Genomic DNA, 66,900 nt, shown 5'->3' with positions numbered 1-66,900 from the left:
TTTGGCGTGAAGCTGAGGGTGACTTTAGTGTTGTATGCGTTGTCTTTGCTGTTCCTAATGTTGATGTTCACGTCCATCTTGTCGCTTTTGGACTTGATTAACATTCTGAAAGCGAAAGACCTGCAGGTCAACCTCCTTGTAATGCGCCCCTCTCACCACCAGGGTGCAGGCGCGCACTGGCGTGCGCTGATGGCTAGAGTTTAGTGGTAGCTGCGTTAATCCTCCAAGGACGTGAAAACGCGCCTCCCGAACGTCATTTCAATCGATGTTCTATGTGTAAAACGGGACTGCAGCACTCTGAATTAAATTCTAAATGAATATCATTCAAACGCCTCCTCGGCAGTTCACCCAGGATTCGCTGCACAAGTGCTGCTGAGGCTGCACGTTCTCAGTCACTCAGCACAAAAAAACAAGTAAATCTATGGAACATTTACATTACAGTTGGATCAGAACTCAGTGATAAAAGCAGCGTCCTCTTGGACTCACCGTTTCACACTGGCCTCTGCAGTGAGAGAGAGGTCAGCGATGCACTTCTCGTTGTTTCCACAGTCCACTAAGGGGATCTAAAAGGGGGGAGAAGCAGTTTAAATGTTAAATACTTGTTTATTTAACTGCTTCGTTTACCTCGGATACAGACAGGGCGCTGCGCTACTCTGATGCTAAGCTAGCCAAAAGCTACTTTTGTGTTGATGTGCTTTAATTCTATGTTGCACATCACATTTGGTCACTTAAACCAGCCTGCAGTGTTCAACATTCTTTCAGGCTTGTTTCAGTTCTCGTCCTGGCTGCTGGTAAACCGGTTCCATTTACACCAATTACGTCAATTCAATTCTGACTAGGTTCCCACAAATAGAACCACACTTGGGTGCAGACGGCTGTTTCTCTCAGCCTCTGAATCTCCCAAAATAAATAAGCAGATAAACAAACAGAGAAGTAAAATTTAAATTGAAATAAGAGGCTGCAGTTGCTGTTTTTTTGTTTGTCCCCGCTGGCTGGACGGGTGCGTTGGGATGACCCTAATTTCCTTTCCCCTCTCAGAGCATCTGAGGGTCACTGTCTCACTGGTTCCCAGTCTCAGCGCTCTCCCAGTGGACTCTGCAGATCGTCCACTCTCCCGAAAAAAGGACAGGAATGTCGTACAGAGCAGAATGTCGCCAGTATCCGTTTGATGACCCCCCCACCCCCCGTCTCTTCCTTTTAATAACAATAAGAATGCAAACTTCCTCACAGAACCGTGCCCGTTCCCGGTTTCAACCCTTAATAGTTGGAGCAGCTCCGTTATCTGGACGCGGCGCTGTGGGAGTGTGGGAAACCCGCTGGCGGCCCGGGCCGACCCGTGAAGGACGGCCGTCAGCTGCCGCAGATGGGACACTTCTGCCTCCCAAACGCTTCCACAACAATCCTGCCAACCCGGAGAGAGGGAAGAATGTGGGAACTCACTGTCTTATTGATGGATTTGGGAAGGCTCTCGTCCAGGATCGGGCCCCGGTCCTCGTCGCTCAGTCCGAAATCCAGCGACACCAGGAGGGGGTCTCTGAAGTCTGGATGGTCCTGATGGAACAGAAAATGGGAACGCATGGACGACTAGAACCACCCTAAAAGTGCTGCTGCGCCTCTATCAGAGACATAAGATTTGACATTAATCCTGACGTTCGCGGCGCGTTTTGGCCTTCTGGGCTCCACTTCCTGCTGCAGCTGTTCTTTATTGGCGCTGTGGTTTGTGGTGAAAAGGGGCCATTCAGTTACTCCAGCAACGCTTCTGGTGGCGCTGGGGCGGGAGCAGGTATTCACGCTCCGCACGCAGTTGTTCCCACTGATTCGTTCCTCTCTGCCTCTCCCTGGAAGCGGCTAATCAGCGAAATCCGGCGCGGTGGCGAGAATAACAAAGTCTCGGCCTCTCGGATAAGAGACCTCAGCTGTCTGTCCTTGTAAGGCTCTTCTCAGAGCCAGGATCGGGTTGCCGTGACAGCGGGCTGATGGGGACTCACCTCCATCATGAAGGTTTCCTGCAGGCAGCGCGTCCCCCTGTCGCTGATGTTGAACTTCCTGCTGACCTTGCGCTCGCTTTTATCGTCCAGGTCGATGAACGCGGCCCTGGCCTTCGCACGCAAAGCGTCCAGCGTCAGGTCGAGGCGGATTTCTGCGGGACAGGCGGTGAATGAATTCTGAGCCAGTAGCGACGCGGCGCGGTGCTGAGTGGCTCACCTGCGCTCGACTGCGGGGCCTGGTGGTCCGATTTGACCCAGTAGCTGAAACAGACCTCGGTTGTCACGCACGTGGACCAGCGCGATCCGCGCTCGCAGTGGTACTGGGCCTGCTGCAGGTTGATTTTGGCCGGGTTGAAGGTCATGTTGGCGTAGAGCATCGCCACATCCCGCGACCTGGTGACAGGGACACCGTTACATCGTACAACAAACCGCCGAGCCAACATTCCAGGGAGAACCGACCCCCGCTGCCAAGTGCATTTTCAACTCTAAGCCTCATGGGAGATGGAGTTCTCACACAACTTAGCTGCACTATCGCCAGTAAAATAAGAAAAAAACAGTCTTGGACAAATAAGTCATGGCGTGGGCTGATGTTTGCGGGCTGGAACTGCCAACTGGTATCCAGTCTTTGGACCGGTCAGGCCCAACAGGACATACTCAGCTGTCTAAAGCCCAAGTGGACGATAAATGCAAAACACGAGTGATGATCGGGGTGGAATGTGAGCGCATGCTAGTTACCAGAATAGCGAAGCCCCTCCCAGGCCTCCTATGGTAACATCGGTGATCCCGTCTCCGTTCAGATCCATGACTCCGTGGATGGACTGACCGAAGAATTTCACCTTTTTGCCGTCTCCACCCGCGGCGATGCGCTGGAAGGGCAGCAGAGGACCAATCAGAGCCCATCACGGGTCGAGCTCAGCCTATACGTGTGTATCTGAGGGTCTGTGATGCGTGAGCAGATCCGCCGGGGTTAACTCCTCAGCTGACCCCTGACCGAACTGGAGACTCAGTCACGCATGTCGGCTTAAACGTGTGAGGCCGTCATGAGGGAGATAATGAGCGCGCCTCCAATCCCCACGCACACAGCGAGGAGAAAGGGAAGAAGCATTTTATCTCACCTGCACGAATTTCTTTTTTAACGTCGTATTCTCCCCGTGATAGATGTACACGGCCCCGCGGTGGTCGTTCTCAAAAGGCGCGCCGATCGCCACGTCGTTAAACCCGTCCAGGTTCAGGTCCGACACCGCCGCGATGGCGGTGCCGAAGCGAGCGCCGCACGGCTCGTTTTTATTCCCGCAGCTGTCTGAGTGGGCAGTGCAGCAGGACTGGTTGACTGGCTTCAAGGTGAACTGGTGCTCAAACTGGCCGTTCTGGTTATGGAGAAGAGGAAACAGGGTGGGTTGGTTTCCCGTGGCGGTCTGCAGACACGGACACGCGGCAGAAGCTCTACCTGCTCGAGTCTGTAGACGTAGACCTGCCCCTGCTCATCTCTCTCTGTGCCCATGAACATCGGCGCTCCGATCAGGAGGAGATCTGTGAAGGAATCGCCGTTGACATCCAGCGTCTGCAGCACGCTGCCGAAGTAGGAGCCGATCTGCACAGGGGTCAAAGCTTTGCTAAAGGAATGCTAAGCTAGCTTCACTTTTTTTTTCCTGTACTCATCGGTGACTCACCTGTTCTCCTTTAAGGATCTGCGACACCACTATCTTGTTCTTCTTATTCAGGCGGTAGACAAGGACCCGGCCGGTGTGGTTGTACCGCGGCGCGCCCGTGATGTACAGCACGCCATCAGGGGTGGACGCGGACTGTACATCATAGCCTGCAGAGCACCAGCATACGATATAAAACATATAAAACACATCTGGGCCCGACATCTTGCGAAGGCTCGATGCCAGCAGCTGAGTTTACAGGACGCGACCCGCCAGCGCTCGCTCTGAGGACGTGTTGATTGAAGAGGCTGATACTACGGTGCCGCGGACGCGTCGCGGGCCATAAAAGGCAGCGGGACCCAGAGAGGAGGCCAGTGTAAATTATTTATGCGACACAGAGGGAGAAAGAGAGGCCTTTGCTATCGATGCTGGATGAAATACACATTTCACTTGTTCATGAAATCAAAATATTTGAACCCAACAGCTGTAAAATTTCAACGGAGCCCTTGGAAAACCCGGTTTGTTGAGTTTAGTCTGTTTTCTGGGTTAGTGACAGATGTTTTCTTTTGAAATATCAATGTTAAACACGTATTTCACCAGCATCTCCGTGACAGTAGCAGCAGCCGCTCCAAAAGCTCACAGCACCTCTGCTGGCTCTGCTCCGAGCACCTTGGGGGGCTGATTGATGCACAGATCTGATCAGCCTACTCAACTCACCCGTGTACCCAGCCAGGCCCTCGTATCCGGCCTCCGCATGCGGGTCATAGAACTGGGCTTTTCCAGGGATGATCGTTCCTCTCGGAGTGTGCATCACTACTGTGCCGTTCCAATCGTACGCCCCCACAGCTCCCAGTAACACGCCTTCCTGCGGGAGGTAACAGATAGAACTCAAATGTTCTTTCTGGAGACAGAACGAACGATGGAAGTGGTGATAAACGTAAGTGAGGGAGGGCAGGAGGGGGGACTGTTTATTTTGAACACAGACACAGGAAATGCCTAATGAATGAATCCAAGTATCGTGTGTGTGTGTGTGTGTGTGTGTGTGCGCAGGGTAAGCTAAAGTGACAACAAAGTTATTTTTCTAGGATGGCCTGGAACCAATTGAATTTGTCACTTCCTTTTACAGTATAAAAGAAATGCGGATATATACAAGTTTGTTCTTATTTGCCCACTTATCAAACATTCTTGCTTATCTGGTGCACACCAATGATCCCATCAGGGACAGACAGGAGGAAGCAGTAGGTGTGTCTCATCATTCCAGCCTGATTTTGGAAGTCATTAAACAGACGTTTTATTTGTAGGATGCTAAAGGCTCGGCACTGTGGCGTAGTGTAACATCCAGCCCTTAAAAATCCTGGCGTGTGTGTGTGTGTGTGTGTGTGTGTGTGTGTGTGTGTGTGTGTGTGTGTGTGTGTGTGTGTGTGTGTGTGTGTGTGTGGGGCTCCCACAGCGCTGTGCAACCAGACTAAACTGTCTGAACACACAGAGGAGAGAGAGAGACAATCCTGTGGAAACAGAGGTGAATCACTGACTGGGGGAAGGTGCATCAGCGATCGCTGCGTCAGGACAGTTCCATTAAAGGAGCAAAACATCCACACCGGCTCACAAAGCCGCTTCTTTCCATGTTAAATGCTGAGCAGCCCTACAGTGATTCCCAGATAACAGGACATGGTGAGTGCAGCTCAGAGAGGGTCACTGAATTTTAGCTTTAAACGCTGCCCTTCTTCGGTGTTTGTGTGTCTCTGTGGGATAAACAACTTCATTTGGACTTACTTTAGACGTATGAGCACTGAAACCGGTCTGGGACATCTCCATCTCGAAGGACGATGTGGAGTTACTACTCGTAGCTGTAAAAAAAAAAAAATTTATTTATTATTTTTATTAGCAGAATTTAAAACAATGTGTTAAAGTGACACCCCTATTTATGTTGGCAACAATAAATAGGATCTCTCATATCAGTGTAGTGTATTTGTTTTATTAGGAACAATAGGCTGTTAGCTTAGCATGGCTTAGCTTCCAAATCTGAGCATTTGGAACATGACTAACTTTAAAAATACTGTGAAATGAAACATTTCATTTCTACAGATAATAGAAGTTGACCTAATAGAGAGCCATTCTCCATTGTTGGAGTTTTGAGCATGCTACCATGCTAACCGTGTTCCCCTTTTCCCAGACAAAAAAACTAACATCTCTCTCAAAACGTATCTGTTCTTTGGGATGTTTGATGCGTAAGATGCCTTGGCACTTGGCTTTGGGCTGCAGTCACACCTTCTAGGGCAAAAATCCTGCTTCCCAGAGCATCCACGATGGTCAGCAAGGCCACCTCGTCAGACACGTTGAAGAAGTGGTCCTTTGTGGGTTTACTGGAGATAGACTGGATTTCGTTGATGAACTTCTGGATTTCCGCTTCGCTTTTGTTCTGCCGATTGTAGTCGCCCAAAACCTGAAGACGCCAGAAAAGAAGAACCTTTGAATCAGCAACGCCACCAGAAATAGAAGGCAGAAGCAGTTTGCACTCACCGCGATGCCGAATCTCTCGATGTCGTCATCTTCACAGTCTGCTATGACCTTATTTAGCTGGTAGGAGTCATGTGACTCTCCGTCAGTCACGATCACCATGACTTTCTTCACGCCCTGCCTGGCGCCGCGCTCCGGCATATAGGCCTCCTTCCTGCAGGGCAGAAGATCCCCCACTGTAACTAATCTGGAGACTCATCGGAAGGGTGCAAAGGTGTCTCCGGCGAGCACCTGGCGGTATCGATCCCCTCGAAGGTCCTGGTCTGAAAGCCGGTCTCCTGCGGAAGCTGCTTCACAAACTTCACCAGAGCGTCCCTGTTGTCAAACTGGCTCAGGTTGACGTTGTGAGTCACATTCTCCGCGTAGGACATGATCCCCACCTAGAAACACACCCACACACGCACGTTTTTCTCCATCCTTTCCCCCGTTCTTCTCCTCCCAGACGGTCTGCTGAGAGTGCGGTTGGGTTTGGTGCCGCCGATATGACACAATGTTCTATATAGGGAGGGCAGAGCGCTTCAGCAGCCATGGAAGATCTGACTTACAACCACCAGCCTCCACAAAGACAGGACTTTCCAGTGCTTCCCCCCCCTGGAATAACTCCACCAGCCTCAGGCCAGATCAATATAACCATAATAAAAACGAGCCGCTTGTCCAAGCAGCGATCCAGGAGGCCAGAAATACACTCAAGGTAGAACGTAGCGAAGCAGCGGCTAAATTTACCCCAAGCTTCTAACGTTCTGCTCCTTAAATCAACTTATATCGATCCTTACTGCTGGCAGCGTGAAGGAAATTCCATCATGGCCGGGCGTTACATCGTTAAATATATGACGATGTGACTTGGCAGCACATGTTTTTCTAATCTTACATAACCCGACCACTTTTCCATGTTTGAGCCCGTAACTCGGAGCTCACCCTGCACACATCCACGCGGTTGAGCTCTGCTCCGTTCCCAACATGGTTGGAGTTCAGACTCTTTTCAGCAGGGTTTTCGTCACGCGTTGGTGCAACTGACCTGCGAGAGCTTCGGGCCGATGTCGATTTTCTGAATGAAACGTTCCAGGAAATTGGTGATGCTGGGCCAGGGGTAGATGCTGTTGGAGCCGTCCAGAACGATGACGATGTCCAGCTCCTTCGCACACTCTGAGGAATCAAGAGTCGGAGGGTTTAGGACTTGAGATACATTTCATGTCAGTTGCGGAAAAATGAATGATTTTAGGGGCGGTTGAATAATTGTTTCTGCTAAATAAATGGCTGGAAAAGGGAAAAAAGGCTGTGAAAAGTGCCTTCAAACTGTTTACACACACGGGTTCTTTCCTCTCTGGGAAAGGAAGAAGAGAAGCCTCCTAAGTTAGACATTCAGTGCAGCAGAAGGGACGGCTTGGAGGGGGCCGGGGGTCGCAGACAGGTTTACATTAAAAAGAATGCTCTAATCTCCCTTGTTTGCTTTGGAAGGGTGCGTTTAATTCCAGGAGTATAATCTCTCATCCCAGATAAAGCATGTACGTCCCGCACGGCTCGGACTCTTGCGTACCTTGCACAGACGGGGCCACTGAGTTGAGGACCTGGAAAGACGAACTGACATTGGCGCAAACTCCGGAGATGTACTGCTGTTTCCCACACATGTAGGCGTACTGAGGACCGCAGGCCTGTGGACACAGGAAATACACAAACATGCTAACTCGCAGTAGCCGCTGGTTAGCTTTCCACCTGCAAGAGGTCTTCCACGAGAGGCGACCCAGGTCACAGCTAAAGAGGAAAGAACTACTGAGAGAGGATTCCAGAGGGATTTCATTTGAAAAAATGACCGTGAATCCCTTAAGACGCTAGTTCTCAAGGGGGAAGGGAAAAAGGATACTGAAGAATCAAGCATGGAGGGAAGCAGGGATTTGAAATGAGGAACAAAAGCTGGAAAATGTAATAACATCCATAAATCCCTCAGACCCCTTTCCTCGGACAGCCTCAAGCTTTCCTAACGGAATTCTGAGATTTTTCTGCAGCAACGCTGGGAGCACAAAACCGAAACTGTTGCGAAACTGTTGTCGCACATTAAAGCATAAAAGCTCTACTGCGCTAACTGTAAAAGCGTTAGCATAAAACTAAAGAGCGTCAGCGCCTCACTGCTGCACTCTCCCATTTTAACACTTGATTGACAGTATCCTGTTACATTCCAGCGACATGAGGCCTCACTGGGAAACACGGAGGGGTCGACGCACGGTTCTCAGAGGTCCGGAGAACCTAAATGGTTTATATTTAGTCTTCCTTTTGTGTTTGATATGGATAATTTACAGTAGTGCCCTTGTGTAGGCCAGCATCACAAAGAGGAGCTTCTCCCCCCGCCTTACCAGAAATCCTCCACTGGGATTGGTCACCAACGTCGTTCCCATGGTCATGTTCTCCTTGACTTCGTGTAAGTTGGGAACGGTTGTGTTTTCTAAGAAAAATATGGAGGAATACGCAGTGTGAGATAAAGAGAGAGCGGAGGAAGAGCAAGAACAGCTGGAGAAATTCCTCTCCTGTATTTTCCCATAGGAAGAGAGACATTTACCCTCCTTCCTCACTCACATCTAGGCTCCCCATGAAGCCGTAATGTCCTCTGACATGTGGTTAAATATAGCATTTGTCATTACTTTACCATACGACTTATACACTAATAAAAGCTGTGGAGTGCAAATGGATGGACAGGATTCCAATCATGGGGGAAACTTCAACATGTGGCTAAAATTAGCCTGTTTGGAAAACGTTCTTTCACATCCTGAAAAACCAATTCCAGACAATGCTGATGGGGGAATTCTCAAGTTTTACAATTCCTGATTCTCATTTGCAGGGATTTTTGGCTTCGAGGTGCTGTCCTGAGATCAGCCTGGGCTTTGTGTTTCATCTTCGTTGCGAGTCACGCTCATCATAACCCCTTTGATCCCATCCGCCACAACAAAATTCCAGTGTGTAACACACTCCGATTATTTCCCAGATGTATCTGGGAAAATCAATCATGCACCCTCATGATGCACCCACGGAGGTGTGAGAGAATACGGGCGTTATCTTCAGTCAACTGTGAACTCCAGATAATGGGATGTATCGTGTAATCTGGGAAAAAATCTACCAAAGTTACGGAATATTGTGAAGACGCTACTCAGAAATCCGGTCGCAGGGTCTCGCGGTGGCTTCCAGGCTCGGCCGGTGTCCAGTTTATGTTTGTTAGATTCTCAGGCCTGATTTTTGGTCGTCAGGCTCATCCAAGAGAAGCAAATAAAGGACAGCGGAGACTTAAAATATAACTGGGAGGCATGCACAGCAGAGAGCCCCGGGCTGGTTTACAAATTGGAAGGATGAAGAATTAAAAGCCTTGTTTATTTACTGTCTTCCTGTTCTGATGGGCCTCACTTCCTCCCTGAGAATCACACAGTCACACACACACACACACGGAAACACACTGTATTCTTACTTGGTAGCTCCAGTTTGATACACGTGGTGTTCCCTGTGCCCACTGGACACTTATACACGTCTCCTGTCCGTTTCGCTGGCTGGCCCGACAGCGGCGATCCAATTAGAACCCTGAACAAGCAAAGAAAACTGGTGATTGGTCGTTTTTAAAGCCTTCCAGCCAACCAGCACGCATCCTTTTAGGAGCTTTAAAATGATAATGAGCACCAGTGAAAAGTTACTGCAGGAATGAAACATTGGCAGGTTGAAACTGGCACCTTTCTGTTGCCCCGAAACGCCACAGTGGGCTGTTCAAATAGATTATTATGGTTATAAACAGAGTTTATTATAATTGGCATCTAAATCTCTGGTTGCCTCATTATTAAATTCTAAAACCAACAGTTGAATATAGCCTAATTTTCCTGATTGTCAACGTCAACGTGCATGCGTGGCTTTCATAACGCCGTGTCACTCCGGCGGTACGCCAAAGCCAAAAAGGGACGGTCATCAGCCTCCCTCCAAACATCGGGGCTCATTAACATTCCTCAGCTGTAATGGGCCCTGGTCATCTGCAGCGCGGGCCGAGAGGAGCTGTGAGAAGCAGCACAACGTGACCCAGCTCAAGTCGAAGTCCCGGTACCTGCCAGGCGTCCTCCCTCACGGGTCGGCCTGACCACGGCGAGAGAGCCGCTCTCAGCAGCACCTGCTGCCCTTAACGGTGAAACGATCAGGTCTGTTCTTACAGTGATGCTGTTTCTGTCAACACGGAGAGTTTGACCCAAGTTCTTGCTAACACAATGGCAGGAGGGCGATCCAGGTCATAGCCGTTGATGCTCAAGCAACTGGTTATGAACCAGTTCCAGCTCCGTCCACATGTTCAGCTGAAGCTGACGTTGAAATCAAAGAGATCTGGAGGAAACATCTGTGAGTAATCACTCTCCTGCCAGTTTGGGCAACTCTCCGTTGCATTACTTCACCGTCGCCATCCTTTCCCTCGATCTTTTCACACGCGAACATTCCGTCTCCTGGAACCTCCTTGTCCTCATTTCCCTGAAACTCTGTCCATCACTGCAATTGTTTGCAACCTGGAATGTTGTCTTTCATGTCTCCGCTCTGTTCTGCCCACATTCTCTCGGGTGCTTATCACCCAGAATCAGTTGGGCAACGCTCAAACGGCGCTGGTGTCATTCCAGCCTTGGGTTTGAGGTTCCAGCAGCAGCTGTTTATGACCAATAGTGAGGAGAAATCTGCGTAACTGATCCCATTAGGTGGATAAGATCGATGCCGGCAGTGATGCCGACACATGTGGGAAGGAATCAGGAGTACGAACTCCAAACGGGGGTAACCAGAGGTGGGATGTAAACAGCTAAATAGGCTTAATGGCTCTTGTAATATTTTACAGGGAGCTTTGCAGCGAGGAGACGCTTGGTTTCATTATGGTGCAGTTTGTGGACGTTCTGGGAGGCGTTTTAAAGTTAACAGCTACAGCCGTAAAGACAAACATCTTCATTACTGCAGCTGCTGTTTTCTCCTTCGCTATTTTATAGGAGAAAGTAGTTCCTTTTCGGGGTTTTGGTTCCTTTGCAGATGGAATTTAGGGAAATGCTTTGATTCTAATCCAGTTTTCACAAAGTTACTAGAATTCTGCTCTAAAGTTTGTTCCATCCACTGAGATCAAAGCAATCTTTGATTTCACTATAATTCTGCTGACCTTTCTTCGCTTGGACCATATTTCACCGTGACCACCCAAAGCGTGGTTTTGGATTCCCGCCTCTCCGATGAGGACGAAGCCTTGACACTCACCATTTCCCCTCGCTGTTCTCAAACTGCTGGACGGTGTACCCGAACATGTCCTCCAGTGGGCCGCTGAAGGACATGCCGTTCTTCTGGTCCACGTTGAAGGACAGGACGCAAGCCAGCAGCGCTGTGGGAGGAGAAGAAGAAAGACGTCATTCGGAACCCTGAAGGTGGCCAGGAGGTCATGACCCGCAGTCATGACCCAGATCATAAACAATAGACGACAAATGTTTCTAGAGTCGAGAATTTAAAAAATAAAAATATTTAATTATGTCATGGCAAGAGACAAAACTGAGGTTTGCACTGTATGAACCACACACACACACACACACACACACACACACACACACACACGGATTTGGAGTGCGAAGGAGAAATTTTGACCGTCAGTGCGACCGGAGTGCCCGTCCTGACCTGCAGGACAATGGCCTCCTCTCTGCTCGCCGTCCCTCCGTCTGTCCCTCAGACGAGCGTATATCACAGTGGCCCTTAAAAAATCCATCCATGACTCATTGTGCCGCCACCACAATGGCAGCCTTTATATCTCAGGAAGCAGGGAATTCCTCCGGTATAATATATTCGATTCTGGGACGCGTGAGGGAGTGCAGAGGAGGAGAACAGTGGGGTTAAAAAAAAGAGACCACAAAAGAAGAGATTTGTTCTTGGATGTTGTGTTGCCTGGATTATTTAGTCAGTGCGGATATTTCGGTCCTCCTGAGGGTCTGACGGTGATGTACCCCACTTCACATGGAATTGAATTACATTAATGGTTCTTTAATTGGAGTTTGGAGACCACATGCTGTTTTGGAGTCAGTTTAATCCAATTAAGACTGCATCTGATAATAGGCCAAGATGACAAAAACAGTATGACAGTATTTACAGTATAGAAGCTATAGATAAATATGTGTTTGCTTTTACTTGAGTCCATCGGGTTTCTGCAGACATTGATCAGAATAGACCCACAGTGTTGAAAACAAACCTTAAATAAAGGTCCTAGAAACACATGAGAAAGCACGAGTCATATATCTATTCTATCATCCGTCTAGAGATTAAGGTCTTTAGATGTAAAGACCTGAAATCTCCGTTTCCATCGAAGTTCCATTTCCTGTCTCGGCTGACATCATTCCACACACACTCGCACAGTTAATTAAATGGAATTAAGATGGCGTCTGGCCAGTCAGACCATTTCTGTCTATCGGACGCTGAGCTTGCACACACTTGAGGGTAACGCCAGTCTCTAAATGACGTGTCCTGCGTCCTCTGTCTAGGTCCCCGTCTTTTGTTTACACAGTCATTCTCAGTCGGTGTCTCCTGATTCCGCTCTGCTTAAATCCAAACCAGGGAATTACGCAACCGGCTATTTTGGGTGGTTTTGCTGACATCTGCCCTGGAAAACCGCAACCATTTGTGGATGGAAATGGCTTCATGAGCCTCTAGAAGTATTGGATATAAAGCTGTCTGTTATCTGGAAGCTCCGCACCGGGTTCCAGTGGACGCAGCAGAGCAGGCGTAGATGTTTTCATAGCTAAGCTAAGAGGGAAAAGGGCCAAGACACCACCTGAGTTACTCTTACAACATTACTGTCAAACATTCAGAAGTCAAGCTGTTGAAATGCAGCAGCAACAGCAGATGAAACCCTTGTCATCGAGGCCAAGACGGCCTGGACACAAACACCAAACTGAACCGAAAGTTAGCACACATTAGCCTCTGAGACAAGAGGACAGGAGAGCTTCAAAGTTTCCTCAGCTGTGGTAAAAACACCTGACGGGCACCTGCCCACCTGGAACATATCATGAGCAGCTTGAAAGCTTAACGCACCTCCGCACTTGTCAACAGCGGAGTCACAAAACATAAACGGCTGCAGATGAGGAACAAAATCCAAGACAGATAATTTCAGCAAAGTGCCCTAAACACCAAAAAAGGCGTCATCTGAAGACCTGGTGCAGGACATCCAGAATTAATGTGTTAAGGTTTTTATGACAGAATGGGGTATGACCCTTCCAATAAAAGTTTAAAAAAAGGGTTTTGGGTGGGACCGGACTGCGCCATGTGTTGGTGTTTTACAGCAGACATGGAGAGAAGCCACGCAATCTGGCATGACCTCAGTTAGCCCAGAGGCACGAAACAACTGAGAGCCTCATATTTCCAAATATTTCCTGCTTTGTTCCTCACCTTTTTGGCAGCACTTCCTCCCCAGTACCCTTCACTCTCGGCCTTATCTTCTTGCCCATTTACTTTGGCCAGTTCTTCCTCGGTTCTGTTCTCTTTCGACTGCAGGAAACGTCCTGACTGTCTTATTTTTCTCCTCTGGCCGTACTTGCCGCTGCGGCGCGTTTGTTGGCAGACAGTCAACGCGGAGGTGTGAAGAGCACACAAGAGGTCTTGAATGTAGATAAAAACAGACACACACACTCTATTTCTATGGAAAGCGGAAGTTAGATGAATTAGGTGGGAAGATTACCGCACACTAAAAACTAAACTTCCACCTTTTTCTGACTGTACACGCTCAGTTGTAGAGGCCAAAACAGGGACGAACAGTTGCAGAATGCTGATCAGTCAGGTACAGTCACCACAGCTTATATAGCCAATGCAAGCTGGACCCATTATACATTTATTACCAAGCAGGGTTGAGTCGAAACATCTGTGAAAAACTGTAAAGTGAACTGAATTTCATGGGGCCATTACTGTTCTGATCTCCTACAACCGTGCCCCCTCCCCAAATCCACTGATGAGTTCATTCCCCCATTCCTCCTTCAAGAGCATCGTCAATCTCTCTCCGTTTCCTCCCATCTAGTGGTCTCTATCAGCCATCCCAGCATATCTCCTCATGCATCTTCTCATTCCCCGACTGGACGGGTCGGCCCGCCGGTGTCCGATTCCGCTCTCAAACCTCCAGATGTGCTCCGCGGAGCAGAGGACCTGCACGCCTGCAAGCTGAGAGCCGTGACATCATCCCCCCCGACGGCTGTCAAACTTTCATCCTCCCACAAACTCACTGTGGACACTGCAGGGATGGTTGGCAGCCTCCTAAGCGTGACCCCACAGCAGACGCGGGCCTGTTAAATGTGCTGATCATCAGCTTTATAACCCATAAAGAGCAGCTGGGATGAGGGGACTTCTGGGATAATTGGGACACCCGTGGGGGAGCTAAAAATATACACACCCCAGGGTCAAGGAATGACCTTCCTCCAGATTCAATAAGCAACATGCAAAAATAATCACGCTACGCCCCATTCTATGGGAATATACTGACCGTGAGCTTCCGCCTTTGCAGACTCGGTGAAAGCAAATGAAAAGAGGAGAAAAAAGACCCCAGAGAGGACAAACCCCAACAGAGGGAGCACCACGGCAGCTTTAAATAGCCTTTAATGTTGAAAATGGGAAAGGAAAACCGCTTCGATCGACTTATTTGGTCATCGTTCCAGTCGGTCAGAGCTGCCCCGCCTACCCTACACCTGACCCCCGGTAACCTTCAGCGTGCGCCAACCCGTCGCTCTTGTTACCTCCCAAACCAGGCACAAATGTGGAAAAAATGCTGACAGCAAGGTGGCAGATGCCAGAAGATGACATATCAGGGCTAAAAGACTGACACTGTGTGTGTGTGTGTGTGTGTGTGTGTGTGTGTGTGTGTGTGAGTAGCGAAACACCGACGTGTTCCTTAAGCCCTTTAAAACCATGCTTAAATGAGTGTCTGTGTGCACGATTACAAGCTTAATCTAAATGTTAGCTGCTCCGTCTGCCAAATGTCGGACTAAACACACATCTTGAAAAAACCCCAAGAATCTTATGAAGAACTCAGAGTGAGCTGCTGGTTTTCACTTTACTTCTACTGTACTCACGCTCCGGCGTGCTTACTTGGCCTTTAACTTCACTTGATTGTTGACCAAAATCTTATTTTCAAGGAGGAAAAATGCATCGGGGATGATAAAAACAGGAAGGTATGGCCTCGGCGGGGGCCGCAGACACTCCCTCGCCATCAAACACAGATGTGTTCAGATCCAGTCGTGTTTTTTCAAGGCTGCTGGAACCGTAAAGGGAAACACCGGCCGAGCTGCAGGCGCTCACAAGCTACCGTGTAAGGGGCTGACGTTCATTTATCATGTTAGCTAACATGTTAACCCAGTGTTTCCTCTCTGGAGCTGCTCTCTGTTTCACAATTGGGAGGGATCTGGGAGCACAAACGCGGTTCCAGTAATGAACGCTGCTCACATCTGTTGATCAAGGCGCTCACTAATGCAGAACCGGGCCGGTCCGGAATGACCCAAACGCCCTGAACTAGCCCCAAGTTTGATCGTCGGCCTGTGAAGCGATTAGACCAAGAGCGCTGATCTTCCAGAGGGGATCATGTGGGCTTGTTGCTCCACAGCTCCAGTTCTCCGAGCTCGGTGCCAGTTTGATGGATGGTGGAGCCATGGAGGAGAGCAGGGGGGCAATCGGGCCCTCGCAGGGACACAAACAACCACAGGCAGACACACCGGTGCTCAGAATCGGCTCAGCTGGTTGAGAGAGTTAGTGTGCGTGCGTGTGTGTATGTGTGCGTTCCTCGTTTGTTTTTTCTGGCCGGAGGTCAGGGGGTCGCGGTCGGAAGACGCTGGAAAAAACAAGGAAATGACTGGAGACAAATCTAAATCCTGTTTTTTTTTGTTTTTTTTTTAAAACTGCTTAATATCAGACTACGCCCAAAAATGAAAGAATAAAGCGCGAAGCTTGACTGTGGCTGCGCTCTCCAGAGCGTGATGACGACACTCAGAGGAAGTTGAACAGGTGCACGACTTTAAGCCATTTTTAAACCATAATCTAACCATCCCTTCACCAAGGGGGGGCATTGTTCTGGATTTCACATTAACTTGTCATCCAAAAGCTGAGGGGCTTTGATCAGAAAGCATCATCTATATTATGTAACCTTGTATCACTACTATATATATATAAATATATAGAGAGTTGAACAACCTCCATTAAAGGAAGACCACTCACATCTTCCTGTACTTCTCTTATATGGTTACATTATATCCAGTTTTAAATTCTAGCTTTTTTTGTTGCTGATAAACTAAAACTATGTGCACATCAGCGATGACTAAGTTCCTTCCAGTCTGCTGTCTTTGACCAGACACATTTTTGCCCACGCTGGAGATAATGCAATCTTACCTCTGCAAAACTCCCTCTCCCCCCAGCCTCCCCTCTGTCTGCCCTCCCCTCTCCTCCCTCATCTTTGCACCAGAGCTGCATCCAAGCGGTGCCAGAGGTCACATGACCAGAAAATACCTCCAAGCAAATTATCTGCAGACGTTAGAGTGTGAAGAGGTAAGCATCTGATCACGCGAAAAGGTTCCGCACGCGGCTGCTGTCTGGCCTGGATTCTGCAGCGGGCGACTGCTGAAGGTTTTGTAGTCACAAGGTCTGAGCGAGGACCTCCAGGTCAAATACAACTCACAAGACTGCCTGATCAAACCACAAAAAGCAACTACAGCATATAAAGACGTCTAGAGAGAGTTTTTCATGCAGCCTGCAGCTTTAAAAAGACCACATTCTCCAAGGTTGTTGCCACTGAGTCCCTGAGACAGCTGCAGCAAGGATTCATGGGAGTTCTTGAAGATGGTCCTGAAACTGCAGGAACTGCTGATGGATGATGGACTATGGCAAATCCTTTCATGTGTCCTGTGTGTGTTCGAGTGTGTGTGTGTGTGTGTGGGGGGGGGGGGGGGGGGGGGGCTCGACCTTCCTCGAAGGTTAAGACCCCGCGAAAGCTGAGATGGCGTGTGATGTCACGTCTCCGTGGGTGTCTTGTTGGTTTGAGCTATCGGGTTCAGGTCGAAGCGTGTGCACGTTGTCGGGGGTTTTTCTGCACTTATCTCGTTATCGTGCTGCTCAAGTGTTTACTTTGGAGCTGTGGGGGCACTTACAGGAAGATTCAGTTTTCAAATGATGTTATTTCATGCCGTTATCGTCATGACGGCTGCTTACATTTATAAACAAAGAACGCCTTCAGACGCATTCGCCAGCGTTAGCTTTCGCACGCTAACGCGATTAACGCGAGATGAATCGCATTCGCAGACCATCCATATTCTGTAGATCAGCTGATCGGTGGGGGGGGGGGGGGGGGTCACGGGCATCATATCCCAGAGGCTGCTGGGCAAAGTCCTTAACTCACAGTCACAGAACTGGTTTAGGACGATCAGCAGAGATCTGCAGAGCTTTTCCCCAGTGGTTTTAATGCAACCATGTAGGATTATGGGACATATACTGTCGCTGATTGTAGCTAATACTGAATGACATAACATTTATTAGGGTTTCCTTTTTTACATGCTGCAACAATGCAGACCATATTCTGCACCTCCAACACTCACACAGGTTCTCCAGCTGGAGCCTTTTGTTGCATTCTTCTCTACATCTTAGTTCACGTTGGTAAAAGCTTATGTCTTTAAGCCTTAGGACAGAAAAGAAAAGAAAAATGTCGCAGAAAGCCCAAACTTTTATTGGTTCACTGCAACCCTGACAGGAATAAAGGCATCGGGACGCTCAGTCTGCAACTGTTGCCTTCACAGTTGCCACATGAAGCTTTAGAGACATCAGAGGTGTCATGTGGGTGGCATTTGTGGTTTCCTGTTCAATCCGTGGAACTGGAACCTTTTTTAGTGAAATGTACACGGAGCACATAAACTCTTCTTCACCTTTGTTCACACAGCACTACTTCCTGCCCCACAAGCTATTTTCAAGTCGTTGGTTGAATGAGAGGCATGTGATTCGGCTCCACTAATGATGCATTCAGCACCACAGAGGAGCAGCAGGGAGGTGTTTAGGCGTGCGTGGTTCATGCCCCATGCAGTATTATTGGTCATTGAAGATAGTTTAGGAGAAAAGTTTGAGGAAAGTGCTGGTTGGTAGGCAGCAAACGACAAAAATCACACCTCAACCACTTTGGATGTGGACCTGATGCCAGGGGACAAGCATGCTTGCAGAAAACAGTGCCTGTGTGGTTACATCTTGCTGTGGTGGAGGGTTTTTTTCTCTTTTTATTTTAGGCTAAAGGTACCATCGTCCACAAGCTTCGGCTGAGAAAACACTTTTGTGTCTGTGAACAATAGCGTTTCTTCGAGAGGTTAATGTTTTGGCTCGCTGCAATGAAATGAGGGATTTAATCAAATTTTCTCTCCCACCGCCAGTAAACCGTTGCCTTTCACCTGAGACCAATTAGCCCTTGGTCGTCTGTGCTCACTGACGACTCCAGCCTCAGTATTCCAAATGAAAGCTGATGTTATTTCAAAATGGATTATTTTTTGACCTGCTACTGCTGGGATCTGTTTCCTTCTTGTCTGGCTGAATTTCCATCTACTGATGCTATTTGTCATGTGAAGACCACTCAAGATGTAGCCTTAGACAACCGTTGCTCAATATAATGCAGCGTAAATGTGCTATTTTAGTCGTAAAATCACAAAACCAGGTTGGTTTTGAGCCTCTATCCTTTCTTTCTATCTCTGCAGAGCTCCAATAGACATTCTTCTGGCTGTCTGTCAAAGCAGCCATCGAGGGAAACTGGATACACCAGTGAGAGGATAAAGGTCCCACGGCTGTTACTTTAAAGATCTCATCAGTTCTGTTGTCTGTCTGCTCTATTTACATACACATTTACATACCAGATCAGGTCAGCAGTAGGTAAAGTTAGAGAAGATTAACCTCTGCGGGTGGAGCAAGAGGATGTGAAAGCTGCTGGTCTAAATCATTTCTGGCTTCTTATAAGGTCTTTCTGTTGGGCTCTGAGGACCTGTGATGGTTCTTCCATACGGTTCTCCCAGACTATGTGATGAATTGAAAGCAAACTAAATCTTGATTGCGTGATCCTTCGTTTCCCGTGTCCGTCCCGCTCACATCGCCCAGTCCGGCAGGGCCACTCGGCTCTGACACGTCCTGATGGAAACCAGATGCAGCACCAAACTCAAACCACCTGCAGCTCCGTCTCTGTTCGGAATTCACCCAGATTAAATGCTGCCACTACAGTGAACATATGTGGGCCTCTGAGGCAGGCGGAGGCGGCTCCCCCTGGATCTCAGACCCCCCTCCATCTAACACAGCTGAGGTCAAGCTTCCACAGTATGGCGTGGACGAGCAGGATGTGACACGCTCGCTGGAGGATGGCAGCTCCCATTCATAGAGTCAGCTTCCATAGACGGAGCCAAGATGATTACTTAATGACCAGAGGCAATCTGATTAAAGGAGCTGGAGGAAGAGGCAGCACGATGTTAAACCTGGCGCACACACACACACGTATAAACACACGCCACCTTTTTTCAAACTTAATTCTGTAATGAACATCACAAGCCATGTCACATGTTAGGAGCAGGAATTAGTAGGGTTAGGAAGGTATGCCTTGTCTGCTCATCATCCCTCCCGTTGGATGTGACCCGGAAGTCCGGTAAATATTAAGGAAATCAATGTTATTATGTCGAACATTAATAAAGCCTGACCGAACAGGGACATGACGCAGAGCGTGACGCATGTATTTACAAACACGTCCCGACCAAAGTCCGTGACAGTGTGCGCAGAAATGGATGATCAAGTTTGAATACTTGTGCGCGAACACTGGAGCGCGCAACAGTGTCAGCGTCTGCGCCTCGCAATAAGGAAAGCAGAAAAGAAGAAATAACATGTGGTCAGTGGGGACGGAAAGTATTTCAGGACATTTCACGGCGACGCCGGTGCCACCATCGTTTAATGGGCGCGCAAGATCGCGGGTGGATGCTTTATAGCCGCAGGCTGCGCGGACTCCCGTCTGGTGTGTGCGCAAAAGACGCGGAGACCTGCAGAAACGCTCTCTCATCCTGACGCGCACCATTGGTTCAGGTGAGAAAGATAAATGAACATCCGAATCTGTGGCGTCACTTACCAACAACCGCAGATGTTGCCGTCGCGAAGTGTCGCCTCGCTCTCTGCATCCTGGCGCACCGAACAGACGCAGCCTCGGTTATTCCACCACTTTCCCTCACTTCCCGGCTCGGTTTGCAGCGGACACTAAGAGGCGTAAAGTTGGCTAAACGGACGCTCAGCTGTTGAGGCACATCTGAGCTGCAGCGTGCGCGGTTTCACTGTCCGAGGTCCCGTTAGGAGCTGAGCCCTCTGGATGAGGTCCGGCCCATTACTACTGTGACGAGCGCGGCGGACTGGAGAGACGGAGAGAGAGGAGGAGGAGGAGGAGGAGGAGGAGCAATGTGAGGATTTCACTGACTGATTGTAGGTTCCGTGAGTTAGGCTTCCGATTTATGCCATAATCATTACAGTTCAGTCACAGACAGACAGACAGACAGACAGACAGACAGACAGACAGACAGACAGACAGACAGACAGACAGACAGACAGACAGACAGACAGACAGATAGATAGATAGATAGATAGATAGATAGATAGATAGATAGATAGATAGATAGATAGAACTCCAAAAGTTTTGCTTCAGGTTTGGTTGATTTGGCTTTATCACGTCACAGTGAATTCTTCCCATACGCTGTGTTTTTTGGGTGAATGTAAATGAGAATTTTAATACCTTTCTGCATCATAAGGGTGCTGCTGTAATGTAAGCATGATCACAGGTGCACACGCGCAGCCTGCAGTCCTAGACGAGCCTGTAACAAAATAATGACAGGGATGAGCGCCAGGATCAGTCTATGCTTATGTCATTTAGGCCCCGCCCCCTACAAGGCTGTATACTACTCTGCTAACTACTTGAATGGAGCATGTGAGCATTCTCGTGTACTTTAGGATGACTGAGCCCTGCGACTGTTGTCATCCTGTAGCTGAACATCACACGCACACGTTCTCATCTTACGTCACAAACACGAATGACTGGTCGAAGGCCAACAATAACAGCGCACGCTTAGATAAAGAGAAGCATCTGTATCAGGCGGGATCTTGGGAGCGTCCAGAGAATAAGATGGTTTACAGGAGTCCATCCTGCCTCCAGCAAGACTCAGGAAGGCCCTCATTAGCTTCCATGTCTTTTCCCACTGGAGGACCCCTCCCCGCCCGGCTCACCCCTTCCTCATCCTTTTATGGATCTTTTAGTCGGGTTTTCTAATAACACTGACAATAGAGCGCAGAGTAGAGCTACTCCATGTTTTCATTCCTCACATCTGCACAGTTTCCGACCCTCGCCCCCCCCAGCTCTGAGTTGTAGTCCTCTATTAGCCAGGAGGGTCTATCCTAATGTGTTTTTCTCCTCTGGCCAGTTAGAAATGTCTGTATACATGCAGACAGGAAGAGCGCATTAGGGACGTAAGATACCGAATGAGTCAAACGCACCTTCATTCGATTTCACAAATGTTTCCTTTGCGCGGAAAACTCTGGAATCCGTTTATATTGTCCAGTCATTCCAGCTCCTCTAAAGTGCTTCTCAGTGGCTTTATGAAGCTGGGGGGGAAGCGGGGGGGTGCAGACAAACTGTGGACAGTAAATCGCCCCTAAGTGAAGGAGATGAACTCGCCGCGTACGGACCGAGGGACAATATTTATCTGCGGATGGAGTCAATGATTGAGCCATTATGAGGCTACTAGCGGAGGATTGTTGTCTCCTTTCACTGGCGAGCATCTGAGGAATCTGGAATGTATACAGCAGGATGGAGTGTAAAGTGTCGATGACAGCTCACAGTAAACACATGCTATGCAGGGTATCCTCTGTTCCTGCATTAGATTTCTATATATGGAAGTTACACACCATAATTCACGATCTACAGTATGGCACATCTGTTGATAGGTCAACCCATACATGGGAAAGAAGCATTTGTCTTCCGTAGGTTATCATTAAAAGGTCTTTTCATCATCTGATGAATTCCAGAAGTCAAAAGGAGAATATCATTGTAGTGTTGTTTTGTCATATGGAGAGAGGCCCGCCAAATGATGCTAACATCTGTCAAAGCTACAAGCTAACTGAATAAAGCACCCAAAGAGTCCATTTAGAGAGCACTGGGAGCCATGTCAAAAGTGTTCAGACCCCAGTTTGTTCACCCTTGAAGCTGCTCTGCATCAGGAATGGTGGCTTACACCTAATCGTGGGAGAATTAGTCGTAATTTGTTTCCATCCAAGTCAGACCTGGAGTCTCATGGGAGGTTTGTTGCCTGCAGAATGGTTATTTTGGTTAGCCTCCTTTTATATTGGTGATAAACCATTAAAAGTGTGTCTGAGTGTATCTGTAATACTGTGGAGTCGATTTGATTGCCAGGAAAACTAGTTATTCTGTGGAGAACCTTCGCAATAAAATCCAGTCAAATTCCATACAGTCTAGGAGAGAGAACCTGTCCTTGGTCATATGCTGCATGACTGTGGTGTTTCTGTCTCAAAGTCTCCCAGCATGACTTAGCAAAACCTCGGGACGACCTTAATGGGAGGGGGGGAAAAAAAAGTAAAATCAGTGTCAGCTCAGCGTGAGAGAAAGCAGAGCCATCTCTACTGGTTCCTCTTTGATGAGAACAGCCTTTGACTGTTTCCAACCCCTACATTAACCAGAACAAGGAGAAACAACTGGAAACATCATATCAGTGCCCCCCCCCCCCCCTCCCCACCCCTGAAGGTTCCTGCTTCTCTTTTATCTGTCTTTAACAAATATGCACAGAGGGATCAGAAACAAGAAAACCAACAGTAATGAAGACCAGATGGGGACCTGTGGAACAGCAACATTAGGTACTTTTTAATTCATCATCCGTGTGATGAATTCAGGGCACATCAAGCATCCGACACATGTGCACGGCCAGTGGCGCTCCCTGCAGCCTCCTCCTGCCTTCTGAGCTGCTGACAGGTCCTGGAGCTTCACCTCCCGGCAGGGGCCAACGCAAGGTCTCCACCCTTTGACTCTGTCAACACGGCCCCGGTGTGTCGGTTTCAGCACGGTCGCCGACTCGCCGGGAACCTCTGCCCTCGCCGGAGGAACCACCTGGAGCCGTTGAGCGGCGCTAATGGTCATAATTTGTTCCGCCTGTCCTTCAATCCAAGGCAGGGCTTTTCCACGAAATGCCGGCTATGCTTCCGCGCATGGGCAGAGCCAGTTCTCCCACTGATGCGGGTGTCACTGGTGCAGGTGGGGGAGTTGTGGTGGTGTCACTAGGAGGAACTCAAGAAAGAAAAATGAGAGTCAAATGTGGACAAGGGAGAACCCCCGCAGGCATTTTCCCAATATTTCTGTCAAGTAGTTTTATAGCGTTTGGTATAAAGAGCTGGATGATTATATTTCTCCCAGTGGACAGACCTGCTAGTATAAATCAATACACACACACACAGTTGTTTCTAGCACATGACATCACATTCTTGGTATGTCCCACAGCCATTGTCTTTGGAGACGATCTTATTCTGCTTGGAGGTCCACGTCGTGGACACAGGAAATGAATTATCCCTTTTCTTTTTATATTAATTGACCTTTGAACCTGTGTCTATTTTGACCTTTGCAGATACGCCGCCTTTACGGGAGTCGCTGTGGCGAAGCGCGTCCGCCTCGCCCAGCAGAACGCTGCAGAAACAAGACCGGGTCTGTTAAACAGACCACACAAGTCTGGCTTCATGTGAAACTCCGTGCGTCAGAATTGTTACAAAAGATACAAAACAGCCCGAAACTCCAAAAATAAATGTCAAAAATAAAACACAACTACTCACCACTTTGTGAATAATTAATTAAATGTGTGCATTATAATATCGGCTGTGCATGCTGGGCGGTTTGTGTTGACCTTCGACCTTCAATGCGGTATAAATAAAATAATTTGACTGGTGTCCCTGTCTTATGTGATGCTAATCTGCTGTACGTCGCCTCTGTGAAGGGTTTAAGAAGTCGGGGAGAAATTAAAATGCGCTGAATTTATTTTGAATGTGGTGTTTTCTTTGTTTTCATTGACACTTTTCGTCAGCCTGCTTTGCAGTTTGGCAGCAAATAAATTCTGTTTTGACAGATTTGGTTTTGATGGGTCTGCTGGGAGGAATAAGAATTTAGGGTTATGGAAAACCACCGGGGTTCCTGTTTCTGTGCACGTGCATGTGTGTGTGTGTGTGTTTGTGTGTGTAACCAGATGAGGAGAGAGATCATAGGTCTCCACGCCGCCTTGTCATGTTCGCTCTGACTCCTGCGACCACAATCCCATGTTTTAGTCATTCTGAGGTGAACATTTCTTGTCCTCTGACCACACGTCCTCAAGAGCTCAGGACGTCATCTGGACAGGATTATGACCCCGGTTGACCCTGAGGTGACCTGAGGTGTGTGGAGCCCTTCAGGATCTCTTTTCTCTTATCCTAAGACTCCGTGGTGGCCTTAACGTGGCTGTTATATTTCATGAAAAGGCCCTCTGTTGTTTGTTCCCTTAGAGGTGGTGCAGAAGTTTAAAGAATCAGGGAAGTGGCATCATTAAAGGAGGCAGAATCGTTCGAAGCTTCCCTCCTTCTCTCTCCTGTATACTTTCCTTCCACTTCTGGTTGTCTTACCTTAAACTCAGCAGGGTGTACTCCACCACTCCATCATTCCTGCTGAGCAAATAAACCAAACCTGCCGCTGCTCCGTCGGCTCTTCCCGGGCCTGACGTGCTAATTGCTCTCCTGGCCGAACCGTTGGCCCGTCGTCACAACGATTATTTCATCACATTAACCCTGGAGGGTTCCTGTTAATGGACCTGGATGCAGATGCGTGTGCGGTTCCATGCGTGTGTCTGCGTGTGAGTGTTTCTTCCAGCTGGGGGGGAGGGGGGGGGTGTTCCTATTGTTGGAGGCTTCCTGTCCACCAGGAAAGGGAGGATCATACGACTCTGAAGGCTGACGAGAAAAAGATGCTTTTTTTGGGCTGCAGAAATGTAAATTTCACAGGCGTTTTCTTTAAATGCGGCATAAAGCGCTGATCCGTTACAAACTGTGGGAACGTGGGAGTCGCGCACCTCCCTGTGGACCTCTGTCGGGTTTTTACACAACTGTGCTAATTTCATTTCAGCCTGTCTGTCTTAAATCTGCATTTTGGCCTGGCTGTTAAAACAACGGGCCCCGTCTTTACTGCTCCCTTTATTTGGCGTCTGGTAGTCCCAGAGCAGGGCTTCCTGTTGCTTTCGCTCGTTCCTGTCAGCGATACTCGCTCAGACGTTCATTCGTCTGATCGCTTTGGTTTGAATTGGTCGTTATTGGCAGGTTGATTGACAGCTGAGCTCTGCTCTGATTGCAGCCATATGGGTGAGAATTTAACACTTCGGGTCTGCCTTCAGACTCTGGCTTCAATTACATCACTGGGACACGATGGCTGTCTGGCGTCTCCATGGGAGGAAGAGGCGCAGCAAGGTCCATCGCACCGCTGCTGCCGCTATAGTGACGCTGGGATTTGATCACGATTGGAAAGTGGAGCTCTCGTTGGACGGGTCATTCGGATTTCCGAGGTGAAACGTGACAAACAGGGCGACACGCCTCATGATTTCTGCCTCTGCCTGATGCCAGCGGCTCGTTGGCTGCAGACGTATCACCTCATTGTTTATTATTCGTGTCACTGGGAATGGGGTGAAAGGAAAGCGCTTCCTGTGATTGTGTGCAGAAACGGGCACGATTCTGCAGCTTTTCCCACTTTCACTTCTTGTTTCTGGTCGGTTGTATGAGAATAAGTCTCGTCGGGCCACCTGGCCCGTAAACCCGCATATTCCTGGACCAGGAGCTGCCATGGCAGCGCTAATGCCCAGATGTTCTTCTTCCCACCGGTGCTGAACAGAAAACTGCTCCGGTGACTGACAAATCTGCAGACGTGACCCTTTATGCTGCAATTATTCCCAGACACTTAACCCCATTTTCAGATCTCGTTTCTTTTTATTACAACAAGCTGCGAGAAAGCTGATAGCATCTTCATTATCCATCTCTCTGCATACACCCCCAAAATTGAGATTCTCTTTTGTGTTTTACAACCTTCTAGTTTTCACCCAGGCCTTTAAGTGCCCTGAGCTATTAAAGATAATTATATTCAAGCCCTTATTCTCCTGTGAGATGTTGCAGCTGATTGAGACATCCAGTAATTCACTTACCGCGCTGCATTGGCGACTCCCCGAGTTCTCTAAGTGGGGGTGTCATCCCAAAACCGTGTGTGTGTGTGTGTGTGTGTGTGAGTGTGCTCTCGTACATTAATACAGGCGACACAAGGGTCAACCTTTTTGCCCAATCCAGAGACAGGAAATGGCTCCAATATGGGCCTGAGTGTGGCCTGCTTTAAGACTCCAGGGACAGATTTCAGCATGTTGTCAGCTCCACCACCCCCCACCCCCCCTCTCTCCATGTGTGCAGATGTTTTGTCCACATTATTTGAAACCACAGGTCCTGAGGAGGCTTCACACAGACACAGAGGTTTATAAACGGTGTCACCATGGTGGCAGATGATGAGATAATGTGCCAGGGAAGATTTATAGCAAGTGTAATGGTTACATTTTTATGCCAGGTGGCCTATTTTAATGCTTATTAATGGACTGGTTGAGGCTTCTTTTATTGCAGACAATATAGGACTCCTGCACTGACTGGCAGAGCTTCATTGGACTATTTTCCACTTGTGCATCTTGTCATCTTGGACTGAGTGCAAATATGCTACCTATATGGTCAGAGTGTCAGGCAACTGTCTCGATGGTAGCAGAAGGGCTTGTTTACACTGAGCATATTTCCAACCCTCTGGGGAATAATCTCTCCAAGGAATTTTTAGGGCCACACATACGGCCTCCTTGATGTCCGAGAAGGCATCGTTTGTTCCCTGCAGCAGTTTTCCCCAGTCTCTGAAGTGTCGGGATTTCTTGGGCAGGATTTATCAAGTAACTTGCAAAAATCGTAAGTTTTATAGATGCTCATTAAGGTCATCAACCGTCAAATTAGCTTAGCATTAGCAGCCTTTAGAGTGGCCCTTTCTCTTTTTGCCTCTTCTTCAGGGCATTTAAGATGCAGCATGCTGGTGATGGTGAACCAACCATCATATGATGGTGTTACTTCATGGATTTTTCCTGATTCCTCAGGGAAAAAACAAGCATGTTTGCCTGTACTGGATGTAGTCCAGGCCACAGTGAATGCTTCCTCAGTAACCAGTGATTTCTGTATCGCTGCTAAGTTTTTCCAGCATTTTCTGAGTGCTACAATGAAGTGCCTTCCATTTCCATTACACTTGAGACAAGGCAGACATACACAGAGGAACCACACATCTTCTGCCCGATTCAGTTTGTTAGCAGCTTTCTGCGCCTTCTAGAACCCCTGGTCCACTTGTATGTTCTGCTAATAAAAACAAAATCCAGATATTTTAACCTTATCAAAAGAAAAAAATGCAGACTTGTGCAGGTTGATGATGCTAAACAGAGAATATGTCCCAGCTGTGTGTATGAAGGACCGATTATCCAGAATTTGACCCATATTCAGGATCCAAACGTCTGAAAGTCCACCAACAATGCAGAGGTCAAGGACAGCGTTTTATTTACTCGTTACCCTTCAGGAACGACATGGACGATAATGAACTTGGAGACAGAACACCTTTAAAAATGTTTATCTAACCAACCCAATATCCTGATCTCAGAACCTATTTATGTAGAATGTGCCGGCCATTGCCTATTTGTTTGGGAGGAGTTGCATCATGCTTTGAATTGATGTGATATTAAATAATTCATACGCTGCCTCTTGCTCTCACCCAACCACCCGATGTAGATTAATCGGTCTTCTTGTCTGTAACATTTCACAGCTGCCTGGGGAGAGGGTGCCTGGTACCTGACATTACAAACCATAGAAGGTCGTCTTCCAAAGCCACTCCTGCTCTCCTCCTTCCTGAATCTAGGGTCAAAGATCAGGAACATTTCCCAAAAGCAGATTGCAACTTTGGAACCGTCTACAGTTACATTTCTCTGCCAGAATGGTGTCTGGTGAAATATTGCAATTTTTCAATGCCACTGAGAGGTTTTGTGCATGATGAATGATCTGCATATAAACAGTCATCTGTCTTCTCTTAACAACCTTACTCTTCCAGGTCGCGAGATGTGCTTGAGCCTCTTCCTGTCGAAATGAGAGAAGTAAGCTGGAACACCCCCCTGCACAAGGCTCAATCAAGGGCCGTTACAGAAAATGTCCAATGTGCATATTGTTGGACTGTAGGAGTAAAGTGGGATCTTGAGAAAACCCACACATACATGGAGAGAACATACTAACTCCACACAGAAAGGCCCCTATCATGAATCAGTCCCACGGGCTTCTGTGCTGGGCAGGGAGAATGGATGCTCTTCAACAATACAAGCCAGACGCACAAATGTTCCTTTTACTGGATTTCTACACATCCCTTATGACCATTTAATAACCGGCAGATGTCGTTTGGGTTTGTTATTTTCCAGAGACTGCCACCGTGTGGTCATAGTTGATATTACATCGTGCAATATAACTCGGTACGGGACAAGAAATGTTCTAAATTAGAGATTTATATCTAAGACATGGCTTATACTGTTTTTATATTAATTCCACAGTTCACTTTCGCTTACCTGTGTATAAATTCGAGAATAGTGTCGGAATATAATATAAGCCCATTTATGTCACGCATTGCTGCCACTCTCATCTTTATTCCCATTTTGTAACCTCCGCCAATACGTGTTAGTAAAACCATTCAGTTATAAACGATTTTTTTTTTTTTAATGAAATGTTGATATTGGGCCATAATGGGCTGATTACATTTCGATGTTTCAGATCTTCCCATCTTGGATTTTCCCATCATCAAAGTCAAAGCGTTGATCCTAACACAACCTGCTGCATGACCGTGTATTAGTATATACTGTACTACAAATATTAGGCACGTAATTTTTTTTGCTTATGAGTAATTAATATGTTTCAACCTGACTACGATTCACTGTAGGTGACGAGTGTTTGAGTTTTCCGGACGCTTCCTGGAGGCAACGAAGATGCGTTCACGTCCGCGTAATTGCACAGCCTACGTCACTACCACAGCCGCCATGTTGGATCAGGAAGTGGGCAGAGTCGAAGCAGGAATTCCGAGCCGAGCTTAACGCAAAACGACTTTCTTGATCCGACCGACCCAATATTCACCCCCATTCTTTCTTTTAACGTTAATTGTACATGCTCCGCGGTTTCCCAAGCGGTCGAGGTAGGCGATTCTCTCTGTATTCGATCGTTTCATAGCACCAGCAATGGCCTCTCTCGCGCAAAGAACCTCGACCCTCGTCCAGAGGAGGACCGAGGCCACTCGCAGCGCCGCTGCCGACAGGGACAGGGAGACCGCCACGGAGGAGGACGAGGCTCGCCGCGGCGAGGAGGAGGACGACGAGGGTGGGGATTCTAAGGAGACCAGGCTTACATTGATGGAGGAGGTGTTGCTGTTGGGCCTCAAGGATCGAGAGGTGTTTTTTTTTTTTTGTTTTTTTTTAAACCCGTAAACCGAGCTTCCGTCGTCTGACGCTATTATAGCCGTCATTAGCCAGATTGGCAGTGCAATATTGTTTACTTTCCACCCAGGCAACTGCCCATAAAGCGAGTTTTTACCTGGTAATCTTGCAGGGAATCACTGTTACAAACCGCGTTTGCAGCCAATTTGGCTCCGCGTTGTTAGCCGCACAACAGCGTGTCACTCGTCTGTTGAGGGGAAAAGACTTTTATTTCGGCGCACACAGCGAGCTAAAGCGGAGCCCCGTCCGCCATTAAGCAACCGATGCCGTTACCTTTTTGCTACACGGCAACTTTTGGTCAAAGTTGGGCTTTTGGAGGTTGACATTAGCCGCGTAGCTGCGGCTAACAGCGGCTAATCACAGCAACACGTCAGCTATAATAACAGACGCTGCACCTTGTTTGTCTTCCCTCCCCCAGGGTTACACGTCTTTCTGGAACGACTGTATTTCTTCCGGTCTCCGTGGGTGTATGCTTGTGGAACTGGCCCTGAGAGGGAGGCTACAGTTAGAGCCCTGTGGTGCTCGGAGAAAAAGCCTGCTTTCACGGAAGGTGAGGGGATCGCTGATGTGGTCACTGCTCCGGCTGCTCCATGAAAGCATGTGGCAGCCGCTGCAGCCCCATCTTTTCTTGGTATGCAACCATTTCCTGGGTTTGCTTCTGTTTAAGCACTTTTCTGTGCAAACTCTGCCGTGGCACGTGCAGGGATTCCTGGACACACAGGATGTGTGATTAGTTTGAGACGGATGACAGCACTTTTCCCAGGTTCAAACAGGTTCCCTTTGTTTGCAAAGGTAATCTGCAAATCAGATGCTCCGACAGGGGATGTGCTGCTAGATGAGGCCTTAAAGCACATAAAAGAGACCCAACCTCCAGAGACTGTCCAGAGCTGGATAGAGCTGCTAAGTGGTGAGATACTTTACCCATCTCCGTGTGCTGCCACCTTTTTTGGAAACGTCACACTGCCTGGCTAATTTCCCTAAAACTCCCTCCTGCAGGAGAAACCTGGAATCCCCTGAAGCTGCACTACCAGCTGAGGAACGTGAGGGAGCGTCTTGCAAAAAATCTGGTCGAGAAAGGTGTCCTGACCACAGAGAAACAGAACTTCCTGCTTTTTGACATGACCACACATCCGCTGACCAACAGCATCATTAAGCAGGTGAGCTGTCCTGGTTTATCGCTCTCCCTTCGGCAGTGTTTGAAGCCTGTCAGGGGCTGCACACTAGGAAATGTCAATGATTCACTGCAAGCAGATTTTCTGCACTTCTGCACTTTGCTTACTTCCTGTTTGAAGACGGTGAAACGTATGCAGGCTGTCTTAACAGAAAATGTGTAAAGTGGCATTTTATAATTGTGGCGCATGATAAAAGCCAGGTAGCTTCATGCAAATGTGGCCCTAGTCCTTAAAAATCCTTAAGTTTAGCGGTCTTAACATTCTAGCTGGACTTTAACACCGACTAACAGCCGAACAACAGCCGGATACCCCAAGAAAAAGAATCACAGGCTGTCTAAGCTGCGTGCCATCGTGTACGTATCCCATTTAATGGACAAATCAAATGCTATCGATCAGAATATGGTGTTACTTAACGTCACTTAAGACGCGGTTTTGATCCCGTAAATGCTGAATTCTGCCATCTCTGATGGGTCGACTTGTTATTGCCTGCAGCGCCTGATCAAGAAGGTCCAGGACTCTGTCTTAGAGAAGTGGGTCAACGATCCTCACCGCATGGACAAGCGAGTCCTCGCCTTGATTCTCCTCGCCCACTCGTCCGACGTTCTGGAGAACGCTTTCGCCCCGCTCCAAGATGACCAGTACGACCTGGGGATGAAGAGGGTCCACAGCCTGCTGGAGCTGGAGCCAGAGAAGGAGAGCACAAAGCCCAACTCCAATGAACTGATGTGGGCCGTGGTGGCTGCGTTCACTAAATGAATACACGTGATTGGTTGGACTGGAAGATCTGGCTACGGTCTGTGTTATTTAATTGCTTGAAGGACTTCACTTAATGAGACAGACTTCACTTTAATGAGACAATCTATTTTGGTTGGGGAACCTGTTTTTACATCTATTCTGGATGACATTCGGTGGTAGTCCATATTAACCCTGTGCGATCCGATCGGTGGTGGGCTTCACCATGGAACACTTGACGCGTCGGGACCGTCCGACCGACTGCTTTCACGCAGTGAGAACGATCACCCGCCACTGCTAACATCAACACTACGTAGACATCTGGTAAGGAAGTGGCATAAACGCGGCGGAGTGGTGAAATTGAAGACTGGGGCCAAGTTTCCCTCCGCGATAAGGAAACGTCTCTCTTTCTGCAAGCTCTCTTCGTAATCCAGCCTCGGCTACGCGCTTTTTTCCGAACTCCCTCATGCTAATGCAAGAATAAAGAATACCCTCACTGCTATCGATGCTCTGCGCTCACTTCCAGTTTCTGCTTTCACCTCGTCATTCCGTGCGTTGGGAGAACACGCTTTAGGCTAGACTACGAGAATGTTTTACCAGATCACCCTTCTTTTTCTTTTTTTTCTCATTTCCAATGAGGAGAAAGTAACCTGTCTTTAAGAGGAACTAGCTGACCCACTTTGGCGGTCTCGTCTACATGAAGAATTAAGTCTGGTCAAAGTGTTTTTAGTTGGACATTTTTATAGAGGTCCGCTCTGCGCTTGCAGGATGAGGCTAGTCTTCCGTCTCTTTTCGTTCGCTTGGAGTAGCCTGCCATCTCTGAGTATTTTGCACAGTCGTTAGCCCTGTAGATAGGAATATATTGATAGAGATTATTCTTCGGTTCGGTAACTCGTTTGTGAAGATGAAGCCTAACTGTAGAAACTATGGTTTAAATAAAAGATCTCACTTATTTTTCTACAGCTTTTGATCATTACGACTAAAAGAAAATCATTCCTCTGGACGTACAAGCAGGAGGTCTGTTCCTAATTCCGGGCATGGGGGGGGGGGTAAAAATGTTCAGAATCCCACATGTTCCTCGCTGGACTCAGTCGTGCTGTTTTGTGTTTCCGCAGCCTGGTGAAAGTCCCCTTTTCAGTTGTCTTTCAGATCAAAGCCTGGAGCTGTTTTGCACCAAAGGAATAACAAGAAGCTAACAGCATGTTCTTCATATAGCGAGTGTAAGATAACCTTTAGGGTACTGACCCCCTTTTGTGTTCCCCTCTCTTTTCGATGTAACAGCTTCGTACGTCACAACGCTCTCCCCCATTGGTCCCCGCTGCCCCGTCTGGGCGAAGCTTGCGCGTACAGATGGCGGGAGGGTTACTTTGGCCCCGGGTGCATCAAAGACTGAGCGAAAAACAGTTCGAACAACATAATCGTACATCAGTCTGGTCCAACGTGTGTGGTCTCACCATTAACTCTCATTGCCTACTGTCTCCTGACATGTTTTATATTTCTGCGTTTTGTTTTCCTCTACGCGATATTCTCACACTTGCGAAGATCTGTGGCAGGAGCGCGACAGCAGGGAGACCATGCATGCTAATCGGTGGAGGGCCGAGGTAGTTGTGGATGTAGCTACAGAGAAAAAAAATACCTGTATGTAATTATTAGTCATTTTATGTGTACAATCTAATGGAGTTCAATGAAAGGGATCTTCTCTCCTGTATGCTTTTGTATTACAACACAAAATAAAGAAAGGATCCTTTAAGTGCCTGAATTTAGCACCATTTTGCTGATTTTTTTGTTTTTACATATTTCTTTGCTATTGTTTTTATCTTTGAATACAGTCATCAGATCCATCCTGTGACAATAGGGCTGCCTGGGTCATTGATCGGTTTTTCAGGAGAGTGATCGATTAAAAGTGTTAAAATTGGCTTTTGCGTTTATGAAGTTGTGTATGTGATTTGGTCCAGTAGGCTGAAGTGGCACAACCCGCGTAGAAAGCATTGTTTTAAGGCTTTAGCAACAATTCCAACAACCATTTTATTAATACATGGCACTAATGACCATGACAATTATTGTACAAACTTGGTATTTACACTAACGCGACTGTCAGAAGATGAACGGACATATGAATCATGAAAACAGACGAGTGATGTTCCCAGATAGGAAACTCCATTTTCGTCGCAGCAGATGACGCGAAATAGCGTCATTGAAGTCACGTGACGCAGGAGCGCCTCAGGTGTGTTGATTAGCAGGTTTCCGCGTCGCTTCCGGTCCCCGGTTCCAGCGACTCCGACCGCGTCCTCCGACTGCTGAGCTCCAGCCCGAACATGTCAGGTGGGCTCCGCCAGTCCTCCAGTATCTCCAGCAGCTCTTTATACATCCACCATCTCCCCGCCTGCGCTGCGTCTCTCCCGGACTCCTTAAATCCATAAATGCGCCTTTATTTCGCCCGGCCCGTCCTCACTTGCCCTCGGCCACGGCGGTGTAGTTCTTGGTCAGGAGCTCCACCAGTTTGTACCTCCAGTAAAGCGCGTCTCCGAGCCGGCGCAGCTCGCGCGCGACCTCCGCGGTGGCGGGGATCTCTGGGGACGACAGATCACGTCAGACCGGGCGGATCACACACGCACATCCCTAATAAAACAGCCCAGGTTGGGGCCGGAGGAGTGGACACTCACCTTTTTGTGCCATTTTAAGGCGGCAGGATAAGCGGGAGCTGGAAAAGTGGCGTTTTCCTCCTCTCCGTGTGTCTGGAGCAGTGCGCGTCTGACGAGTAGCGACAGGTTCCAACTATTGATAGATGAGCTTGTTTAAATACTCCCGCATGACGTCGCGGGAGGAATCCCCGAGCCCTGCAGCCAAGTTCCTCCCCCTTTCACTACTCTTTCCGCAGTTGTTTTTTAAGTGTTACCCAAAACGCGTCTTTTCAGTTTTAAGCCACACTCTTAATTCCCGGCCAGTTGGGGGGTGTTGTGAACTCCAATGAGCAGCAATTACAGCAGACAATTTTCACTTTCCCCTCACCTGATTGACATTAATGGGGGCGTCAGAAGCTGATTTCCTGATGCTGATTGCGACGACGTGGAGCAGTCATGTGATCATTTTTCGTGTATTTACTTGGCTTTACAAGAAATGGGACGTGTAAACACGTCTTTGGGATATTGCGACACTGATAAATGTTGAGGCTTTGTGAGTGCGCCGAGCTCGTCTCTAGTTCTGCTTTTCTGACTCTTTGTATTTTCCCTTTTAGAAGAAATCCCCAGGAAACTTCAGTGATCTGTAGTGGGTTAATCAGCAGCGAAAAGAAGAAGCAAAAACACGGAGGAGTGTTGCAGAAAAAGACCTTTTGGTCGTCAAAGTGGCAAAAACAGCCCCATAATGAAAGGTGTGGTGATGCAATGCTGTACATTTGAGTTTCACAAAGGAGTATTTATGCTTTACCACAGGCTTTATGGTTGTTTGCAGCCATTATCCAGGAGCTGAATCGGTCGGCAGCTGATTTCACCTTTGACGGTCATAAAAGTTTTTATGACTTCGGCTGGTGGAGCAGAATAGTTGTACTATGAACAGGTTTTTCAGCACTGACATGAGGATGTTTCCATCACGTAAACCCTGTAAAGTACAATAAACAAAAACACGCGAAGGATGAGTTGGATTACAAATATCAGTATAAAGGGTAAGAACTGGATGGAATCATGATGTTTGAATTTTGAATAAAAGTTCGAACAAATTGGTTAGATTTATATAACGCACAATCTACAAACTATGGAATATGTAACTGCATTTTTCATTAAAAATATGAATAAAGGGAAATAGTTCCAATACATCTATTGACCACTAGATGGCAGAATAAGCAAACTATTATACCGCATTTAGTATTTCATTAATTAATTACTTCTTTGATTCTTCTTAACGATTAATCAAAATAACTGTTTATTTAACGACATTACATTGTTTTGTACATTGTCGCACTGGTTTAATCCACATTAGATTGTTTATGCAATGCTGGTTTAAGTTGTTGGCAGGTTTCTGCAGGAGCGACAGAAACGAAGCTCTTGTTAGGCGCATCACTGCGCATGCGTCGATTTCCACGCGCTTTCCCGACCTTGGCGTCACTGCAGCCGCGGTCACGTCAGTCAGTCCGTCCGCTCCTCTGTCCGGGTAACAGCCATGAGAAACCTGCATTTCAAAGATTTCTTCTGGGTGAGTCTTTTGTCTACTTTTCTCATTGTAGATTTCATCAGAAGGTTTGGATTAAAGCAGCCAGAAGTGATTTCATTCCTGTATTAATTTCCCTGTCGTTAACTTCTCCTCTACTGACAGGGGGAAAGCGGAAATGTCATTACTCTCCTCGTTATTTATTTATTTTATTGTGAACTCAATGTGCAAAAATGTAAATTTATTTGCATGCCGTTTTAACACATATACGCTGAGGCAGACCTGCTTCTCTGTAGCTGACCAAGTTTATTTGATTTCGTTTTATTTTATTCAATCCACTTTGAAAATATTCAATGAAGCAACACTACACACAGAAAGCAACTCAGCCTATTTGTTTAGGATCAAATGCATCCCTTCAAAGCAAACACATCAATCTGTACTAATATTCCCGTCATCTTTGACAGAGTTTTACAGTGTTTTCTGTAAAACTCTGGAGCCTTCCTGGAGCCTCTAACGACCTGCTCGACAGCAAATATAAGCTGTCCCACACATGCACACACCAAACACATGGAGCCAGTTGTCGACTGGGGGGACTGGGACGGAACCATTGACAGCTCCAAACTTCAGTCAAAGTTTGCATGATTTTTTTAGAGGTAGAAAGCCGATGGCCGAGATTAATTATATGCTGTTACAGTCAGCTCACCGAAATTATAGAGAAGTAGGGCTCAAAATATCAATTTACAGCTGAAGTGTTTATTTCTCTGTATTGTGCTGTCTCAGGAACTTCTCGAGCCAATTAAAAGTGAGGCGAGTTCGGACAGGGCCTGTTTATTCACAGAAGAAGAACAATTGAGCTTGTTGTGGAAGCAGCTTCCTGTTCAGATTTAGCAGATGTAAATACAAAAGGCTGAACTGACCGCAGTTTCTGAAACCAAACTTGAACAACATGTTTTGAACCCTCACGGACAGAACGTTGAACTGATCTCAACTGGGGGATATGACACCATCATCCACTATTTAAATGACGGGAAGAGGACATGTAAGGAAATCGAAGAGTTTATAAAAGCCAGGTAATGTTATTTTCCTCCTAAATGCAATCAGGTTTTTTTAATAATTTACATTTTAATAATAATCCTTTTCAACGTTTATTATTTGCAGTAACACAGTGTGGACTGCAGGGGGTGCGATTCTGCCGCTGCACATTTAGTCAAATTAGTACAGTATAATGCTAAAATTTTGTTTTTCTAAAAATCATGCATGTTTGTTCAGTAAAAAGGCTGAAGTATAGACCAAAATATTTTTAATAAAGACAGAAGTGTGTTTGCCCATCCCAAATAATTCCATCCTATGCAAACTTAGCATATTTGCATTTTTGTATTATGATATTCTAAGTAGTGCATTCAGAGCACTGGGTTGTGGTTAAAAAAAAAAGAAAATTATTTGAAGATGAAGAACATAAAGGGTGTTTGTTATCAACAATACCCGTTGTTCAGTCCAGTTGAGCCTTTGCAGTTTGAGATTTGATTTCCTCTTCCTGCATGCTAATGTTTAACCTGTCAGAAAGACACATGCACAACTGTGAGAGCATGGCAACATTCCAGTAGTTATTTCCTCTTTGTCCACCCTCTGATGGTCCTCTCCAGCGTATTACCATAAATAATGTTCCTTTTACTCTCAGATATCTGAGGAGAAGTGGATTGCTCTAAGTCTCCTGGTTTATTTCAGGGCTTCCATTGAAGAGAAATACGCCAAAGACCTCCTCAATTTGTCCAAGAAGGTGTGTGGACATGCTGAGATGAAGTAAGGGACCAGACGCTCAGGCTGGAGCAAATCTTCACATTCTTGGAGACGTTTAAGGCAGAAAATGAAATGAAATTATGCTCTGGTCGCGATTTAAAAGGAGATAACACACTCAAAAACACTGTACACTAAAACACTGTCCTTCCTGACAAGGGAACATCCACAAATTAGCCTCAAAATCATTTGAGGACTTAGTATGTATGAATTTCCCACATAACCTTATTCTTGTTTTTACCTTTGAAGTGCTTTAAAAAAGTCCCTGGACGTGTTCAAGTTGCGTAAGTTTGTACCTTTGCTTTGCAACCGTTCTTGTTGCTGTTGTCCACCTCATCGTCGAGTGACTTTGACCCTGGTAGAGACCGAGCACGTGAGTCTGGCACACTTACAACTGGCGCAAAGCATGAGAGGGGAGGTCAAGAAACTGGAGGAATTCAGAGAAAAGCAAAAGGAAATGAAGAAGAAGGTGAGAGCAGCAGCGGTGACGTGGCTGCAGAAATGTGCGCTATATTTGGGTAACCAGATCTGATGCTGCCTTTTCAGATGGAGCAAAACATGGACGCGTTCCACAAACTGAAGTCCTCCCAGTTCAAGAAGACAATGGAGGTACGTAAAAGATGCCTTAACGTTAAAGGCAAACGCCTTGTCATAACCAGTACAGCTGCCCCCAGGTCAAAGGTCATTTCTTTGATTTCCTAGTTTGCGCAACCCTGATAAAAGCAGCTGCTCTAATTTATTTGCTCCAGTATCGTTGTGCCGGTGTGGACGGCTTCTGAAAATGCTTTTCAGTGCCGTTGAAGTAAGTGGTTTTGTGTGTCGTTCTGGGAAAGTGAACTAAAGCCGCAGGTACTCGGGTCACAAAAGGTTGGTGCGCCGTGGAAAGAAATGTGTCGCTCGTCTGCAGGCGAAGAAGATGTACGAGCACAAGTGCCGAGATAAAGAAGAGGCGGACCAGAACGTGAACCGGAACGCCAACACCAGCAACAGCAAACAGATAGACAAGGTAGAGTGAAGTCCGGCCCTAAAGATCAGCGCGGCGATGAGCTCTGAGCCTCATTTCCTGCTGCTCCCTCGTGTTTGCCACCTTGCAGTTGTGCACCAAGGCTCTACAGGCGACGCAGAACGCGCAGGAAGCAGGTACTGTGTTTTCTGTGCTCACAGGCCCTGCCGTTTATTTTTGGATGTCTCTGTCTGTGCATGAGGGTGAATTGCAACAGCGCTTATTGCAATGAAAATGTGACCAGCTGCAAAAAAAAAAAAAAAAGTGAGAAGTTCATTGCTGAGGGCAGTAGCATGATAAACCATGCTGATATAAGCCTGAAGTGCACGCTGGCCTTTATGCAGCGCTATATTCATACGCTGCGCCTCACCGGCAGACAGATCATACCAGCAGAACATTAACACTCTGGCCAAAGCTCGAGAGGACTGGATCAGAGAACATGTGAGCTCATGTGAGGTAGGAAAGGGTCAAATCGAAGCAATAAAAAAAGAAACATGAAGAAATGAGGTGATTGCCCCACCCCACCACCACTCTTACTTCACAGGTGTTTGAAAACTTGGCGAAGGAGCGCATCGTCTTCCTGAGGAACGCCGTGTGGACACACCTCAACCAGCTCTCCCAGCAGTGTGTGACCAACGACGAGGTGGGTGCCCTTCAGTACCGTCAGTGGCAGAAATCCACAGAAGCCCCAACCACCCCCCCACCCCCCCACCCCATGTTGTGCAGCTATACGAGGAGGTGAGGAAGTCGCTGGAGTGCTGCGACGTCCAGAGAGACATCGAACACTTCATAAATCTCAGAAAAACCGGCGAAAAACCGCCAGGTATGAAACCAGCACTGGTCAGAGTGGTGTGGTAGCTGTTAACCAGTGAGGGGCTGCAGTCACAAACCAGTATGGTGTCACAAACCAGTATGGTGTCACAAACCAGTATGGTGTCCTGTCTCGCAGCTCCGGTGCTCTATGAGAGCTTCTACAGCAGTCAGAGGTCACCAACTCCGCAGCCTCCACAGCCCAGCAGGTACGCGCAGGCCATCGCCACGGCGACGCTTGCTCTCCATCAGGAGTCATATTTTCGACCCGAACCCTAACCAGCCGTGTGTTTTGTGAATTTCCAGGAGGACTTTGGCGTTACCAAATCAAAGAAACACCCCTGGTGAGTTACTAAGATCTTTCTGCCTGCTTGTACGGCCTTCAATTAAAATGAGATCAGAGATAAAACACTCTTGCCATGTGGGACGCTACCAGCCGTGAGGTTTCATCTCCCCATCGCTATTTCCCGTCTAACCACACACCGTATGATCCCTCTGACTGCAGAGGAAGCCGTCTACTCCTCGGTGCCTGACGACGGATACAGCGTCATCCAGTTCTGAGGGTTAATATGCAACCGTTTTAATGGACTTCACACCGACGGCGCATCACTTCCTGCTTTACAACATCCTGTGAAAAGAAGAAGTGAATTTTGTGATTGATGCCACATTCTACTGTCCACGTCAAGGCTGCATATATTTATCAATTTTACAGAGGTTACAAATATGTGGCACGGGTTCCTTTCCTGATATCTGAAAGGATCCGTTGTTCTGTGACGCGTAGTTGCTGCATTTTCTTGTCTTTCGTTTCTCTACTTTGAACTTTTGCACTTTGGGGGTCTCTGGTTTTCTTTGTAAGGAACTTATTTTAAGTTAACTGTGAAATAAAAGTGTGTGCCTGAAGGGTGTTTGTTGTGCACAGCACTTTAATATGAATGACACTCCTCCTGGCTCCCCCTGCCGGACCTCTGATGCTCCCCGCCCCTCTGATGCACGTGGTGGGAAAGTGAAGGTTTCTATTCGAAATGTACTGTAAAAGGATTGAATTCTCATGAGCTTTTTTAATTAGGAGCATTTTAAGATTGCAAAAGGAAAGTGCAATGCCAGAAAGTTTAAAATTGTTGAAACCATTTTATTTTATTGTGAGTTTAAAAATGTTAAGGCGGTTGAAGTTGTTGTGTATCGATTAAATTCAGAAAAATGGTCATTTGGGAGTAGCCTTAGTCACTTAAGACAACCCAGCAGTAGGTATATGAGACACGTGATGTAGGTGTTACATGTGCGTTCAGGAAAGATAGTCATGAAAAATTGGGTTATTTTTATTTTTACAAGTTCACCCATAGCCGACTTTCTCTGTGCAGATCCATTTTCTCCACTCCACTGATCACAAAACACATCAAAAATGTACCTTAAAAATGTTCAAAGCTTTATTTATACCAGGTTTTATTTCCTCCTTAGTGTGATACAGTCCTCATTGTGAGTCAAGTTTAGCTGCTCTGTCTCCATCTCCTCTGTGAATCTACTAGATCAGTGGTTTCCAGACCTGAGAGAGTCACACCAGAGGATGAAAACAGTAACTTGCCATGGGTCTTGTGGCAATAAATCCCTTTGTTGGTCTGTCATCACGCGGCGTGCTCTGATGTAACCAGCTCGAGGATCATCTGGATGGTTCTCTCACCTGCAGCAGATGCAGAAAGGATCAGACGAGAGAGAGATCCGCTCAGAAGAGCGTAACACTCAATCTACTGTTGAAGCTAAACCCTTTTAGCTGCTCTCAGGTTCATTTTGCTGATAGAAATGTGTAGTTTACTTTGCAAAGATTCCTCTAAATACTGTAATAAGGGTCAGTGCAGGTCACCAATATCACACATCACCTTCCAGATTCATCTTTGGGTTCTCCAGCTTCTTCTCCAGCAGCGAGTCCATTAGTTTGCGTAAGTGCTTGAAGATGACTCCAATCCGAACAGGAGCCTTAAACAGAGAACACATAATGAACATCATCGGTATGAGCCCATCTTTATTGCCACGGGCACCAGAGAAACTCCAGTGACCTCTGACCTGGAAGTGGATCCAGCCGTCAAGGGTGATGAGTCTCTCTCTGTGCTGGACATCGATGTCGCCTCCAAACAGCAGCATGGGGAACGGCGGTATCAGAGTGGTGTCTCGCAGGTAGATTTTAGCGTATTTCACCTGTAGAGGACAGTTTATCGGCACCGGCGCGATGGAAAACACCCCCCAGGCACCTTTCCTCCCTACCTTCTCCTGATACAGCAGCCAGCCGTGCGTCTGCAAGTTGCGGTTGACGGATGATGGGTGGACCTGAGCTCTGCCCTGCGGCGTCTCCGCCACGCAGACCACACGCTCCAGCACGTCCACGGAGGGGGTGCAGAGGATCCGGCCCACGCTGTCATAGAGCCCCGCGGTCAGCACCGCTTTCAGGACGGCGATCTGCTGCTTGGACAGCGACGCCGGCTGGGACTTCACGCCGGAGGAGGAGCGGCAAGACCAGAAACCGACTTGTTCCATCATCTTGATCAGCTCTCGCTTCACATCCTGGGAAGGAGATCACCGCTGTGAGACAGGACAACAGGTGTGGGAGTAAGATTACCAGACGGGCCATGATGTCATACCTCGATCGTAATCAGAGCTGTTCGATTGAGGAAGTGTTTCCTGCAGTAGGACAGATCTGCTCTCTGTCCTTCAGCCTGGGCCTTCTTCCACCTCGTAGGAGAAACAGAAACATTCAATCTGTTCTAAAGTCCTCATTGCATCATAATAAATGCATGGTTCAGTGTAGCTGCTGCTTTCCACAGCGAGAGGACTGTCTGTACCCCAGGTATGCGCTGTATATGGTCAGGTGATCCGAGTTGGCCAATGACAGTGCGGCTTTGGCCAGGTTTGCCTCCTCCTTCCTGTTCATCGGTGTAGAGAAGGGAGACTTCTCTGTGATGGCTGCTGCAATGGTTGCCTGAAACAAATCTTTAATCAGCTTTCACGGAAATGAAAAAACCTTCACGTGGTAGAGATTAGACCAATTAACTGAATAATTTACGCGTGCGTTACAGAATGATTCGAACATACTATTGGCTCCAGGCAGCCCAGGATGGCTCCATAGATGAGCATCTTGCCGATCTTCACATTGACGGGCAGACTGGCCAGGTGGTGCCCCAGAGGGGTGAGGATGTGCTCGCTGGGATGACATGCACCGATCTTCCTCAGCAGATTGACAGCGTTACTGACAGACTGAGGCTGAGGAGGATCCAGGGCCCGGCTCAGAAAGTCCTCTGGAGAGCCGTACTGACATTTCTACCAGGAAGACAGGTGGAGCAGAGGAACGCTCGGATGACAGACAGTGTAAAATATTCTTTTTGTGAGTATTTTATGAGTTTGGTTTACATTATACCATGATATGAAGGCAAAGCTCCTCCAGGGGGACCCGAAGAATCTCCGGGATGGAGTAATCCATAAAAGCATCAAACCTGTGAAAAGCAGAACATTACAAAAGCATGTTTCTTCATCCTGCACATCCTTAATGTCCAATAGGAAATTGTTTTCTCCTCTATGTCAATAACCTCCATACCTGAACTTAGGGTAAAGTCTGAAACAGAAGCCATTTCTGACACGTCCTGCTCTTCCCTGCCTTTGGAGAGCGCTGGCTTTAGAAACAAAGGTCTCCACCAGAGAGCTCATCTGGCTGCTCTCGTGATATCTAAAGAACACAGAAGACTTCGTTGAATAATTTAAGACAGGCTCCATAAAGCAGATTATCTTCGAACAGAATGATGATTTTTGGGATATTGTTCCTGAGCTCCTACTTGTTTTCTTTAGTCTTTCCCGTGTCGATGACAAACACCACATCTGGAATCGTCACCCCCGTTTCAGCAATGTTTGTGGACAAGACAATCTAAAAGAAACATATGCTGAGTGCATTAGTCAGCTTTAACAAAAATCTTTTTAGTTTCAGTAAAAAACCGATTTAGAGGCGCAGTACCTTTCTGACGCCAGCAGGAGGCACTGTAAAGGCAGCAGCCTGGTCCTTTGAGGAAAGAGTGGAGTGCAGGGCAACAATCCTGAACCTAAACCCGAGTAAGACACCATGAGAGAGTTGGGGTGTGATACCAGGTGCAGGATATTTAGGAGACCATATTAGGTACATGCATATGTGTGTGTGTGACCTGTTTTTGTCTCTGAACCTCTTGTCTGAACAAAGCAGATCATAGAGCTGTTGAATGTGTGCCAGGCCTGGAAGGAACACCAGAACAGCACCGTCCACTTCTGCAAACTGTGGAGATTTCTCTGACAAAGTACAAAAAAGCATCAGCAGAGTAGAACCACCTAAACAACTTGTAAATGTGAAGATGGGGCTGTACCTATGTAAGCGATGAGCTCAACTAGCAAGTCCATGTTGATCTTGTTCGGGTTCATGAACTGCAGCACCTGCCGGGTTCTGTTACTGAAGTGATCAAGATCAGGACCAAGTTCCCAGCCCGAGCCGGGGTCTCTTATAATCACCTCCTGGAAGAAACCCATCCAGGTTACAAAGACAAAGGTAAGCTACCACAGCCGTGCTGCACGGGGGACGTTACCTGGTGCTGTAATGTCTTTCCACCTTTTTGTGTCACCGAGACAGTAATATCCTCTTCTTCTTCGAGAATTTTCTGGCTGTACTCTGAGTCCTTCTCCAGGACATACCCTGTCTCTTCTACGATGTCTTCCAAATGGGACACCTGGAAACAAGCCCACGAGAGACCGATATTGTCCTGGGACCTTCTCCATATTTACCACATCCGTTTTCAGACTGACTTAAATCCATTCACTTCAACGTCCATCCAAAGATCCTCTTACCTCTACAGGAAAGGTCCGACCGGGGATTGTGATCACTGGGCAGCGGTTGAAGTAGTTGGAGAATTTGTGGCAGTCCACTGTGGCGCTCATGAGGATGAGCCGCAGGTCTGATCGCCTCATCACAACATCTTTTAGGATGGTTAACAGGAAGTCGGACTGGACACTGCGCTCGTGAACCTGAGGAGATGGAAGGAGTAAAAGAACTTTGATTTTACATGCTGTAGATTATTACATTCAATTGAGTGAAGATGGAGGACCACACTGTTTTACTCAGCATCTTGTATTGTTTTACACACCTGTACAAAAAGCAGTAAAACACTCTCCTTGTTTTATAGCCAGTTTAACAGTTTGGTAAATAGCTGTCAGTACCTCATCTACGATGATGTGAGTCAGAGAGCTGAGGTGTCTGTCGTGCTGTAGTTTCCTAAGCAGAACTCCGGTGGTGCAGTAAAGGAGGCGAGTCCAGTCTCCAGACAGGTTCTCCATCCGGATCTGGTATCCACACAGCGATGACTGCAACAGGAATCCGCAAAGAAAGGAAAATCATTATCCAGGTGACAGTTCAAGTCGCAGGTGACGGTGAAAAATCTCGGACACGAGTGTTAACCTTTGACCCTGGGCCGTCGTCGCAGCCGAGCTCCTGGCTGACTCTGCAGGCGAGGCTCATGGCAGAAATCCTGCGGGGTTGAGTCACCACGATGTTGCAGGGCTGTGCCTCACGGCCTCCTGTCAGGAGCTCCTCCAGAAGAAACTGCGGAATCTGAGTACTTTTCCCGCTGCCCGTCTCCCCAGCCACTACCACCACAGAGTGGCGCTGCAGGGCTTCCAAGATGCGATGTCGATTTTGGAAGACAGGAAGCTGCTCTCGTTCGGCCTTGAAGAGATGAGGCCATTAAAAGAACTGTATCATCTCTGAAATCTCCTCATTGACTATATTTACCTGCAGTTTCTGAGCAAGTGGGGACTTCTTTAGCTTTTTAAAAAGCTGTCTGGATGCTTCAAACAACCCTGCTCCTTCTTTCTTCCCCCCTCTTTTCCCAGTTTTACCCTCTTCTTCCCCCTCTTCCTGGATATCGAGTGCAGCCAAATTCTCCCAGGATTCTTCGGGCTCCTCGTCGCCGCTCCTGCTCCCTCCCAGCTGGCCTCGGGACGGGGATCCCTGCGGGCAGCTCTGGTTCTGTTGCTGCTTAAGTCTGGTCAGAAGCCGGGAGATGAACTGGTCCCGAGGTTTATTGGCGGCCGTGCGGCTCGCTTCCTCCTTCTGCTGCTCACTGTCTCTCCACTCCAGCCACACATCTCTGTAGGTTGGAGGCAGAAGCTGGTGCACCGACTAAAAAACCAAATAAATCTATTGTGAGAGAACCGACAGGTTAAATATCGGAAGAAGGAACTGCAGTGTCTTCAGCACATATCACCTGGCCTTTAACCAGGTTGTAGAGGGCCAGCGTGGCCGCCAGATGCTGGGCCTGCATGCTGTCCTCAGTCAGGATTGTTGGGCAAACCTCAAAAACATCATCTGGTCTCTGAATGCGCACTCTAACCAGTGGAACCGAGACACATTCTTTGTTTAGATGAGAAACTTGGGCTAATCTCAATCAATTTTTAAGACAGTTGTGGGTTCTGTAGGAAAGCACTTACCTGCTTCTCCAATATCTACCAGCGGCAACTTTCTGGAAAGCAGGTGGGGGACTCTTGGGCAGATTCTTTCTGACCCAGTCAATGAGGAACTGTTTGGGGGACTTTCCCGTCCAGCTGCGTGCTGTGTAGTCAAAATTGCGAATGTCCTTTGGCTCGTGCTTTTTCACAGCTGGGGGATGGAAAAGTGGAACCAAATGTTTTGCAAAAGAAAAAAAGTCTAGCACAGTAAACTTATGAAAGGAAAAAGGAGGTGGCCTTAATTAAAACAATATTGTCACTCTTTAATGAATGCAACATTTGCCGTCAACTTTGCGACGACACAAAAAAGTGCAAATGGATCCCCAAAGCCTCACATGTGTGAATATTTGGTTATGACTATCTCTAAAGACAAGACAAATGAGTGAAAAATATCTGTTGCTGAGGCATTACACTATAATATCTTACTGTAGTTAAATCTTGTTTATCCCAACCTTTTTCTGCAGGAGTTTCCTTCTCTGCTTGTTCAAACAGCTTAAAGCTGAGGTCCTCTTTGTCCTCGCTGACAGGTAGTACTTTCTTTTCCTTTTGGGGGATGTCTGACACTTTCATAGCTGGATTAAACATGGGGTGGGCCTCCAGTGGCTTCATTTCTGGAAGAGCACAAATGTTCTCTGTGAGTCAGAGGAAGAGAAATCCCTTAAACCTGGGAATGGTCAGAATGGATCACCTTGCTGTATGATGCGGATCCTGTCCTGTGCCATCCTCTGGGCTGCCCTGTCCCCCTTTGTCTTGGCAGCAGCTGCCATTTCTTTTGCATCATAGAGTTGAGCAGTGAGGATCAAATACCTGTCATTCTTCACAAGAACAAATAACATCCATTTGGTTCATCCACACACTGTAGTTACACACTTGTTTCCACAGTTTTGAGCAAACTCCTGCTTTAAAATACACACATTTTATCTTATATCTTGCAAATATGATGTAGAGCTTGTATTGTTTTTTCTCTCTTACTGGATCAAACTTTTCTTCCAGTTCAGGATTCAGTGTCCTCTTTTCTCCTTCCTCTTCCTCCTCCTCCTCCTCGCTGCTTTGCTCAGCATACCTTAAGATCCAGTCCTTCATGCTGGCAGCTTCATCCTTTTCTGCGACCTGGTAACAAAACACCAACTTATAGCTAAAAAAAAAAAAGATTTATGTAGTTCCATTAAAAAGTTGCACAAACCTTGGTGGTCTGAGTGGTTGCTTTGGGTTTTAGATCTGTGAGTTTCTGTTGCACAGGCAGCTGGAATCTGGGCCTGCTCTTCTGGCTTTCTTCCTGCATCTGTTGGCTAAAACCTTCCGGCAGCTCATCTGGGACATGATCAATCAACAGAGAAATTCACACATTTGTCAACCTCGTGTTCTCTATAACAATAATGTTAAAATATCTCCAAAGGTGATAAGGCATTATCACCATCTTTTAGATTGAGGCAAAGCCAGTCGAGAGCAGAGTGGAGATCTCCTCCATACAGCACGCTGCTTTTCATCGCTTCCTCAATGTGCTCCCTCTTAAATTTGAATTTCTCCAGGGCTGTGTACAAGTCCTGCAAGCACAAACAATGACATCGTAAATATTCTGTTTTGTCACATAAAGTACCCCACAAGTCAGAGAAATACTGCATCTTTACCAGCAACTTTTTGCTTGTAAGTCTACCCGAGATGGGCCCTTTGTCCCCATTTTCCTCTCTGAAGTCATTGATGAGCTTGATGATTTTCTTTTCAAGTTCAGCTTGAATGTTAACCTGTATGTATAAGGGTGAAATACCAATTATTGTATAGTTATTGGCAGGTAAATTAAAAGGATTTCCTAAAAAATATATCTACCAACATGCTGAAAGCTACCCAACATTTTACAGCTGCAACAATCGATGTAAATGATACTCATATGTAAATGATACTCATGAAATAATACTCATATATAAATGATACTCATATGTAAATGATACTCATATGAAATGATACTCATATATAAATGATACTCATATATAAATGATACTCATATGAAATGAAATCATACTTTAAGGATTGACTTGTCCACATTTCCTCCAGTGTCAATCTGAGCAGTGTTGCTAAGACTGTAGGTCTTTGGAGCTGAAAACAAACAGCTTTGTGTTATTTGATAAAAAAAAAAAACCTCTTTAAAGTACCCAGTTTTCATATTTTAAAGACTTTTAACCACATGAGAAGACCAGAGCCATCTTTGGAGTGTAGCATTACAGTGAAAAGGGTGGCTACGTGTCTGCATATTACATTTCACATATTGTATGAAATGTCGTTTGGCTTGACATGATTGAAGGATGCATTTGAATTTTCACTATGAAAAATCTGGAATTCCAGGACAGAAAAACTGGAGCATTGATATTAGAACTTTCCATTCGCTGTCACGGCCCCGCTGAAGACACACACTGTTGTTCCTGAATTTATGACACATCCAAACTTATATTTCACCTTTTGATTTGTTCTCTTTCGCTGGTTTCGTGAATTTGTTGCTGTTTAGCTGTTTATTCGCCTCCTCCGATACAACGACTCCAGAACTGCCCGTTGCTGCTGACGGAGCCCCAGAAGTCCCAGCTTGCGCTGCCGCCGATTTTTTCTTCTTTCCTCCCATCTTATCACCGAAACATCCCCTGTCGGTGTATTCACAGTGTAAAGACGAGAAGCCAATTCATTCGGTATGCTCTGAACAGTGATATCTTAATTTAGATATATGAAAATCGTATTATAGAGTATTCGCCGCATTTGTCGTGTTGGACAACAATTTTGTCCCATCCGGCTACTGTACCGGAAGTATTACCCGGCACAGCCTCGTGTTGTATTGTGGGAAGTGTGCCACTAACCGTCATGGCGGACGCCTTTGGAGATAATTTGTTCAGCGTGTTTGACGATGATGAACAAACGTCTACGGGTAAAAACGTCCCCGCTTCCTTAACAACAGATATCGGGTAAGTTGAGGTTGTGAAAAGTCATTTATATTTGGTATTCGGAACTAAAATGATCAGTGTTTGTCTGACGGAACTCGAAAGTAACATGGTTGTTCGTGCCTTAGAAACGCTCACTGATCGGCCAATTAGCTAATTCACGTTTGACTTTGCTGCACCTAATGTTCGCGGTATAGACTGACACCTTGTCATTCTTTGATGCGCTATCTTTCTTTGGGTTGTCTGAGGACTGTACCGGTATATTCTCCCCTTTCCAGGAAAGCTGTTGGTAAAGATGGACCTGACGTGGACCCTGGTCCGTCTCTCCGAGGCAAGAGGAAGGCAGACAGTGATGGTGGAGAGGAGGTGTTTGCGAAAAAGTCTCAGCTTATATCAGCCAATGAACTTAAGTAAGGGCTATGTCTTATTTGTGGCTAAAGTAACTTTGATTTTACACCACTAAATGCTGTATGAATCCATTGTTTCCCAGTGGTATGGAATGTATGTCCAATGTGCCAAACTAAATATATGTACCCATAGTTTTGTAAGAATACATCTTTATTTCTCTGCTTTTGGTTTTCTGACTACAAACATGACAGTGGTTATGTGGTTGGATATAATATACCACTCAAAATAATACCCAATTTCAAAAGCTCCTCAGTAATTTATATCACCCCATGCAAGTTATAACATCGCTTATGATATTAATTGCCAAGGCTAGTACTATTTTGGACAGGTGTTTGTGATTTTTGTCATTTATTTCGAGGGCGTTGTGATGATGCTTTGATGCTGCTGTGTGACTCACATTTCACTTCAGTCTTGCAGAATTTATGCCCCAAGTGAAGGTGGAACCAGTGGAAACTGTGGAAGGCTGCACTCACGAGGTATTAAATCACGCTCTCAGGCACTCTGTGTCACTGAATAATACTCCTTCAAAACCTCATCCCTTAATTTAAAATGCTGTGCCAGATGAATCACATCATGTTTTTGTCCTGATCTATAATTCAAAACTGGATTATTAAAATGTCTGTTTTTCCTTTCAAGGTTGCTCTTCCTGTCAACGACCAGTATAAACCACTAAAACCACGAGTGGGGAAGGCAGCCAAGGTACATTATCCAGATATTTTCTTGTGTTAATTTTTTTTAAAAAGAGGAGGACTGCAAACTCTTTTGTACTAACCTGTCTTATTTGATTTGCAGGAATATCCGTTTATTCTCGACCCTTTCCAGCGGGAGGCCATTTTGTGTATTGATAACAATGAGTCTGTCCTTGTGTCTGCGCACACTTCTGCTGGCAAAACCGTGTGTGCTGAGTGAGTGTCTATACCGCACCTATCCCTCCATTTAAGAAACCCGTTGACCTGATAAAGCCTTGATGCTTGTCTCCTCCACACAGGTATGCCATTGCATTAGCACTCAGAGAGAAACAGAGAGTGATTTTCACCAGTCCCATCAAGGCCCTCTCCAACCAGAAATACAGGGAGATGTATGAGGAATTCCAAGACGTGGGGCTGATGACTGGTGACGTCACCATCAACCCCACTGCCTCCTGCCTTGTCATGACAACAGAGGTGGGATATTTTGTTCAATGAAAGAGCAGACTGTAAATTTCTCCCAGCTTGGGCAACGCACTCTTTTTTTTTTTTTTCTGATATTAAGCTGATTTTGCTCCCAGATCCTGAGGAGTATGCTGTACCGAGGCTCTGAAATCATGAGGGAGGTGGCATGGGTCATCTTTGATGAAATCCATTACATGAGAGATGCAGGTGTGTGCAGAAACAATAACGGAGAAACCTGCAGGGAGTTTTGGAACAGTCTTGGGAGAATATACAACATTGATTGTAACAAATTGCACCGCGTTCTGTGACTAATTTCAGAGAGAGGCGTTGTATGGGAGGAGACCATCATTCTTCTTCCTGATAATGTGCATTACGTTTTCCTGTCAGCCACTATCCCCAACGCCAGGCAGTTCGCTGAGTGGATTTGTCACCTTCATAAACAGGTGGGGTGCTTTTAAATTAACCACTTTTCTCTCCTCATATATGCAAAAAAACTGTCAGCCCGGCAAAAAAAGATCATCCTTCTTGGTTCATTACAACAGAACTTTTACATTTATTCTTTTTGTAGCCGTGCCATGTCGTCTACACCGACTACCGTCCCACACCACTGCAACACTACATATTCCCAGCAGGGGGCGACGGACTCCACTTGGTTGTTGATGAGAATGTAAGAGAAAAAAAAGTGTATGGACATAGATAATGTTTCTATTTTATGTATATACCTACTAGAATATACATATTGTAGATATGTTTATTATTAAGGTAATTGTTCATCTATGTTTTTTATTTTATTTTATTTTTTTAGGGAGATTTCAGAGAGGACAATTTTAACACAGCCATGCAGGTACTTAGAGATGCCGGAGATTCTGGGGGAGCCAGCGGAGGTGGGAAGTGGGACCCCAGAGGGCGGAAAGGAGGCACTAAAGGTTTGTGTCTGTTGTTAAATGATAAATTGTCGTAAAACGTCTTCAGAAAATTTACAAAATACATGGTGCTGTTTGCTCCTCAGGCCCATCTAGCGTGTTCAAGATCGTAAAGATGATCATGGAGAGGAATTTCCAGCCAGTTATCATCTTCAGCTTCAGCAAGAAAGAATGTGAAGCCTATGCTCTACAGGTGGCCAAATTAGATTTTAACAAAGGTATGTAAATCTGCAAACACACATCAGTCATGTATGCAAATAACTGGTCTTGTTTAACGTCATGTGTGTCTTCTGTTCACTTCACCTTTGGCACACAGGTCATGTGAGTTAGCCTGAAGTGATCTCTGAAGTGTTTTTGTGCAAAAATGAACTCTCATGTGGGTTTGTACTGTCAGTCAAGGGAAATAAGCATTCAAATGTGAGCTTAGATTTGCATTTCCAATTATACTTGTATCAGAATGATTATCATTTTCTAGCAAAATAATTATTTTCTTTTATGTATTAAAATGATGCCAACATGCTTAATCACAGAAAATGAAGTTTTGACCTTTCTAGAAAACGTAATCATTTTAATTGCTGTATATGCAGTGCATTGAGAGAGTTTCCATTAACAGTGTGCACACTTGTCAATTCTTAGGTGTTGGCCAGCAAAGAGTCTTTGCACAAACAGTTGCATTAAGAGTTGGAAGAGGGAGGAGAAATGAGGCAAGAGAAATGTTTCACCAATATGTTAAATTGCTGGCAGCCACAGCTGAACGGCTCCATTTTCCTGCGTCATTAATTCGGCTGACTCTCTCTGCACACATGCTGGCTGGAAGTTGCATTATGAGCAGAATGAACATCATCCATCAGTAAATTGATATTGGCTGTCCTCCACCAGTGATAGAAACCGTGTGATAACTCACTTGACAAACTTTTTCCTCCTTAATTCTACTTTGTTGGGTTTATTTCTTAAATAGAAAAATGGTTTTCATGTTCAACAGTGAAAAGATTTTTCTCTTTCAGTGCTGCTTATTTCATCAATATTGCGTTAAAAGAAATGGAAAATATCTCAGCCCATGCTAATTTGTTACGGTAAATTTGAGTTTTCTGCCATGGAAAGTGTTTAGATTTCCTTAAATTTAGCATGCTGGTAAAAGAACACTGTAATAATCCAGTAGTCAGAGTCTCCGGTCTCTTCTAATGAGGAGAAAAAGAAATTGGATGGAAGAAAATTTGCGCTACGTTTCTTGCTTGTATTTTCCTGTGTTTTCCTGACATCAGCTCTGTGAGCTTTAATTTTCACAATCACTTTGTGAAATCAGTGTTCCTTCAGTATGTGCGTGTAAGCTGTTGCTGTCCTGGAATTGTGTGAGGCCAGTCGTACGCTCTTCCCCTCGTTCTCAACAGGACTCCTCCCTCACTTCCTCTTCTCTTCCTCTGTCCATGTTCTCTCTGGCTGTGACACTCACACGTGTCGGAGCTTGAGGACCAGCTGGTGCTGAGCACAGAGACCAACTGAAGGACTGTCTCTTTGTCACCGAGTTGTTGTTTTTCTCATTTCTTTTTACCCCAAATGGATGAAATCTGTTGGTGTGGTCCACTGAGGTTGCTTCTTTATGATGGGCTGTTCAGTCCTGCTCTCCACCATTACATCAACATTTCGAATGAGCAGGAGTGTTATGAATGCTGCAACACCTCCATGATGAAATTACATTTTTAATCTGGTTAAACCACATTTGTTGAGCTTGATGGTCCCAGTTGGCAACAAAAGGTACCGCCGGTTGTCATCCAGGTGTACAGTAGACACAATTAGAAGTGACAATGCAATTGCCGCCCGGCAGTCCGCTCTCATGACATGGTTCCACTCAGACGGTATCATTTTTGGCTTTTGTCTTCCAGTAGGGTTTCTGTGTTTGATATGTAAAGATTTACCTACACGTCACATTTGATGACCAAATCGGCCGAGGGCAATTTTAGTGTAAATGAATGTTTTGGGTTTTTTTCTTTTCCTTTAGTGAATTGTGTGTGTGTGAGTGTGTGTGTGTGGTGCTGGCTGGGTGGTATGTGTTTTTTTTTTTTGTATTTGGCTGTCAGACTGGCGGCGTGGAGTTGGGCTGACTGCTTGTCAGGGTTTCTGTGTTGTTAGTGGAGCTGCTTTGTTGTTCAAGTTGGACACTGAAGCATTTGAATAATCAGACTTTGAGGAAGTCCAAGATTCTGACTGAAGCAGGCCCAAAAGAGAGAATATTTCCCAGAATAGAGTAAAGAAAGACCAGTGAATAAGTTTCCACTTGGAAGACGACAGGAGTAATTTGCCAGCACAGTATTATATTAAAGTGTGGATTGGAAATGTGGCGCCGCTTTTATTTTTCAGGTTAAACTTTTTAAGTTTCACAATGTTTGCAGATGATGAGAAGCGTTTGGTGGAGGAGGTGTTCAACAACGCAGTGGACTGTCTCTCTGATGAAGATAAGAAACTCCCTCAGGTGAGGAGAGCTTTTCAAACCCCCACTCTCATAAGTTTTTGTGCTCGGCAAAGATGCAAATTGCTGCAGTAAATAAATGTAAATAGTGGTGTCAGCAGACTCCAACACTCCTCCTGTTGTTCTCCGTTTCTGCTGAGTCACATTATGAGAACCAGCTGCACTGATGTAATCATTGGTTGACAGATACAGTCGAGGTTACAACGCCGTCCAACTGTTAATCACTTTTCCATTTTTCTCCACTCTTCTGTCCCGACGCGTCTATTCCTCCGAGGAAGCCTGCTCTTATTTACATGTCGTATGTGATCGTCAGGTGGAGCACGTGCTGCCGCTCCTGAAGAGGGGGATTGGGATCCATCACGGAGGTTTGCTGCCCATCCTGAAGGAGACCATAGAGATCCTTTTCTCCGAAGGCCTGCTAAAGGTGCTAATGCTACGATCTCAGCCTCACTCTGTTGACGTGTTTGGAGGTGAAAGGTGGACCAATCGTGTTGTTGCTCTCCTCCCAGGCTTTATTTGCTACCGAGACCTTCGCCATGGGCATCAACATGCCAGCCCGCACTGTGCTCTTCACCAGCGCTCGCAAGTTTGATGGCAAGAGTCACCGCTTTGTAAGAACACACGTTTATGCACACACACACACACACACACTCTCGCACATTTCACGTCTTTCCACATGTTGCATTTTTCAAACAACGTCCCTTTTTTGGACGATCAGCCAACAGGCCTCTGTAAACCGTGCTGTCCAGGTCTGCAGCATGGAGCTGCTGCTCTGAGGCCTTGTAAGGTCCTGAAAGTCCTGCTGCTCGCAGCGCCACATAAACAGCCACGTATTGTTTACATGAGGCGGGGGGCCGCGCGTGGAACCGACGTCAAACTAAAAAACACCTCCGTCTACACCACACATGCATGGATCTGCACCCCACACATGCAGTCCTCCACAAGAAGTTCATCTGGTACATCTGGTGTGTGAGTTGTGCCAAAGCTCCACGCAGGCACATTTAACACACACAAAACTCATTCCTTCAATGTAGTGTTTTGAATCAAGAGCCGTCTGAAACAAATGTCGGATCAGTTTGAATGTGATCTGTTGTTTTGAGTGTTTTTATTGCTGGGATTGTTGTTGAGAGACGGGTGTAATCCCAGCCATGTGGAAACGGCTCCGTCTCCCTCACAAGACACCGTCATTGTTCGGATCTCAGCCAGATCTTCCCCGCCTGCTTGTTAGACAAATAACCGATGCGTACGTTATCTTCCACCTCTTTTGTGCTATCGCTCTTTGCTCGCCATGACCTAGATCACGTCAGGCGAATACATCCAGATGTCCGGGCGAGCTGGGAGGAGAGGAATGGACGACAGGGGCATTGTTATCTTTATGGTGGATGAGAAGATGAGTCCAGCTGTGGGAAAGCAGTTGCTCAAGGTACGTTGAAAGAGACGGCAGCAGGGTTGTTTCACTTTTCTGTGCCTGAGGTAACGACCTGCCAGAGTCTGATCAGACGGACCGTTCAGCACTGGCGCCTCCGTGATGCCAATTTAAACCACTCCCCCCGGTGGTGTTTGCAAATTTTGATTCATGTGAAATGCTTCACCCGTGCATTTGCAGCTGTCACATAAACGGAACTTTTGATCATTTCATGCATTTTAATGTGAAAGTCCCGAGTGTAACCGTCTAAAACCGCTGTCCCGCGCTGCTCAGGGCTCGGCCGATCCTTTAAACAGCGCGTTTCACCTCACCTACAACATGGTGCTCAACCTGCTGCGAGTCGAAGAGATCAACCCCGAGTACATGCTGGAGAAGTCCTTCTATCAGTTTCAGCACTACAGGGCCCTGCCCGGCGTGGTGGAGAGTAAGTGCATGCGCACATTCGCTGTGTCAGCATTCCTATTAATTTATTTTGAACCCACACGGCTGATTTTGGCGCCTGCAGAAATAAAGAAGTACGAAGAGCAATACCACACCATTGAGATTCCCAACCAGGAGAGCGTGGTCACCTACTTTAAAATCCGACAGCAGTTGGCCAAACTCGGTAAAGAGATCCAGGAGTTCATCCACAGGCCCAAGTATTGTCTGCCCTTCCTGCAGCCAGGGCGCCTTGTGAAGGTAGAGCCGCTCGCACTCGCCCTTTTATCGCCCGCTCGCTACTCCAGTTCTCACGGCTCCGCGCGTTTTTTCGCCACAGGTGAAGAATGAAGACGCCGACTTCGGCTGGGGGGTCGTCGTCAACTTCAACAAGAAGACTAACGTGAAGGTCAGTGGGGATTTTTGGTGTAAAGACACGTCACTCCGTTTGAGGAGCGTGTGACCGTGTGTGTTTCCCCGTTCAGAGCAGCACCGACGCGGAGCCGCTGTACGTGGTGGAGGTTCTGCTCCACTGCAGTAAGGAGAGCGTCAAAGACTCTGCGACCGAGGCGGCGAAACCCGCCGCCCCGGGAGAGGTGGGAGAGATGCAGGTGGGTAGAGAGAACACACGGAAACCAAGTTGTCTCACACACAAACACACACAGCACGGCACGGCAGGTCTCTGCAACGTGACTTGTTTCTCCAGGTTGTCCCGGTGATGGTGCAACTCCTGAGCGCCCTCAGCTCGGTTCGCCTTTACATCCCTAAAGACTTGAAGCCTCTGGACAACCGGCAGCTGATGCTCAAGTCTATCCAGGTATCACCATGGCGCCCATTTAAAATGCACACAACTGATCCGAGATCAGTCAACGGAGCTGCTCTTTGACTACAGGAGGTGCAGAAACGTTTCCCAGACGGGATTCCCCTGCTGGACCCCGTGGACGACATGGGCATCAAAGACCAGGCCCTGAAGAAAATCATCCAGAAGGTGGAGGCCTTTGAGCACCGCATGTACTCGCACCCCCTGCACAGCGACCCCAACCTGGAATCTGTCTATGCTCTCTGTGAGAAGAAAGCGCTGGTGAGAATCAAAACCCTGCTAAAGGTCACATTACAGCATTATAGACCTAAAAACAAAGATTAAAAAAGCTCAGGCGGGCCTTTTTAAATCTCTGTTGCTCCCACATTTGTTAGATTGCAATCAGTGACCTTCGCTTATCTTTTCCTGCCTTTGGCCTTATAATTAAACAAATACAGGAAGAAGGGTCGTAAATTATTTTGGGCGTTTAAGACGCCACGCTCAGCTGTAGGTCAGATAACAGAAAAACATTGAACCACAGCAGCAAGGAAACCTCCCTCCTGGCTCTGTTACATTATGTTGGACCCCAAACATGAAACGCACGTCCTGTGACGTTGTCAGGCACAAATACAAAAGAAACAGGTGTCAGAACAACCCACTTCTGAAGGTGCAGCACCCTCCAAACACACGTCAGCAGCCTCGCGGAACGACTGAGGAGTGTTTGGTTGAACCTGCTGTGGGATTAAAGGGCAGTGTGATTGATGCGGGACGCTTCAGTGGCTCCCTCGCTCCACCCGTCTTTTATAAAGTCTGACTGTGTAACTGTGTAATCGCCTCTCTTGATTAACCTGCTCCTGTTTGCATTTCTCCAATCCCTTTTCCACAACTGTAATCCTTAATCTCATTTCTCTCCCTGACTTTATGTTCATCTCGTTTTAAGCGTGTGTGTCTGTGTGCACCTCCCCTCGCTCCTCCAAACACATTCAGTCCTTGTGGTGGTGGTTAAAGGGTAAAGTAGATTAGATCCCTTCTAATCTGCTGGTAAATAAAGGGAATATTCCACTGTATCCCTGCTGCTGTTGCCTGTAAGGATTTCTGTGCTTGCGTGTTCAGATCGGAGCAGATATTCGGGCATCCAAGAGGGAGCTGAAGAAGGCTCAAACCGTCCTGCAGATGGACCAGCTCAAGTGCAGGAAGAGGGTCCTGAGGCGTCTGGGATTCGCCAGCCCCTCCGACGTCATCGAGATGAAAGGACGGGTGGCCTGTGAAATCAGCAGGTAGAGGGGAACCGCACAGCCCGGTTATTGAGTCTGAACTGTAAGGGCTGCTTTATCAGTCGCTGACGTCCTGCATCCGTGTCTCTAGCGGCGACGAGCTCCTGCTGACGGAGATGATTTTCAACGGCCTCTTCAACGACCTGACGGTGGAGCAGGCCACCGCCCTGCTGTCCTGCTTCGTCTTCCAGGAAAACGTAAGAGCAAAGGAGCAGAAACCCCCTCGTAACCCTCCAAACAAACCCAGGCCTCTCTGAATGGCCACATAAACAGCCGATCCCAGTCCTCCCAGTCCCATCGATGGCCATCAATAGGACCCCTGAGGTGGACATGTTTGTCCATGGTTAACACGCTTCTTTTCTTATTCTGGAAATGAATCACAGCTGCCCTTTACTCAGCTGCTGCGGGCACACGTCATCTTTATTTTTGTGCCCCCCCCCCAGGCCAGCGAGATGCCGAAACTGACGGAACAACTGGCTGCACCTTTGAGGCAGATGCAGGTGAGACGGTTTGACCACAGAGCCGAGCGGTCGTCCTCAGACTTGTCTAAACAGGAACTCCGTCCTCCTTTGTTGTATCCAGGAGTGTGCGAAGCGCATCGCCAAAGTCTCTGCAGACGCCAAGCTGGACGTGGACGAGGAGACGTATTTGAACCAGTTCAAGCCTCACCTGATGGACGTGGTTTACGCCTGGGCCAACGGCTCCACGTTCGCACAGATCTGCAAGATGACGGATGTTTTCGAAGGTAGACAGGAAGCCGGAGCCCTCGATCCCCTCGGCGGTCGTTAGCTTAGCAGGAAATGCTGGCAGAGCTGGAAACGACTGCCTGGAAACGACTTTCCAGCAGCTTCTGTTTGTTGCCATCCGTGTGTTTCAGTTCCCAAATTTCAGATTCCCTGTTGTATCATTTTTACGATTACGATCTCTCGTGTTTGTGCTGAAGAGGATCTACGACGGGAACGCTCGGAGAGGGAATCTGAACTGACAAATGGGGGGGAAAAGATCAGTCATCCATCGAATAACAGATTTAACGGGCAATCTTTGGTCGTCAGAAGTCTGTGTGGTTAAATTTCTACCGCTATTTTAGATTTAATGTTAAGATTTTATGCTTTTAAGGTGTTGTTACGACTTGGCTCAAAGTTGTAACAAACTGGCTCCTCCCAGCTCGCAGGTGAAACCAGTCTCACTGACGACCCACCCAGTCTCTGGGTAAACAAAACAAAACACATGGGCGGGCCGTCACAGTGTTTTCAAAGCTCCTGGCTAAAAGTTTGTTCAGATTGTTTAAACCTTCAGCCGAGATTATGTTTATCTACGACTCCCAGCAGTGACCTCATTGTTTAAAAACTGACGTCTTGGCATAACTGCGAGGTCAGAGTTGTAAAACTAAAGGGAGTTTTCGGAATTCCTGAAAACATACATAGATATGGTCATTTCTGTTTCAAAAGATAAGTTTAAGTTTCGCAGGTGGGAGGGTTGAAGGGGAGGGAGAGAGGTTTTGATCCGAATCTGCTGTTGTTAGAACGTTTTTTCAGACTAAACACACAGATATTAAAGCGTGTGTGTGTGTGTGTGTGTCCTGCAGGGAGCATCATCCGCTGCATGCGCCGTCTGGAGGAGGTGCTGCGACAGATGTGCTCTGCAGCAAAGGCCATTGGCAACACGGAGCTGGAGAACAAGTTTGCCGAAGGTGCGAACATTCAGAGCCTCACGTTTGGATGCTCGTTGGACGATAAATCAAACACCTGGCGCCGCACGGTCTGGTTAATAAGAGGACGAGATTAGGAGTGGTCCAGATGTTCCCAGGTCCAGTTTTAGACATCAATCCCTCACAGCTGCCTGTAACAGGAAGGGTGCGTGTTCTGAGGTCTGTGGGGGTTTGGCAGCGCCCCAGACTCTCCTGGTGTTTGGAGCCGCTCTGATAAAAGCCTTCATTCTGAAATCAGGTTGCATCAGAGTCCAAAGTTGCTCAATCAGTGAGTTCCAGAATCCAGATGACCTCACCTGTGACACGTTTGATCAGTTTAGTCATCTTAAAGTTGGAACAAATGTGTCACGTTAACTCACTGAAGTTTCTTGGCCTCTATTCCAGATTATCCATCTCCAGTAATTCATTTTTTTTGTCAACATGCATCAGCAGTCTATAATTCAAATGTAGATTAAATATACTCGTTGCAGGTGTAATAACATGTTACTAAAGCAGATTTCTGTCCGTTTCTGTGTCTTCCAGGAATTACCAAAATCAAGAGAGACATCGTATTTGCTGCCAGCCTCTACCTGTAGACCTTCGACTGGTTATTTAAATCAGTATCGTTTAAAGAACGCAAAACCATGTTGTGGTCAGAAAAACTGAACGTTTTTATTTTCCATTACAACAGTGGTGTCATCTGAAGATGTTCCTGCCTTAGTCTTACGACACGCATGACATCGTGTTTGTTAACAAGTAAAATGGCTTGTTTTAGAGGAGACATTTGTACATAGTTGCTTTTAATAAAAGTCTGGTGATTTGTTTTGTACGTACAGATTATACAAAGTTGCTCTGTTTATAGTGGTATATACACACAGGGAGCAGCAGCAGGCATCCAGCAAAGGCAACACGAGACGTAAACTGACCGCCTGCTCTTTAACACGCTTCCCCTGAGCACCAGAGTCGGACGGCGCTGACCTGGAGTCAGCGGTTCGTGAGCGTGAAGCAAACATTCCTCTTTATAAATAGCCCTGAAGTTAAAACTGGACTTAAGGCAGCAGAGAACTAAAAACTGGCCCTAAATCACAATGAGCGGCTAACCCCAGGTCAGGGGCCAAAAGCACAAAGCAAGGTTACATTCACAGGTTTCCAACCCTCTGATCCCCCCCACCCCCCCGGCCCCATGCGGTTAAGACTTCCCGCTGCCTCAGTAGACGTGAACGCATCACTCCTATCTTACATCTGCCTCAGTCCGGGATGACAGGCGAGGGACAGAGACGGTAAATTACATTTAAAAAGAAAATCCTAATCAATCAGCCTGAGGTGGAGCTTCCATAAGCAGCACAGGGGTGCAGGGTCATCCAGGAGCTTCCTTACTCTGTCCATGCAGGGAACCGTGGGGTGGAAGGCCAGAGGGGCGCAGAGGTCGTCCACCTTTCCATTAGCTTAACTGGGACTCAAAGTGGTTTCCGTTGGTGGGAGTCTCCTGCAGGCTGGTGTGTGGGATGTCCACCTTTTTGCAGAGGTCTACGCGTGGCTTGAAAAAGTCAGACACGAAGAAAACCTGCAGGACGAGTGGGAAAAGGCAAGAGTTTAGAATCGTCGCTCAATTTCTTCTGGTGCCGCTGAAGTGCAACAGAAGCTTGAAGGGATTTACCACCAGCAGGGCCATGAGGGCCCCCTGCAGGAGCCCCATCAGCACGTCGCTCCAGTGGTGTTTATAATCCGACACCCTGGACAATCCTGTGTAAACTGACGCGGCGATCAAGAAAAACTGGATTGTGGGCCTGAAGAGCCGAGCCCATGGGGCCTTTAGACGGGCCTGCAGGTAGAGCTGAGGAGGACAGTTGTGTTTAGACTCACAACACAGTTGAGGTGAATCCAGACATCCAACATGGCTGCCTTATCTGGAGCCATTTCCTGTCACACTTGTTTACGCTATAGCCGTGTTCTTCCGGAGGGAGACGGAGCTAAACTGATGCCAGGACTTTGGCCTGTGTCTTGTGTTATTCTACAATCTGTCAAGAACCTGAGCTGCGCAGCAGATCGAGCTCTGCTGAATCATCGGTGATGCAGATTTCAGATCTAATCTGAAACCAACTCAGTACTAAAATGTTAATGCTAAGCTAACTGGCTAATAACAGATTCATTACTTAAGCTGCCAACATTGTACATTCAGTGTATTTGAATATACACTCTAACGATAAAACCCGATTAAAGAGGTTATTATTATAAAGTTCTGATTTACATTCAATTTTAATAAAAAAAACTGGAAGAATAAGACAAGCAACTGCCTGAATCTGAAGAATGTGTGCCTGTCATTACCCACTGGTAGTAAATATGCACCGCGTGATGGAACTTACGGCCAGGAAGAGCATGCAGTACATGGAGAAAGAGGAGTGGCCGGAGTAGAAGGAAAGCCTGCGAGGAAGAGGAATGACAACGTCAGGATCTGTTAAACCCAGAGGACAGCGGGCGGCTGACGCCCCTCGGGGAACCTTGGGTGCGATGGACGGGTGATTTCGGTGGATGTGCAGCTTCTATTCATGGTAACTAGGTTGTGTTTTGACTGCGGACACCTCAGCTCAACACGAGCACAAACACACCTCGCTTGGGTGTGGGCTTGAAAGGTCAGGAATGACAATATAATCTAGACTACGTTTGAATGGAATGATATGAAAACACCCTACAAAAACACACCATTCAGTCACTGAGAATAATTTAAACATCATTAGCTAAAAATGCTCATTGTTTTTTATTACAGTCTCATTCCCAGCCTCTGTCCCCAACACACACCAACAGATCTCTAAATATAACCTGAGCCCTACGGGAGTCATGTTACAGTAAAATGATCCTCTTTGCTGCCGCTCCTGAACGAGTTATTAGCCAGCGCTGCGTCCTCAACACACACAGCAGCTTCAGGAAACACACGAGGACCCTCTAGCGCTGCGATGCAGCACCCACCTGCCCTCCTTGCTCATCCTCTCGTCTCCGGTGCAGGTGAAGACTTCAATATACGTCCCCAATGAACAGTTGATGGACTTCCAGTCGGGCTTGCACACGTCCAGGAAGTGCGGCCTGAGCCGGCCAATGGAGTACTTGGCGATGTCGGTCAGCGACTGGCTCATGGCGGCCCCGAACAGGAAGGTGCCCACGGCTTTGTAAACGGAGGCAACATAGCTGCCGAAGGAGGATTTGGATTTGATGCGATCTAGATAAACTGAAAGGCACTCGCCAAAGATCATCTGTGGAGAGGAGGGGAAGGAGGCAGGAGTTAGGCCAACCATAACGAACCATTAATTAAAAGGGATGGGCTCACAAACTATGGTTATCAAGCTGTTACTGGAAGAAACTGAACACAGATATTCTGAATCCTCCTGACTAGAATGCTGCAACAGGAAGACGTCCACTTAAAACAAGCCCTGTCGTAATTGTTTTAGCTTCTATTACGTCTCGGTTTTTGAACCTTGAATGTTTGCTTGTGCCCACTAACCTCCCAAATAACACGTTTCATCTCTCACGTTATCTCCTCTCCTATTAAAGAGCCTGACTGCCTCCTCTCAGTGCATTAAGTCAGCGAAAAGCGGAATCTTTCACAAAACGGATCACTTTTATCATGATCACGGTCAGCTCCAGGAAATATGCGAGCTCCGTTTTGGTTGCATGTGTTTACGCCTCGCTTGTTTTTTCCCTGCTATCTTTAATGGCTCCCAGTGAGTAAATGAACAACTACTGCTAACGAAGGCTGCAGTGGTGTGATAAAGATGGCAGATTCAACAGACTAGAATCTGCTGAGGCAGCCCGTACAGGCAGAAATAATCATCTCATTTCTAATCTTCTGAAAACGCCAATAACTTATCACGGGGCTTCATCAGAAACAGCTCAGTGGCAGGAGTTAGTCTCATGGTTATCTGTGTGTGGGGCCAGTGGTTAAAGGAATACAAACAGGCATGAGTCTCAGAACAAAGCTGTGAGCAGAGAGCAAAACAGGTGCACTTACAGTGAGTATTGTGGCGGGTATCATGACACCTCCTAACAACTGATAGGAAATGGTGTCCTCTTTATAGGGGTACTTGATCGAATCATCGCTACAGAAAAAGCCCCGGCGGAAAGGACTGTGTTTCACATTCAGTATAGCAAAGGGGAGTCCGGCTAGCAGAGAAGCAACGAGAGAAACAAAAAAAGAAAAGAGATTTCAGTTTACAAGGTCAACTCTTGGCATCCCCGACCCACAATGCACCTCTGCGTCTGCAGAAGGTCCTTCCAAACCACCAAGCACATTAAAAAGCCAAAATAGAGATGCTGGTTAAAGTCAGGAGGGATTAGCAGGAGAAACATGCACGTTATATCAGCGCTGGACTGCAAATAAGAGTTATCCACCCCCCCACCCCCCCGCCACACACACAAAAAAAGCCTTTAGGGGTCCTTCAGGCCACTTCCTGGAGAGATCAGACACCAGTGAGAGGCACATGGGCTCACACGTGCACACACACCAGCAGCACTTCCTTGCCTCTGGACAGCTTCAAAACACCCGCTCCGTTCCAAAAGCTATTCCAAGGAACAGAGAAGCCACTCTGCATGTCTGTTACACTAATTACACACAGACAGCAGATTCATCAGAGCCAAATGTTTGGGAGCGCTCGGTCAACTCGTGACTTTGGAGTTGAGGTCTTGGGCTCCGGTTATGGTGTGTTTGAAGTCCTAAATAGTGTAAAAGTCATGTCTCATCTGATTTGTATTGGTGCTTTTAAGTGGACATCCTCCTCTGAGCTCACTCTAACAGTAACCATAAACATGCGCTAATCTCACATATAATCCATAATGATGAGTTACAAATGCATTGTCTCAGCTCTGGAAATCTACTGGAGTTTTCCTGCCTCTGTGTTGGCAGACATTTGGACAGGAAAAGCACAAGAGCAGCTGATAACAATAATGGCTACTTTCCTTGTAGGTGTGCCAGGAAACGGACAGTGTGGAGGTCCTGGCACACCCTGAAACATGCCAGCTACTCTTGTGCTTCCCAGTTTATGTGCCAAAGCTGAGCCGAGAGTCCTACTTACGCAGCTAATGGGCAGCGCGAAGCCTACAGTGTACAGCACCGTGGAGGTGATGGTGCTGTGGTGGAAGGGGTACTTGATGCTGTCATCGTTACAGAAAAAGCCCCTCTGATAAGGGCGCACCTTACCCAGGTTAAAGGCTGCCAGAGGCAGACCCCCTGTGGATGGAGAGATTGGGAGGAGGAAGAGGTCAAAGGTGGGCAAAAGTACCAAAACAGAAACTCAATTGAAAACTAGGAGAGCTGGACCTTAAGTTAGTGTGACCGCTCACCCACAACACTAAAGACTGTTTACATCGTGGTGGCTTTCCTGGTTCGAGCACAGCTACGAAGTCCTTCCATGCAAGCGTCATAAAGATAAAGCTAATAGGTCCTGACAGTCCCAAGTTGGCCGTCATCTCTGGGGCTGCTCGCTCAGCTTGTCCCATTGTAAAGTGGAGGAAAGACTCTTTTTCGTCCAACTGCCTTTTAAACTATTTTTACCAGCTCCAGGCACAGCTGTCGGCGCCGTCAGCTGCCCCGGCCCAGGCTGATGGGTGACAACAGCTGGAAATGCCAGTTATGAAAACACACCCCAGTGCGTTTGCTGCGATGAATCTTCTATCTGAAACAGATCCTCCAGACCTCACCCACAATGAACGCTTAAAAAAAGAATGACATTTATAAAGCTGCGCTGGTATCAGCTGAAGCCCAATTCAACCCACCGTATGTTCATTCGCATGCAACTCCTGGAAATAGACTACAGAAGATGTTATCGTCAACAGTCGTACAAACTCATGCAACATAGACTTCAGCTGGTGAGCAGGTCAGCTCTGTAGAGGACTCTCATGCTAAATATCACTGCATTCAGGCCGCGCTGCAGGATCCTGCAGACGGTGCAGGCTCGGCTGCGGCTTTAAGAGTCATCCTGAACCTATGAATCATTGATGATCGGGTTTAATCAGCAGTGGCACAAAAGCCCAGAGGTTCAACGTGAACCTCCACCACCGGATCAACCCAACGGTGGTTCTGCCTGCTGGTAGATCGTGGGCCCTTTACATATAAGATCAGTGGGTAAACGGGTCAGAATCCACTTGTGTTGCGGTTCCGAACAACCCTGGCCGGCGATGACGTCATCCTATGGATGCCATACATCTGTCTGCAGCAACTGAAGCGGCATTTGGTCCAAATAGTGCAACTGGCTTTTCAACGGCAAAAACGTATGTAATAGGGAAACAGTTAAATAAAGCGCATTAATTATTGGAGCCACTTTGCTGGATTAAAACTCGCATTTGAAGAAAAAAAAAATACTGAACGAGGCGTTTCTCATTTACATACAATGGAGAGACAGTCTTTGTCAGGACGAAAAGAACTTTAGCATCTGAACAGATAAAAAAAATGAATCATCAATTTGTAAAAGTGTGTTGATCGTCGTGCGTTAAAGAGGCTCAGTAACGCTGACCGCTGCCGATGGTGGGGGGTTCTATCAATCTGCCCGCGTCAGCAGCGAAAGGGATTTAAATACATACCCAGAACAAGGCAGACTACGTCGAGCAGAACAAAAGGGATTCCTCGCTTCTCGAACATGTTCGCTCCTGTCCGTCTCCGCGTCGACTCTGCTCTGCGGTGCGTCCTCTTCTGTCGAGGATGCTCCTCCTCGCAGCGTCGTCGCTGCTTATTTCCGACTGGGATGTCGGAACAACCACATCAATGGTGTTTACAACACCCACACGCACGCTGAATGCGGGTTTTGCGTTTCATGTGGCGAAGTGATCCGTCTCCCCGCTGTGTTCGCCGGGTACTACGACAGAGCTGCGACCTCCCTACTAGTAGTGGCTTTAGAATGGTTTAATTTAAACTATTTGGGATGTTTAAAGAATGAAAATGTTGAGTTTAGCAGCGTCATTTTGGACAAACGCCTGTCTAGGCAAGCGACTGCAGTGACAAACATTCCCCAGACACCGGAAGCTCCTCGCGAGAGGCCGCCGTCGGTCTGCTGTTGCATTCAGGTACAGGGGGAATTATGGTGACTCGCAATTTTGGATAAGTTGCACTCATGGTCGCGTGTTATCAAATGATAATATCGGAATGCAGAAAATAAAAAGGATCTTTACTAGAATCGACCTTTTGTACATTTTCTAAGGTAGTTTACGCAGAATAGACACATAAAAAACACCGGAAGCATAGTATTGATCATATTAATTCCTAGCAAACGTGTTTAAGAAATTCTATGGTCGGCGGCGCCACCTGGTGGTTTGGAGGTTTCGTTACTTTAAAGGAAAGCGGACTTGAGTCGCGATAACACAATATTATTATATACTGTAAATAATGATAAACTATTATATTTAAATGGAACTATATAATATTATTGACTAATTATTTTGAGTAAAATAAAAAACAAGTTCACAGGCGCTTTCGGATATCGAGATGTCTGTGTAGATTCTCAATCATCCAGGTCATTGTATCCAAGGTAGTTTTCTCTGTCAACTGGACTGGGTTTCTTC

General features: G+C 47.0%; 6 protein-coding genes and 1 long non-coding RNA gene across 10 annotated transcripts in view; 3 read left to right on the top strand and 4 right to left on the bottom strand.

Annotated features, from left to right (window-relative positions):
• Positions 1–20,523, bottom strand: part of itga1 (integrin, alpha 1) — a 23,850-nt gene extending 3,327 nt beyond the window's left edge. The window contains exons 1-20 of the mRNA XM_011617166.2: positions 20,250–20,523; positions 11,378–11,498; positions 9,597–9,706; positions 8,497–8,585; positions 7,686–7,800; positions 7,167–7,294; positions 6,383–6,531; positions 6,155–6,305; positions 5,903–6,077; positions 5,408–5,481; positions 4,352–4,499; positions 3,659–3,804; positions 3,436–3,579; positions 3,104–3,355; positions 2,724–2,854; positions 2,206–2,381; positions 1,989–2,140; positions 1,441–1,551; positions 487–563; positions 1–105 (exon numbers count right to left, since the gene is read on the bottom strand). The exon at positions 1–105 is cut by the window's left edge and continues 22 nt beyond it. Coding sequence (XP_011615468.2) covers positions 1–105; positions 487–563; positions 1,441–1,551; positions 1,989–2,140; positions 2,206–2,381; positions 2,724–2,854; positions 3,104–3,355; positions 3,436–3,579; positions 3,659–3,804; positions 4,352–4,499; positions 5,408–5,481; positions 5,903–6,077; positions 6,155–6,305; positions 6,383–6,531; positions 7,167–7,294; positions 7,686–7,800; positions 8,497–8,585; positions 9,597–9,706; positions 11,378–11,498; positions 20,250–20,298 — 2,603 coding nt within the window. The 5' untranslated portion in view covers positions 20,299–20,523. The remainder of the gene's footprint in view (positions 106–486; positions 564–1,440; positions 1,552–1,988; positions 2,141–2,205; positions 2,382–2,723; positions 2,855–3,103; positions 3,356–3,435; positions 3,580–3,658; positions 3,805–4,351; positions 4,500–5,407; positions 5,482–5,902; positions 6,078–6,154; positions 6,306–6,382; positions 6,532–7,166; positions 7,295–7,685; positions 7,801–8,496; positions 8,586–9,596; positions 9,707–11,377; positions 11,499–20,249) is intronic.
• Positions 20,524–29,262: 8,739 nt separating this feature from the next.
• Positions 29,263–33,406, top strand: LOC101077594 (Golgi phosphoprotein 3). Its single transcript, XM_003976243.3, has 5 exons — positions 29,263–29,697; positions 30,161–30,292; positions 30,535–30,649; positions 30,739–30,899; positions 31,407–33,406. The coding sequence occupies exons 1-5, from the start codon at positions 29,488–29,490 to the stop codon at positions 31,668–31,670; spliced, it is 882 nt and encodes a 293-aa protein (XP_003976292.1). The 5' UTR covers positions 29,263–29,487; the 3' UTR covers positions 31,671–33,406.
• A 246-nt stretch (positions 33,407–33,652) lies between these two features.
• On the bottom strand, positions 33,653–34,617 carry LOC115250154 (uncharacterized). Its single transcript, XR_003888714.1, has 2 exons — positions 34,310–34,617; positions 33,653–34,216 (listed from the first exon to the last, which is right to left on the bottom strand). It is a non-coding gene; the product is annotated as an uncharacterized lncRNA (long non-coding RNA).
• A 1,017-nt stretch (positions 34,618–35,634) lies between these two features.
• pstpip2 (proline-serine-threonine phosphatase interacting protein 2) lies at positions 35,635–40,300 on the top strand. Of its 3 annotated transcripts, XM_029837412.1 has the most exons (14): positions 35,654–35,834; positions 36,759–36,859; positions 37,515–37,589; positions 37,833–37,867; positions 37,946–38,052; positions 38,130–38,192; positions 38,491–38,589; positions 38,678–38,723; positions 38,963–39,042; positions 39,131–39,229; positions 39,313–39,409; positions 39,536–39,605; positions 39,703–39,740; positions 39,902–40,300. In XM_029837412.1, exons 1-14 carry the CDS (start codon positions 35,802–35,804, stop codon positions 39,955–39,957), a joined length of 999 nt encoding a protein of 332 aa, XP_029693272.1. In that variant the 5' UTR covers positions 35,654–35,801; the 3' UTR covers positions 39,958–40,300. The 3 variants fall into 3 exon arrangements, with proteins under 3 accessions (XP_029693271.1, XP_029693270.1, XP_029693272.1); XM_029837411.1 differs by having other exon boundaries at positions 35,635–35,834; positions 37,833–38,052; positions 39,895–40,300; XM_029837410.1 differs by having other exon boundaries at positions 35,646–35,834; positions 37,833–38,052.
• A 396-nt stretch (positions 40,301–40,696) lies between these two features.
• dhx29 (DEAH (Asp-Glu-Ala-His) box polypeptide 29) lies at positions 40,697–48,691 on the bottom strand. The gene is made up of 28 exons (XM_011604609.2): positions 48,343–48,691; positions 47,912–47,985; positions 47,523–47,636; positions 47,309–47,438; positions 47,078–47,205; positions 46,867–47,004; positions 46,583–46,709; positions 46,347–46,505; positions 45,877–46,045; positions 45,654–45,774; positions 45,179–45,568; positions 44,846–45,112; positions 44,608–44,751; positions 44,239–44,415; positions 43,980–44,120; positions 43,764–43,908; positions 43,569–43,689; positions 43,385–43,469; positions 43,209–43,297; positions 42,974–43,102; positions 42,797–42,872; positions 42,475–42,699; positions 42,225–42,361; positions 42,024–42,114; positions 41,650–41,946; positions 41,452–41,583; positions 41,268–41,364; positions 40,697–41,071 (listed from the first exon to the last, which is right to left on the bottom strand). Exons 1-28 carry the CDS (start codon positions 48,500–48,502, stop codon positions 41,016–41,018), a joined length of 4,119 nt encoding a protein of 1,372 aa, XP_011602911.1. The 5' UTR covers positions 48,503–48,691; the 3' UTR covers positions 40,697–41,015.
• Positions 48,692–48,735: 44 nt separating this feature from the next.
• On the top strand, positions 48,736–60,190 carry mtrex (Mtr4 exosome RNA helicase). Its single transcript, XM_003965185.3, has 27 exons — positions 48,736–48,836; positions 49,091–49,222; positions 49,630–49,696; positions 49,857–49,919; positions 50,013–50,125; positions 50,209–50,383; positions 50,488–50,578; positions 50,690–50,814; positions 50,940–51,038; positions 51,177–51,297; positions 51,381–51,512; positions 53,682–53,761; positions 54,072–54,182; positions 54,268–54,369; positions 55,056–55,181; positions 55,458–55,608; positions 55,690–55,862; positions 55,942–56,010; positions 56,087–56,212; positions 56,308–56,418; positions 56,494–56,682; positions 57,514–57,677; positions 57,766–57,871; positions 58,118–58,174; positions 58,257–58,419; positions 59,260–59,364; positions 59,905–60,190. Exons 1-27 carry the CDS (start codon positions 48,736–48,738, stop codon positions 59,955–59,957), a joined length of 3,105 nt encoding a protein of 1,034 aa, XP_003965234.2. The 3' UTR covers positions 59,958–60,190.
• On the bottom strand, positions 60,012–66,395 carry plpp1a (phospholipid phosphatase 1a). Of its 2 annotated transcripts, none has more exons than XM_011604608.2 (6): positions 65,926–66,395; positions 63,362–63,513; positions 62,326–62,606; positions 61,725–61,782; positions 61,019–61,195; positions 60,012–60,925 (listed from the first exon to the last, which is right to left on the bottom strand). In XM_011604608.2, exons 1-6 carry the CDS (start codon positions 65,981–65,983, stop codon positions 60,803–60,805), a joined length of 849 nt encoding a protein of 282 aa, XP_011602910.1. In that variant the 5' UTR covers positions 65,984–66,395; the 3' UTR covers positions 60,012–60,802. The 2 variants fall into 2 exon arrangements, with proteins under 2 accessions (XP_011602910.1, XP_003965275.1); XM_003965226.3 differs by lacking the exon at positions 63,362–63,513 and adding an exon at positions 64,422–64,576 and having other exon boundaries at positions 65,926–66,394.
• Positions 66,396–66,900: the final 505 nt, after the last annotated feature.

Source organism: Takifugu rubripes, chromosome 6 (assembly GCF_901000725.2).
Source record: "Takifugu rubripes chromosome 6, fTakRub1.2, whole genome shotgun sequence".
Lineage (NCBI taxonomy): Eukaryota > Metazoa > Chordata > Actinopteri > Tetraodontiformes > Tetraodontidae > Takifugu > Takifugu rubripes.
The sequence above is the reverse complement of the archived record's forward strand: the minus strand, read 5'-3'. Positions and strand labels throughout refer to the sequence as shown.

Coding starts and splice junctions, on each gene's coding strand:
- LOC101077594 (XM_003976243.3), top strand. CDS start 29,488: ATGGCCTCTCTCGCGCAAAGAACCTCGACCCTCGTCCAGAGGAGGACC. Junction 30,293..30,534: donor AAAGCCTGCTTTCACGGAAG/GTGAGGGGATCG, acceptor TTGTTTGCAAAG/GTAATCTGCAAATCAGATGC. Junction 30,900..31,406: donor CCAACAGCATCATTAAGCAG/GTGAGCTGTCCT, acceptor TATTGCCTGCAG/CGCCTGATCAAGAAGGTCCA.
- pstpip2 (XM_029837410.1), top strand. CDS start 35,802: ATGAGAAACCTGCATTTCAAAGATTTCTTCTGG. Junction 36,860..37,514: donor GAAGAGTTTATAAAAGCCAG/GTAATGTTATTT, acceptor GGTTTATTTCAG/GGCTTCCATTGAAGAGAAAT. Junction 39,741..39,901: donor AAATCAAAGAAACACCCCTG/GTGAGTTACTAA, acceptor CTCTGACTGCAG/AGGAAGCCGTCTACTCCTCG.
- dhx29 (XM_011604609.2), bottom strand. CDS start 48,502: ATGGGAGGAAAGAAGAAAAAATCGGCGGCAGCGCAAGCTGGGACTTCT. Junction 43,298..43,384: donor CTCCTGCTGGCGTCAGAAAG/GTACTGCGCCTC, acceptor TGTTTCTTTTAG/ATTGTCTTGTCCACAAACAT. Junction 42,115..42,224: donor ATATACAGCGCATACCTGGG/GTACAGACAGTC, acceptor TTCTCCTACGAG/GTGGAAGAAGGCCCAGGCTG.
- mtrex (XM_003965185.3), top strand. CDS start 48,736: ATGGCGGACGCCTTTGGAGATAATTTGTTCAGCGTGTTTGACGATGAT. Junction 56,011..56,086: donor ACAAGAAGACTAACGTGAAG/GTCAGTGGGGAT, acceptor TTCCCCGTTCAG/AGCAGCACCGACGCGGAGCC. Junction 56,419..56,493: donor TGATGCTCAAGTCTATCCAG/GTATCACCATGG, acceptor CTTTGACTACAG/GAGGTGCAGAAACGTTTCCC.
- plpp1a (XM_003965226.3), bottom strand. CDS start 65,983: ATGTTCGAGAAGCGAGGAATCCCTTTTGTTCTGCTCGACGTAGTCTGC. Junction 62,607..64,421: donor TCGCGCTGCCCATTAGCTGC/GTAAGTAGGACT, acceptor TCCTCTCCACAG/ATGATCTTTGGCGAGTGCCT. Junction 60,926..61,018: donor CCCTCATGGCCCTGCTGGTG/GTAAATCCCTTC, acceptor CTCGTCCTGCAG/GTTTTCTTCGTGTCTGACTT.